A 72,089-nucleotide genomic window follows, 5' to 3' on the forward strand; every position below is an offset into this window, starting at 1 on the left:
ACTAGGATTATAGATTGTATACTCATGAGTTCTAGTTGGCCACTGCTTACCATTCCATTTGCACTTGTGCTCCAGCTCTCTATATACTGTTGCTAAAAAGTATTAACATACTTACAATATTTACTTTTCCTTATATTCTCAATTGGATGAAGTCTGCAAAGTAATTGTACTGCTAGGGAAATGCTCCTCTGCAAATATTGTTTTTTAAGTGACATTTTTGTTTTTTTAGCTTTTAACTTTGTATGCTGGTTAAGTTCACAGATGTGCGATGGGCGACTATATAAATTTACCAAATAAATAAACAAATCACCAAGAAGTATCAAATCACAGAGAACTAGAACAAAATGTTTAACTTTTCATACTTTTGTGTCGTTTTTCAATATTCTAACTCTTTCCTTTTCTTTGCAGACTAGATTCCCCCCACACCTTTAATTTCACAGTAGATATTTCCATGACATACATCTCTAAAAGATGTATGGTCATGGAAATTTTTGAATGGTCTAAAATTTTTCGAATAATGGCTCAATGTGCCCTGAAAATAAAACTTGTAAGGGCAAGAGCAAATGTATAAATTTCATGAAAAATGCAAAATAAGATATGGAACTTGCATTTTAACATACTTCTATCAATTTCATTTTAGTTTTTAGTTTACTTACACAATACCATACTAATACTGATACAATACTAACCTGAAAACAGATCTAAGATACTCCACAGTATATTCTGATATTTTGATGTAGAGAAACTATATGGAATGTTTTCCAGATCTTCATTTTCTACTTTATGGCTTACTAATGTAGTAAACTAGACAACCTGTGATCTGTTGTGTCATTGTTTCAGATATTTATTTACCTAAACAGATCAAACAGAATGACTACTGATGGGCAAAAAAACCTCTGGAAGCGGGAGCAATTTCTGACTTTCTGCTGGCTTCCCCACCGGCTTTGCTTTTGGGAAGTTCTCAATGGGGAAGCCAATAGGGAAGATATTAAGTTGCTCAACTAAGTTTCTCCTATCTGGAGCGTGCACCCTGCCTGACATGCACTGCACTCTTGCTCCATCTCTCAGGCACTCTCTCCCTGACCAGCATTGTTCCTGTTGTGCACCCTCCTCAACCCTGGACACTTCTCATGCAACCCCCTCATTCCCTTCCACACTGAGCAACAATCACCTACCTGGTTGCTGGCCTTCGGGTTGCAACTTCCTGTCAACTTTATAACTGACTTTGTGGGAAGCTGACAGGAAGCATTGCCAATCACAATCAAGTTTATATTTCCTGGCTTTCCCATTGACTTGTGGGAAGCTGTCAAGAACATTGGAAATGATTATATGACAATAGCAACATAGCACTAGCCACAACTTTCCCAAATTTTAATTTCATGGGAGTAATAAATCCTGGACTTTGGACACATTCTGTAAATTAGCTTATCTGAGGAACCTTAATTCAAAAATCGTTGCTCTATGATGTACTGTTTCACCCAGCTGAGGGTTATAAACAAAAAAACAGAAGAGTTTTACTTGTGTGTGTATATATGTATGTGGGTAACTATCTATCTATCTATCTATCTATCTATCTATCTATCTATCTATCTATCTATCTATCTATCTACCTATCTATCCATCCATCCAATCTATCCACACACACACACACACACACACCATAATTTGACAACTGCAGTCAATAAAATACTAGCCCAATCTAAAAATACTTCAAATATGAAATACTGATAATTTCAATTATTCTAGAAGTATACTAAGCTTTGGATTCAAGTTTTGGATTCAAGAAGGCATTTTGAGAAGGAACATTTTCAAAATATCTGAGGAGCTTTGGAATTCACATGGTTTATTTTGAAGTTTAAAACATTTTGAATTAAAAATGTTTTATAAATGAAAATTACTATCCTTGGACATTATAAAATAAATATATCAAAATTGTAAAGGGGATTGATGTAAGTGTACCTGCAATATCTGTAGTAAGACTTTTAGGTCAACTAAGTTTATTAGGATATTTAAAGCACACGGTCTATCTATATACAATCTTATTGAGATCTACTCAATTCTGTAATCTTTATCATTAAAAAAATCCTTCCTTATAGGTCCACATTCTGCCCATCCCATTATACCCTTTGTTTCAATATTGGGAAATCCGGTGAGGAAAATATCAGGGAAATGTTGATATCTATAAATTAAAATGGGGAAATCTGACGACTCTGACTTACTTCAAATTAAGTCCTAGGAACCTGCAAAAGTCACTCCTTAGTTGAAATTCAGAGCATCACAGTGCATTTGAAATTTAATGATTCTTCCTCAACTACATATTGAAATTTAATTTTATGATTTTTGTTGAGTTGTGCTCTTAGCATTTGTCTTTGTAAAGACAATGTTCTAATGTTTGTAAAGCATTAGAAAAAGAAACTGTTAACATGCCTGATTTAGTTTAAGATGATCTGATATTCACTATTAAAGTTTATAAAGACAGTCCCTTGAATGTCACAATTGACTTCCTATAGTAAGGGTCCCCAACCCACAGTCCATGGACTGGCATCGGGCTGTAGCATGCCAGAAACCAGGCCATGCAAACAAGCAAAACCCCATCCGCAGGATGCAGGCAGCACCTGAAACGACATCCCCTCCAATCTGCAGAAAAGTCTGCCCAAAAGATTGGAGGCCACTGTCCTACAGCATTTCAGCAGCCTTCATTTTTATACAATTCACAAGAACTTTAAGGTAGATTTTAAAAAAATATCCATTGAAAAGTTTGTACTTTATTACAGACTTCTATTTCAGATTTATAAAGTCAGCCATTTATTATACCACTGAAATTGAAAGCAAGCAGAATGTGCACATTTGTGAATGAAAAGATTGAAATAATGTATTAAAAATTAATTGTATATTGGTATTTTTTTACTTCATCATTTATATTATATGAAATGGCATAAAGAATAATTTCCATTGTAATTTTCACATTAGATTATACAGAAGTCAAAGCACACAGAGCATTAAATAGTCTGAGCAGTTCTGAATATATATGTGTGTGTGTGTGTGTGTATATATATATATATATATATATATATACATACGTATATATCTATTACTAAGCCACATTCTTGAATGTTATCTGCACTATTTGCATATATAAACTTAGTTGCACCATCCATAATTTTAGGAAAGAACAGTGTGCAAAAACTTGTTCTAAAGAATTCTCCCTCTCAGTTATCATAATTGCACAAACTAAATGAAAAATGAATAAATGAAAAGTATAATTTAAAAAACTGAGAGGTCAACTCTTCATGAAAATATCACAATTTAGCCAAACCACTAAAAATAAATACCTGTTTAACCCTTTAATATTCACATGGCACTTTTTCACCAAGCAACAGCAGGATCAATCACTTTGAAACCACGTCACATAAATAAAAAGGTCAAAGCGCTGAAAATGAACAAACATTTTGTGTATATGTGACTTCTTATAACAAGTTCACACACACAAATATTGCTTTTAAGTTAGTACCCTGTGCCTATCAATTTATGCAGATAAACAATTCTGTCTAGAATAAGCAATGAATAGAAATGTGCATCTACATCCTTCCTCTGTAAAGATACAATTGGTTTATATTGTAGTTTACTTGATAAGCACTGGGTTTCCACATTTACATACATTCCAATTGATCTATTGTACATTCTTCTTTAGTTTTATTCACATATACCTAGCAGCCCTTCTGTCTATGCCTGTAAACTCTCAGCAAATGTAGCAACTCATGAACAAATTGAATATAATCTGTCTATATCACAGGAGTCAAACTTGCCCCATCACATTGCCTTTATGTGACACATTGCGATTCTTTTTCCCTTCACAGAGCTGCGGTGGGCATGGCCTGCACGTGATGCATCCGGCCCGTGAGCTGCCAATTTGACACCCCTGGTCTATACCTTTTAGAGACACAAAAGCTTTCCATGTATACACAGTCCCCTATAGTGCACTGGAGTGATACTAGCACAACTTCAGTATATTGGTAGTGAAATGGAGTGGACCATGTTTTGGGTATTTGGAAACAGAAAAATGCTCAATTTTTAGTTATGTTGCCAATAGGTTTCTACATGACAATAATGTTCTGTCATTTCTTTGGTTATTAATATCTATGAGAATGCTACCTTGTACTTTGTCAAGGGCTACTTATATATGAAAAAGAAGTAACAAGATTTAATTGTAATTGGTATAAATGCATGCCATATTATTTAATTCACCATCTCTCTTGAATTAAATTCAAGCATATTCCTACATTTGAGATATGACTAATTCTCATGTTAGTTTTCAAGCCATAAAAATCCTTGTTTGTTATTTTCCTCTTTGAATACCATGAGCTAAATAAATAAATAAATCCTTATTGAAAAATAAACCAGAAATTAATATATTTGCAAAGTATTAATGAGCAAAAATTATAATCCAGAAAAGGTCAGGATATCCTACATGAAGTAAGATGTCACAGACATTTTGTGGAAAACAGGCTACCAGTTTATAAAATCAAGGTAACTAACTTACTTTCATATAACATTCTTCCACACTATGGTGGCAGCCTGATAACACACTTTTGGCATCAGAAGTTTCTTGCATAGGGAAGATTAAAGAGAGGGACGTTATTAAGGAAATTGAAAGCTCTCCAGAAACCGAATGCCATTAATAATCTTCCACCACCACTTCATTCATAATTGCCCATAATTTCTTTATGTGCTACGAATTACTAATTTAAACAAAGTAGCATTATCACCATAGTAAAACTTTATCATATATGCTTCTGTTAACTGAAGAAAAAACAAAAACAAATTATCACCCCAAATGTATAAATTTACAAAATAAATCTTCTCTTAACCATACAAGGGATAGAAAATCTATGGTGCTCCAGTACTTCCTTTACTGCTGACTATGCTGCCTTGGGCTGCTAGGAATTATAGTGTAGTCACATTAGAAGAGCCACAAAATTAATTCCTTACTGTACAGTCACAATCTGAAAGGATCTTGCATTTAAAAGAAAGAGTGATGAAAAAGGCCACCAAAGTTTAGAAACAAATTGTGCCATTTTCTTGATCATCAATTCTATTGTTACGAACAGCATAAATCTGAAATTCTTATGGGACTATTTTATGTATATTATGATTTTTAACTTTAGTGTTTTAGCAGTTCATCTAAGTTTACAAATATAATCATAATTCTCACTTATACTTTATTAACAATCTGTCAAGTTTCTGCTGATTTTTTTTTATACTAGTTCTTTTAAAAGTTTTCCCCTCACATATTTATGCCTTCAAGAGAGGTAGAATAGGTCATACTTGCTGGTACTACTCCTGATCCATGAGATCCACATACAACATAGATGAGACTCTATGTTGAACCAGGAATTCTTTACGTACCTCTGATTAACTGCTCAATGGTTTACATAAGAAGCTGACTGTAGATGCATATATATATATGTAATTGTGACCATATCCCATTTAAATTATTCAATCACAAATGGTTATAATATTCTACCTTGCCTTACTTAAAAATTATGAACCATTTCTTTTCCTCTGTTGTTTACATGATGAACTTCAAATATATAAAACAATATATTTTGACAAAAATTATCCTGAACACATTTGTAGTTTCACTTCCAATTTTCCACAGTGTAATTCCATGTTAATCTCATCAGTCTTGTACATCAAAATAGTCAATAACTGTCTCTTCTTTGAACCGCCTCTCTGTGCTGCTATTCCCAGGCCTGAAAGTTAAAGCAAAAGATTAAAAGAATTTAGTAAAAACTTTGTGGGTGAGGAAAATACAACCTATGACTTTCCCTTACAGGAATGTCTTTATATACTTGATTTATGCAACAACGCTTTCTTTTGTTAGGCAAGATTAAATTACTCTGAGAAGGAAGTTTCCTGGTCATATATGACTTAGCCAACTCTTCCACAAACAAGGAGAAAGGAGACCTGAAACAAGGAGACTACTCTACAAGTATGTTTCCAGAGAGATCAACAGCTCTATGGGTCTTTGTATCCTATCTATACTTGCTACAATATTTTCCCCAATATCCACTTCTTTTGTTCTTGTTCATTCATGTAGCTACTTCCTTTACATTATTCCTTCTGTTCTACCATTTATCACCTCAATCATCACTGATTTGCCTCTTCTTCTCAAGGTGGACTCCACAAAAGAAGGAAAGCCACGGGTGGGTTCTACTTACCTTTACTACCGGTTCGCAATGGGGCCGCGTGCGCGCTTCTGCGCATATGCAGAAGCTTCCTGATAATGTCGGGGATGGTGGGCAGAGCCTCCCACCAGTTTTACTACTGATTCTTGCGAACCGGTCCGAACCGGAGGCAACCCACCACTGAACCTTATACTCATATTTTTTCTTTCTTATTGGAATGAAGTGGATACCTACTAGGCAAGTTTCTGATAAATACATTTATGCTAATCTCAAATAAACGATCAATAAAAATATATTAAATCAATCCAGGTATTTAAAGGAAATTATACTTACTTTTCTGATTGTTTGTGATGAGGAATAGGTGGGGGAGGCTTGGTCTGCTTCTCCTTCGTAAGTAGTGATGTCAGAGTAACTGTTGGGCAAACTGATTTCCCTCTACAGATAAAAAAACAGAAACACTGTTACTTTCCTGCATGCTTATATGCAGTACCCATTCATCTACTAGCATTTGCATGCTTTCCAACTGCTAGGTTGGCAGGATCTGGGACAAGTGAAGGGAGTTCACTCTGCCTTGCAGCAATGGGGTCTTGAACTCCTGAGCTATTAACTTTTAACGGTCTAAGACTTAGTGTCCTAACCACTGAACCGCCATGTCCCCCTTCTCTACAGAAAGAAAACCTTACTATTAAAGAGCTGGTTATATGATGTCTTAGACCAGTGATGGCTAACCATTTTGCCATCACGTGCCAAAAGCGGGAGAAGCACGGGAGGGTCGTGCATGCGCGTGCCCACACCCATAATTCAATGCCTGACCTGCTTTTGACACGGTGGGTCTGGTAGGCCTGTTTTTCGCCCTCCCCAGGCTCCAGAGGCTTGTAGGTTTCTGGGGAGGGCGAAAACGGCCTTCCCCACCCTCCCTGGAAGCTATCCGGAAGCCGAAAACATCCCGTTTCCCAACTTCTGGTGGGCCCAGAAGGCCAAAAATCAGCTGGCTGGTGCACGCATGCACACTGGAGCCGAACTAGGGCAACACTCACGTGCCCACAAATATGGCTCCGTGTGCCACCCGTGGCACACGTGCCACAGGTTCACCATCACGGTCTTAGACTATTCTTCTTAGACTACTCTTCTTCTATTTTGAAAAACAGGAATTTTGTAGGTATGGGGATAAGTATTTTTATAAAGCTCTCTGGAGTAAATAGATTTTCAGGTCAGATTAATGCTTTCATTAAATCACCCAATTTGCTAAGAATTAAAAAATACATTCATGCCATATAGAAATATTAGCGACAAACATTATATATGCTGAGGTATATAAACAGGCTTTTCTGTAAAAAACCCTGACATCTTTGGATTAGAGAGACCCAGGGAAATGAGCCTATATAACTCATGATATTTATGTGGATTATTTTGTTTCAATTTATGTTTTAATTAAAGTATTACAATGTTCCTATATATAAAGAAAAACTAAATAATCAAGGACATTTTCAATGAAGAAGTGATCATGGCAATACATCTTTCCTAAACATAAATATACTAAAATTCCTGGCACACAAAGAATACTTCAAATGTTTGCACAATATCAATGTAAAATCAAATTGGTTCAAATACAAAACATAAAAATTATATTGTTTATTGGAAGATGGTAAATTTGCCATTTATAACAAGAAAACAGAACAACATACTTCACCGCACTGATAACAACATTGCGCTTTGGTTCGTTATCATAGCTCACACTCTCAATGCCGTAAACCTGAGCAAGTTCGTGGATGATTCTACGGTGTTCTCGGTTCATGGGTGGAAAACAATGACTCTTCTTTGTGTGCTTGCTCTGCATTGGAGAGATATAATATTTTGATGAAATTTGGAGAAGACTGAGCCATACCATCTATGTTCGCTTTAGGCATGGAGAATTGGGCAATGATTTTAAGTGTAGCCAATTCCTTGGTATATTTACTGAACAAAAAATCCCCTGTAATTCTCAGATTTTTAAAATTTGTATTTTATCTATTTTATATATTTATATACCTTTTATGCAATTCTGTTTATATTTTTACAATAAACAATTTTATAATTGAACAGAAAATAAATTGAACAGAAAATAAAAGCCCATACTTAAAGTATTAAACTTGAAAAACATTGCTGGTTGGTGTTTCACACAAATACCTCCTTCCTTCAGAACTGAAATCAAGAAATATGATACCACTTTTTTTGAATCAAAAGGATTCAATAAAAAATTTTGAATCATTCTAATAATGAACATTTTTGTGGTGGTCTTTGCACATTAACTGGTTCTAAGTTTATGATACATTAATTCTGCTTTACCTGTTTGTCTCCAGCTCCATATCTCTGAACCCATAAGTGAATTATTATACATTTTATTATTTAACATTTATATTCCTCCTCAGCTGGTCATGTCCTACACTGAACGACATCTGAAACATCTGAATTTTATATTCTGAAGGAGTACATTTCTCCTGCAAATCTCAAATGAAGCCAAACACAAATCTTTACTTGCTATTATGATTTAATAGCATCCTTCTTTGTTGTGAGGGAATATTCCTCCTGAAAGTTCCAAAGATTTTGGAATAAAACTAAGGAGCTGGAAACTATTCCAAACGACAGTTAAATGTGATTTTTATATATGGAATAATTCTGTCATGAATTATAACCTACTGAAAATGGAATGATTGAAAAACATTTTTACTGGTTTCATCTGATTTAACATGCATTGTAACTTCCTTTCTATTGGCAGGTGTCTGGATAATGACCATATTATACTGTCTACCGGACTGACAGTTTATGGTCCTGACCACAATCAGAGATTCTTGATTCATATTATTCCTCATCTGGAAAAGGGCAAGATAATGTGGCAGGACTACATATCCCCTTGAAGTCTCTATGGGATCAGTTTTAGAATTTAAAATTAGATACTCTATTTTTGATTATCTATTAATATAATAGTTAATGATTTCAAATAAATAAAATAGAAACCCTATTGCTCAATATAGAAACTGGACTCAAACCATAACTTTAAATGTTAATTTAATCAAGAATGTAACAGCAAAAAATAGTTATGAAAAACTGTGAAGTATATAGAGCTTCATGTTGCAGTATTTCTTTATGCAGCAATCTTGAGAGATAAAAATTATGAAATACCTCTAAAAAAGAAGCAGCAGCTTTATAAATGTGAAAAAATTGCCCAAATCATGAAAGCAAACATTTCTTCTTCATTCTGGCACTTTATTTTTCCTGCTCTTTCTGAAGATCCCTTTTGATAGGTTTAATATTTTAATTCAGTGACACTATCACTCCATTCTCTTCCTACTCTTCTATGCTTCTACATACTGAAAAGAACAAATAAAGAGATTGTTCCCTAATGACCAAATTCTCTTGATATTTTCTAGAGAATTAGGGAGGGTGCCTTCTGCAACGCTTTTTCTATCTCTGTTCCTTCTGTGGCTGAGATATCTCTTTTAGGACAGTTGTCTCAGTTGCAGCACTTCCTGCTGTCTCCCAAGTTTATTCTGAGAGCCCATTACACCTTATTACATTTCTAATTATTTACTTAATGCACAGATTAGCTAAATATGGTGGGCTGCAACCAACAAAATTAGACAGCACATTCAATAGTACTACTTTACAGAAGCACCTTTATCCACACCACAGGTTATGTTGATTATATTTTTCTCTTCTGTCTTTTTTTTTAACATACCTTTTTGTAAACATTTAATTATATAACTTTCATCTAAATATTGCTAAATATTAAATAAAGCCAAATGATGAAATTTTTTCCAGCTCACAGGATGCCAACTACAACTTCTAGGAATATCACAAAATTTGTGCAACTGCCATTCCAATCTGTCAAAAATGGTTTAGATTACGACAGTGTATTTAATTTTATGCAACTGTCCATAGTAAACATGTTAATTGTGTTACTGGCTGTTTCCTATAAAATGTAATATTTAGCACTGGATTTAATTGCTTTCTGCCTATATTACTATATTGGTTTTGATAGAAGATTCAAGACTTTATGTACTTGGAAATGAACACGTTTTCTACATTACCAACCTTATTGACTGCTTCTATAAGAGCTTTCATTTCTTTCTCAACTTCACTGACAAACTTTAAATCTTTTCTGCAGCAGAAAGAAATAATAATTAGGACAAGAACAACAGTTCTGTAACTAAGGATTTTTCTTTCAACCTATCTTAAGCTCCCCCCTCCCAGCATAAACTGGGGATATCATCAAAGGTTTCTGATTTCCCATAAATTTCATTTTGTTTCTTAGAGAACGAAATTCATTCTGTTTTTTAAATTCTGAGATTGTAATGCCATAATTTTAAAAATAATGTTTTTTTAAAATGAAAGTATAGTCTTCCCAAACCTGTGAAGATATGGTAGGAAAAATTATCCTTTTGATATTTTATAGTTGTTAGAACAAACTGATCAACAATTTACAATGTCTTTTCTAATGTTGTATAAACTGTTATGCATTGTGGACTGTGCATGTATGTCATTGGAATGAGCAGTAACTGATTATGTAACGGATTAAGAGATAACTGGTCCCAATTGTGGTAGCTAAACAAAGACTACCTGTACCACAATGAGGCCAACACAGCAGGACTTGCAGGAGACAATGGTGTATAGTTTAACACTGTAAAGACATAACAGGAATATTTTTTGTGATTGCAGGCCACTGTAAAGACATAACAGCAGACTTTTTGTGATTGCAGGCCAAATTATTCATTACAGCAGAACTGTAGATTCAAATACATGTTCTATGAATCATAAATAAAATAGTAGTAACAATACAAATGGCAACAGAAGTATTTACTTCTGGTAGATACTAGGAATATCTCTGAGAAGATGGGCCAGATAGATAAATATTTGATCCCTTTCTGTCTAGCCTAAAATAGGAAATAAGAAATAGATATATTTCCATCAAACCAAATTTAGATACTGGAAGAGAACTGACTGAAAGGAAAGCAAGTAAAAAAGAAAAACTGGCCTAACTCCCATCTTTTAAATTTTTTAAATTTTTTAATTTGTGATTTTGTAAATTGGGTGTTTTAATCTGTGTTTCGGCCGAAATATTTAATAATTTTAAGGGACTTTTTAAATATTTGGATTATCTGTATTTTATCTTGGCTGTTCACCGCCCTGAGTCCTTCGGGAGTAGGGCGGTATAGAAATTTGATTAATAAAATAATAAATAAATAAAACAGCAAGTACAGAAAAATTCCAAACTGTCCCTCAGGCATGATTTCCCATGCAACAGGAGAAACCATCTCTTACCATTGGCCATCATACATACTTCTGACTCTGAAAATTCCTCCAACTTTAATAGAATCTTTATTAGAAAAACGTTCAAAGAATTTCTAAATCATGTCAAGGGAAAAGGTCATATACCAGGACAAATTTAAAAAAAGCATCCTTAGTAGCAAAACAATTCAAATAATTGTCAGATTTTAATATCTTCACAAAGGTCAACACAATGCCTGATTATGTGAGAAAATTATGTGACATATGAAAAATAATGATGCATACCTTCCATCCTCTTTCAACACATCACTGTACTTGGGTGCAGAGACACGAACATTGAATGGATCAGAATTGTCATCTATGTGAAGAGCCTCAGCAAACCGTCTAATAATAAATAAATATTTAATGTTATCCAGTCTAGCAATAGTCAAATCCCAACTTTTAATTTAATAAAAGATTATATATTTCCTTCCAATCATATAATACTCCCCACATTGTTTATTGCATTAAAATCAATAAAGCAATTTACCTACCTGTTTCTTTCAAGAGCCAAACATTCTTCATCACACTGCAACCTAAATGAACAAGACACAGACATATGATAAATGTTTATTTGAAAATGCTATTGCATTTATGCACAAAGAAAGAATATTTCATAGAACAGGAACTTTAGCGTGTCTGGCACAGCACTATGCCAGACAGAAATGCAATTGATAATCTCAGGTTAGCAACAATAATAGAATAGAATTCTTTATTGGCCATAATGGATTAAAGAGACTGGAATATTATACAATAAATTCTGCAGGCATGCCTCCAAGTCAAAATTGCTATTTGATTTAATTACTTTATTAAAATATTATCTTTCCAATTCAAATACTAAGGTGGAATAACAATTTCAATTTTATATAATGAAACAAAATCAGTTAAAAACATATCAATAAATTGCATCCGCCAACTAAAATGTAACTAATATATAATCTCGCAAACAACATAAAAGGCAAATTCTAGCTGAATTTAAAAGGTCTTCCCCCACTGATTCATAATTTAGTACCTGGTTTGCTTCATTTCTTTTTTGGTAATCAATCTACTTATCTCTACTGAATCTCCAAGTTGTGGATCTGTTAACTTAGAGGCAATCGATATTGCAGCTATTCTGCAAAAAAAAAATAATAATAATAAAAAAATAAAAATGAAGAGAACATTTTATGAAACATATACAGTTCTTTAAAAGAAGCTACAGAAATTTATGTATGTGTGTACTAAGGAGAAAGTCAGAATGTATACTGTAATTTCAAAAATCTTTGCCATTTTGGACTGAATTATTGCTTTAATCAGAGGCAGTGAAATAATATAGCCTATGAATGCAACTTTGCATCAATTCTGCAATCTGAAAAACTTAAACAAATATCTAGTACATGCACTTGTGATCTTAACTACACTATTATATTACTTTATTTCTTAACAGGTTTTAGTGTTAGATTTCCAGAATATCAGAACTTAATTCTCTCCCTCGAAATTGTAATTTAAAAATTAGATAACGCTCCCCTTTATATTTAGTAAACTTTTCAAAAGATTTGCTTTTAACCTTATACACAGAGACTATGTTAAATCTGTTAAAGAGATGTTTTCTGGAGGGCTCTCAGTTAATCTAGACTGAGTCCCTAGTTATAGGTCTGCTGAATTTTAACAACATTAGTAGAATTAATTTATTCTCTACCTGCCCCCCCTGCCCGCTTATGAGAAATGAGTAATGGGAATTCTATTTTCGTAAGACTGGCTACAGCCTATTATATAGAGAATAAATAATATAAAATATTAAATATTAGCAACTTCATACAGAGCCAAAATTATCTCTGGCACTGGAAACACCAGTCTGCTGAATGTTAAATATCTCTCGGGAGATGTGCATGTGCATGCAGTATGTATTACACAGCCATCCAATTTGGAGTAAGAAAACTCATTACAGACATGTTCAATATGAACCAAGGGAGTAAAATTAGTTGAGCAGGAGAACTGTCCATGATAGCTAAATTAATTGATACTATATGAATACATTCAGAAGAAAATGAAATCACAGCTACATTTTTTTTTTATTCTTCTGCTTCTGTGCAATAAAAAATGCAGGTCATTGTCTTAACAGACCTTTGATAAGTACTTGCTGCTTCTGAGCAAATCATAGACTCTTTTTTTCTTCCACACTCACACTGAAGCTCAACCTATAACATCAGAAAAACAGTAATTAGTATCACAGAAATTTAACATCGTAATTGCTAAGCAGAACAAAGGGCACATTTGCTTACTGGAATGAAATGGACTCTTGTTAATTTCAAGACAGTTTAGTTTTCTTATGTCACAATTATGACACTAAACAACTCTGATTATTTGCTAAAATCTAAACTGAGTGGACTAGACGAGTTTTAAAATAAAATCTATGATATATTATGCATCTTAATCATCTTGCAATGACACAGACTCAACAAACTGCATTACCAGAAATGCTGGGGGAGATATGTCCAGAGACCTGTACTTTGGAGAGTGCTTCAGGTCTCTCTACTCTCTGCTTCTTTTTACACCTACATGAAACCACTGAGGAAAGCCAAAGCAAGGGTTTAGCCATCAGGAATATTGTGGTAATAGCCAACTATATATCATGGTCCCAGGCAAACAGGTTTTATAGTAGAGCTACTGTGTGCCAAGAAGCCATTAGAGTCTGAATCGGACAGTAGGGTCTGAGACTTAATCCCTTCAAGGCAGAGGATCATTGTGGTTGTGGCTAAAATATTTTGCTTATTTTATTTTAATTTATGAAATTTGTTTGTTGTCCATCTTGCTGTGAGGCGACTCTGGGCAGCTTACAATAGTAAAAGCAATGAAACCACATAGACATATATATCTAACTGCAATAGAAATACAAATTCCAGGGGAAGATCATCTTTGATTACCCCATCCAGAGGTAGTTTGCAATTGAGTCTTCCCCCAATTCGTAGGTCCTATTCAATCAGCAGGTGATTGTTGTGTCCAGGACTTTTGTATGGTTATATCTTGAGTGCCACTTGCAGGCATGTCTGTACTGATTAAAACATGAGCGCCTTAATCACTTCCCACCTAAATTAATGTAACAAGCTCTCTACAGGGTTGCTTTTAGAAAGTATTCAGAAGCTATGGGTAGCGCAAAATACCCCAGCCTAGATATTTTGGGGTATGAATACATCGCAACAGACTTGAATGCCCCACTGCTTTGGGAAGTACATTGGTTGCCAGTTGGCTTCTGGATACCAGCTGTCACTTTTAGGCCCTTATAAAACTGTGAGTTGGGTTACTTATGGGAACATATTCTCACATCTTCATCTACCCATTCAATCAGATTGAAAAAGGTAAAAACCCTCCAGGTCCTGTTTGAAAAAGTCAGGTTTAGTAATTGGCATTTTTTATCACCCTACTTTGCATCCATAAAGATCTGATCTGACAATATATAAAGTAAATAAACTGGAATGGAAATGGAAAAGATGGTCTAGGTAGCTTGGATGTCAACTTTCTTAGGCTATTTTGGCCTAATTTTAAGACCAAGATCAATCTACTTCAATAGTTTAAGTAAATAAAACATGAAGAAATTTTAGGATGAAGGAAAAACTTCAATGAAATTTGAGCAATTAGTATAGCATTTTTTTAATTAAATAAACAATACAATTTGAAATCTAGAAATACACATAGCAAATATTTCATAGCAAAAATGTAACAAAGCAGTATTTATCTGACATACTGTGCTTAGATTATTTGCTGAAATGACATCTGTGCTTGCTTGAGAGGTGTAATGAATTGTCACAGCCACCTACCTTTGAACGGCAAGAAGTTGTAGGACAAGGTAAAGCTGGATGGCATGGAGACATACATGGATGATTACAGTGAAGTCTAAGAATAGTGCATGGCTGTCTGCACTCTTCATCTATGAGGCACTCCCCCTTGTGACAGATCCTTTTACATTTGTGCATTCCACATTTTAACATTCGATCACAGGAAAGACCACAAGAAATATCAGTGAGGTAACAAGGAATATTGCTCCGTAACTGAATTAGAAAGAAAAAAGCAAAGAGATGGATGCCATCTATGTTAGAAAGGAAGTAGTTAACGTGCTCCTTTTTTAAATATGGAGATATATATACCATTACTATCAACTTGACTGCAATCTCTCTGGCAGTCTACTGAAGCATATATACCCAAAGCAAGGGTGCTGAATCAGTACAAATTACTTGAAATTTCAGATTTCTTCTTCATAGTGAGATATGCTGCAGCCAGATAAACTCATCTATTTTTTTCTTTTCCTTTGTTTTTTTATTGACAAAAATAAAATAAACCTATCTAAAAACTTTTGTGCAGAGCTGTGCACAGAATTGTTCACAAACAATTCAAACTTGTTATTATGTACCTCAAGAAAAGAAGTAGGACAATGCTGTTTGGTGAAAGTGAAAATTTATCACATTGGTAGCTGTGGTTTCATTTACTATTGAGACTATATTAGGTTAGGTTTTAATTGTACAGCCAATTAAATACATTCAAATGGGTTTTTGATTGTTTATACCTGACATATTAATTATAGCTCCTTTCAAAATTAACTGTTAAATATTATACTTTCATCATTACTTAACTTTACAAAACAATGAAGTTTTACAAATTGTACAATTTTCAGAAAGAAATTAGGAATGAAAAACCTGCCTGAAAATTTTCTCCCCACATCATAAGGCATATATTAGGAAAAAAACAAACAAATAATAAAATATATCCCTAACAAAGGTAAAATACAATATTCACTTACTTCATGTCTTCCCATACACCATTTCTGAACAAGGTATGTACATGGTGGACATTTCTCTTCATTATGACAGGAATGATATACTATATATACAGAAAAAAGAAAAATAAGCACAGGAATGCTCTCCAACAACACCTAATGCATTTTAATATGTTATTTCAGCATTATATTTCCATGTTCTACTATTGAAGTATGAGTGTAAACCAATTTTATCTTTGAATTTACTGTATAAAAAACTTCATGAAGGTATGAAGTTGCCATCCCATTCAAACTGTGTTTCCTTTTTAGTTAAGACAGCAACCATTTTAACATTTGAAAAATACTTAGAAATCCTTTACAACAATAACTTTTATAAAGCTAAACAAACATGTCCAGATATCCAAGTGTTAAGTATAACAAATTAGTCATAATGTACACATTATTTGTCAGGCATGAAAGAAAAATAACAACATTCAGAGCCATCTGTATCCTAAAAACAAAACAAAACTGAAAACAACCTGTCACACTTGATCTTGATCCAAACAGCAAAGGATGGTAGCCCTTTATTAATAAACAAAATCTAAGCTGAGAGTTCAGAACAGGCTTAATTTCTTTACTGGAAATTCTGGCATTGTTTTAAATTAGAACATGCTCCGTGGCTTCTCCAGAATACACTAGTTGGAAAGGCACTTCCATTTTTTTTTAAAAAAATATTTTTATTAAACAGTTTTTAATCGTTTTTAACAATTTTCCTCTTTGCAACATTTCCGTATCAGTATACATCTGTTATGTGTCCGTTTTTCCCTTTATATCTATATATCTACACATGCGGTTCCATTATCCTTTATACATACTACCCTGTTTCCCTGAAAATAAGACATCCCCTGATAATAAGCCCAATAGGGGTTTTGAGCACATGTGCTAAAATAAGCCCTCCCTGAAAATATTTAAACGTAGAGTTGGAAATCAGGTAAGACGGCAAGAGAAGCCCCATCTTGCTCCATGTGACCCAAAATAATAAGACCTCCCCAAAAATAAGGCCAAGTGCTTATTTCAGGGTTCAAGAAAATATAAGACAGGGTCTTATTTTCAGGGAAACACGGTAATATATTAATATACTGATTTATAAACATACATTTTATGTCACTTCCACTTTTTGTCAGCAGTTCTTCTATTTCTAGTAAACATCTAACACAATGTCCATATCTACCCTAATCAAGTTGCACTGATTTGTACAATGGTTTGTTCAATAATCTGTGATAAAACTTGTGCAGTTGAAATTAAACTACTGGATATGACACTCACACATAGATGAAAATGGGGCTTAGAAGGTAATAGAAGCTTTCTGCTAGCAGAATGGCAGCACTAATTATAGATTGTGATTTCAAAGACAATTTCAATGCAACAGCACTAATGAAAGTCATTCTAATATTTCTGAAATCATCTGACCACATTATTTTGTTCCTTACACCACACATATTAAAATGTTTTGCACCTTTAGCAAATAAAAAACAGCTTAAATGTATACTTTACCTGGATGATCGCATTCATGAGGCCTGGTACATGAATTTTTACATTCTGGTGGTCGAGTACCACAAGGTACTGGGGGATAAATTACTGATCCACCACAATAACAAGTTAATTCCTCAAAACCTAGAGGAACAAAGATAAATTATTTCTCAATATTAATAGGGATATGCAGTACAGATAGTACTCGACAATTGTCCAAAATTTCGTTTGTTAAGTGAGACATTTGTTAAATGAGTTTTGACCTATTTTATGACATTTCTTGCAACAGTTGTTAATTGAATTGATGAAGTTGTTAAGTTAGTAAACCGGTTATTAAGTGAATCTGGCTTCCCCGTTGATTTTGCTTGCCAGAAGATCGCAAACAATCCCATGACTGAGTCATAAATATGAACCAGTTGCCAAGCATCTGAATTTTGATTATATGACCATGAGGATGCTGCAAAGGTTGTAACTGTGAAAAATGTTCATAAGTCACTTTACTAAGTGCCGTTGTAACTTTGAATGGTCACTAAATGAATTGTTGTAAGTTGAGGACTATCTGTACTTATGATGTGGTGCTGTGATTGTGCAGTGGTTAGAAAACAATATTGCAGGCTAACTCTCCACTGTCAGGAATTCGATCCTGACTGGCTGAGACTTGACTCAGCTTTCCTTCCTTCCGAGGTTGGTAAAATGAGGAGCCAGATTGTTGGGGGCAGTATGCTGACTCTGTAAACTGCTTAGAGGGCTGTAAAGCACTGTGAAGTGGTATAAAAGTTTAAGTGCTGTTGCTATTGGTATGTGATATCCAAAAGATGCTTTGGAAAGCATTGTAATGCAAAAGTAGTATCCCTTGCTCCTCCCCCACATTGTTCAGTTAAGAGTCAAATCTAAGACAAACAAGTTGAAATGAATTTAGATAATTAGGAATCATGAACACATGCAGTTGTACACTCAGTAACAACTCAAGCACTATACACAGAAAGAGTACTTTTGCAATCAATCATTATTAAAACAGTCTGGCTTCTGAGAAGGCTTTACTATAAATGGCATTCTGACTTCCTTAAGGTATTTTTATAGGTATAACAGTGAGCAAGACTTCAATCTAAACGTAATAGGGGAGGACAGTGCATTCAATAAGAAAATTCCCATTGAAACAGACCATAAATAGCAAGCACCTAAACATAAATAGATTCCTAAAGCAAATGCCACAGGGCTTAGTCACCTTCATTAGATTATGCATAAAGTACTGAATCATCAAAAGTATGTTATTTTAAACAAAACATTATATACTGATAAACTACAGACAATCATGATGAATGCTTACTGGTCTGCCAACACTTTTGACAATTGCCACGGTGACAAGGTTCCTCACATCTGTGGATACCACAATTCAGTTTACGTCCACAAATCAAAGAGCACTTGTGCTCCTTATCCTAAAAAAACATTTAAAAAAAAAAAACATGATCCGGAACTAAAAAATGACAATTAATTAGTAGTCTTCACTCGGCATAGAAATTCCAAATCAGTATCCATTCAAAAGCATTTGACCTGTCTTCTCCCAATAATGATATTTGAAAAATAGTATTTTATAATGAAAATTTAGAATAATATGCTGAGATTTTTTTATACTTTCAAAATAAATTTCTATCAGTGCAAGCACATTGTTTTACCCAGTATTCAAAAGGAAAAAAGCAATTGCTGGAAAGCCTTTATTTAGAACCTTCAACACTTTGAGGAAGCCTTCTTTAGCTATCATGTCCTTCATATCAGAAGATGCAAACAGTGGAACAGCTGCTCCAAAGGATGCTTTAATACAAACGGAAAGAGATGTAACACAGACAATCCTTCAGATTCTCTTAGACTGGTAAGGATTGCCAGAGCCTGAATTAGATTTTCAATGGGAGTGCACTCTCAAGAACAGGAAGATGAAAGTAACTAAACGATCTTGCACAGACTAATTTTCAGTGTATTAATCTTAATACTGACCATTACAACAAAGGATGGATTATGGAAGAAATCGTCAGGTGGGTCAGACAAGGTGCGGATTAAACCTAATTTGGGGCAATATTCTGTTATAGTATATGCAAAATGTTTACTTATGCGTCTCCAGGCCATTATATAAATAGGCCAGAACTGCATTTCTGTACTGTGTGGCATTTCCAAAATGTTGGAGAGAGAGAACAAAGCAGTTAATGGCTTACTGTGAGAAGTTTGTAACATTTTTTATTGATAATCACCCAAATTTGTCTTGACTTGGAATTTAAACTGAGGCAGAACATAATAATCTAACTGTGGCAACCATAAACCTTGTTGACCTGGCTTTTTTCAGTTTGTGAATGTGAAGCATATGGCTCAAGCATGATGTGATTAATGCTGCCATATGTTTACCTGATCACTGCCCCTCCAAGCTGATTAAATCCATTAAAGAGAACTGAGGATATGATTAAAGAAGATATTAATGCTTTTTTGTATCTTTCCCCATGAAAAAGAGGCAGTGAGAAGACCAATATTATATGTCTTCCCTTGATTCAGAGTGAAAAAGATCAGTTGATCTCAAATGTCGAAGATATTATTGCTAACTACAGTTTTCTAGAAAATGATAGGCATCTGATGATAGTGATTATGTGCACTGTTTCACTTGTATTTTTAGCTAAGATATGGGACTGAAATTGCTCTGATCAACTTCACTGATGTATGTAAGAAACCAAATGGGATGACTACAATCTATACTCTTGAACTCCCAAATGCTATCATTACCACATTGTGATAGCCTTGTTTATCACGTAAGAACTAGAAATTGGTATCCCTATTTTATGGTGATAGTTCCAGTCCTACATGTTGGACTGTGACCATGAGGTAATCTTCCGATGTCCCAGGTGTATGGATTTCCATGCCTTCCTTTCCTGTTCCGTGGACGGAATTGCCTGCTGTGACTGTCACCATTAGTTAAGGAGGGCGCGAGGCGTGTGGGGTGCGCCAGCTTCTTTTGCAGCAGCAATTGGCAGCAAAAGTGGCCATGCTTGCTGGAGGCGGGGGCCTGAGCAGCACCCGTGAATCAGCTGTTTCTTGAATGGTGGCTGGAGCGCCTTAGCTGATCCCATTAAAGGACCGAGAAGCCCGGAGATGACAAGGAAAGGAAGAGGTGTCTCCTGTGCTGGCCACGTCTACTCCTTCACTAGGGCTTATTTTCGGGGGAGGGCGCATATTTACGTCCACCCCAAAAATCAGGCTTGGCCTTATTTTCAGGACATGTCGTATATTCGGGGAAACACGGTACCTTAATAGGAAGGCTCTATTATAGCCCTATGTAAAGGACCGCCTATAAATGCACACAGAGTGAATTAAACTGTTTGCATTCATAGTGTTGGCACTAATGCAGTGCTTTCAATGTGTATGCCCCATTGTGAGTCTACTTACTCTCTTGCAATCCCTTCCTTCGCTGCCTCTCAAGGGTGGGGGGGAACAACAGATTAGGCATAGGACAACACATATTACTGTAATGATAATCACATGACTGAGGGACACTGTTAAAGTCATAAAAGTTGGCATTAGTTGTAAAGTTATTTTTCAGCATCATTGTAAATGATTTCTGAGCAAGGCACTGGACATATCCTGAGAGATACTAGGGTGTGGCTATCTTGAATTCTTCCCCCCTCTCCCATCCAGTTTGGGACAGTGTAGTCTCTTAATCTGGACCTGCCTAGACAGTAAAGCTAGGAAGGACCTCTGAAAATCTGTGCCTGATCCTACACTTTCTGATTTTAGGAAAAGAGTCAAAATAGTTTAGTAAGACTTTTTCCTGAATAGAATTAATGAATAATAACATTAAAAATTTCTATTACATTGCAACTGTTTATGTCTTGGCTTTTTGCCAGTTATCTTAACTAGCCACTTGATAAAAATCAGAAGTCAAAGTATACTCATGAATAATAACAATAAGGAAACTATTTCCAATTCATGTCTTCAACCAATTCAGTTTCAGTTACTAAAAACTAAAAACCGATTTCTTCAACTGATTATTAGTGAAATTCAGGATGATTATGCATTCTGATTATTGGTCAATCTTGCTAGATCTACATAATTAAAGTAACAGTGTAATTATACTGACACAACTTTTTCTTTCACACATTCATGAACTTACCACACAGCATGTTTCATTACATTTGTGTCGTCCACATGACAATTTCTTGTTGCATCTTTTGTCACATAAGAATGGAACTTTAACTTTAAAAAAAGAAAATGTTTAAATTATTATTATAAATTGATAGTAACTTAATGTAATGAAGTAAATGTTTTATGTTCCCCGTTATTAGATATATTTTGCCACTGAAAAACCTTTATAATAAAAAGAAAGGAAAACAAATAACACTAGCTAACTTCAGAATTCAGAAAGTTTTTTAAGAAAAAAATACTGAAAAATTACATTTCAATATATTTATTTTACTGCTTATTCAAAATATAATAGAAAGAGAAAAGCTAGAAATTGATTAATGGTAATTGCAGGCAATTATTCTGTACCTAAGAATAATCTGTACATTTCATAAATATGAAATGATTTTCTTCAGCTTCCATGAAAATGTCTAAACTATAATCTTGATGGGAATATGTTAACTATGTATATCATACTTATTTCCATCTCCTAATGCAAGGGTGTCAAACTTGATTTCATTGAGGGCCGCATCATGGTTGTGGTTTGACCTTGGGAGGGCAGGGGGGCATGGCCATGGTGGGCATGGCCGATTTGAAATAATTCGTTTTGGGGGTGCCTGTGGTGGCCTGCGCGCTCTGCCAGTGAAAACGGGTTCCTGAGCTCTGTTTTCAGCTGCAACAGCCACCTGCAACCCTCTGTCAGCAAAAACAGAGCTCTGTTTTCGTTGGCAGAGGCATCAAGGATCGGTCCTTTGCTGTTTCCAGGGTGGCCCTGTGGGCCAGACCTAAGTACCCTGCAGGCCAGATCTGGCCCGCGGGCTTTGAGTTTGACACCTCTGTTCTAATGAATATCCTTCATTTTTTAATCTTTTGTTCTCTTTTCTATATGACCTCCTGCTGTTCTAGGATTCCTAAACCCAAGGTAAATGTTGATGGTATACAGGAAGATGCTTTGTTTTGTCCTCATTCTAATAGCAAATAGACAATATTAGCTAAAACCCAGTTTTTTGAAAAATATATCACAGCATAACACGTTGAATAAGCTCTGGCTCTTTCCAACTATTTGTGGTATGATATATCAAAATAGTAATACTGACTATTCACATTCTTTGTATATATATATATTGGCTTTTCAACATCAGCTATGTTAGAAAAAAGTTGACAAGTGAAAGTGGGCCTTAAACTATTAATGGCTAGTAGCCAAATGCTTCTGTCTAATATTTATTATATGCTAGTATATGATGTTAAGGTTATTTACCTTGATTTTTTAGAGAGGCACATGGAACTTCCTAAAAACGAAATTAAATTGTAAATATTTATACTATCATTCTGACATTTAAGAAAGATAAAGCAGTATGTTGTAATGTGTACTTCACAGTCTTATTGTTTGCAAAGAGCAAAAGGTATTCTTTACACCAGTTTAGCAATTGAAAGTTCCCCTTATATTAAAAAATACTGATTCCACGTGGAGTCAACAAAGTTTTGGAAATAAGAAAGTATGCATTTTCTTGGCTAAATTGAAATTAAACTCACATTTAGAAATCTGAGAATTAGAAGATTCTATTTAAAGAATGACTTACAGATTAAATGTGACACAGTGGATATAGAAAGTCTACACCTCTGTTAAAATGCATGGTTTTCGAGATGTAAAAAAAAAATCAAACCAAGATACTGTAGGTCACTTCAGAATTGTTTCCACCTTTAATATAATATATAAGCTGTACAATTCAGTTGAAAAAAATCTGAAATCTTTTAGAGGGGAAAATAACAATAAAAAATGAATAATTTGGCTGCATGAATATTCACACCCTCTTATAAGTAGGGATGTGGCTGTGTTCAGAATAAACCAATCATATTGAAACAGATGGTAAATAGTAGTCAGTACATATCTGCCACCAATTAAAGTGATTCTGTTCTGGTAGGATTTTTCTGACATTGACTAAGCAAAAGCCATAGTCTGCAAAGAGTTTACAAAGTATCCAAGGGATCTCATTATTAGAAGACAGCAGTCAGGAGAAGGGTACAAAACGATTTCCAAGGTATTGTATATACCATGGAACAGAATGAAGACAGAGATCAATAAGTGAAGAAAACATAACACAACAATGACATTTACCAAGAACTGAATGTCCCTCCAAAATAGATGAAAAAGAAGAAGAAAACTGGTCCAAGAGGTTGCCAAGAGACCTACAGCAACATTAAAGAACTGCAGGAATTTCTGACAAGTGCTGGTTGTGTACTACATGTGACAACAATCTCCTATATTATTCATATATCTGGACTGTGTGGTAGGGTGTCTTTTCTCACAAGAAAAACATCCAAGCCTAGCTACATTTTGCAAAAACCAAATTAAGCCTTACAAAAGCATGTGGGAAAATGTATTATGGTCCAATGAGACCAAGGTAGAACTTTTTGATGATAATTCCAAGAAGTATGTTTGACACAAACACCACATTGCATGTCACCAAAACTGCACTATACCACAGTGAAATATGGTGGTGGCAACATTATGCTTTGCAATTGCTTTTCTTCAGGTGGAACCGGGGCCTTAGTCAAGATGGAGGGAATTATAAACAGTTCTAACTATCAGTCAATTATGACACAAAATCTTCAGGCTACTGGTAAAATGCTGAACATGAAAAGAAATGTCACCTTTCAACACAACCAAATCCATACCTCCAAACATACCTCCAAATCAAGAAAATAATGGCTTCATTAGAAGATCAAAGTTTCTGAATCCAGTTGTAAATCTGTGGGGTGACCTAAAGAGGGCTATGCATAGGAGATGCCGTCACAATCTTACAGATTTGGAGTACTTTTGCAAGGAAGGGTGGGCAAAGATTCCCAAAGCAAGACGGGCATTGATATGCCATACTGATAGGCTCCTGAAAGGCTGAATGCTGTCATAAAACCAAAACGTGCTTCAACAAAATATTAATTTAAGGGTGTGTGTAAAGTTTTTTTATTGTTATTGTCCATTGTGATTTCCCCCCTAAATGATTTCACTTTGTTATTCAATTATATTGTACAGCTGATATGTTAAAGGTGGAAAGTGATTTATCTGGTCTGATTTTTTTAACATCTCAAAATCCTGGCATTTTAAGAGGGTGTGTAGACTTTCTATATCCACCGCATGCAGGTAATCTTCAATTAACAATGGTAATTGAGATCAAAATTTCTGTTGCTAAGTGATGCAGTCATAAGTGCATTGTAAGCCGCCCTGAGTCTCCGGAGAAGGGCGGCATATAAATCAAATTAAAAAAAAAAAAAAAGTGATATGTTACAATATCATTACTTAGTGATGGCAATCTTAGCACTCCCTACTGCTGTCACAGAGCAGGATTATATGTTATTAAGACTCCTAGGTGGCTTACAAGGAGGCCAGCAGGGACACAAGGTGTAGTGGGGGAAGGCCCATAAGGAGACAGCCCATGGCTGAGTGTGATGGAGTCAGCTGTTGTGAGTAGAGGGGAGGGGACTTGCTACAGCTACTGTACTTGTGATCCTCCCTGAAGCTTCTTCAATGACTCTGCTTGTGGATGCTGGTAGGGAAGGTTGCAAATGGCAAATCATGTGGGATGTTACAATCATTCTAAATGTGGGCCAGTTGCTAAGTACTCAGATCACATTTAAATGAGAGCAGGGGTTTATGGTCAGAACTTTGAGAACTGGTTCTAAGTAACACTTGTTCACTGAAGTCATAACTTTGAACAGATGCTAAACAAATGGTTGTTAAATGAGGACTACCTGTAATTCCACTACATTATGTGTGAGTTTTGCCCACAAATCTCTGATGGCACAGTGGCCAAAATGCAGTATTGCAGATAAACTTTGCCCACATCCTAGAGTTTGATTCTCACAGGGCTGAAGGTTGACTGAGCTTTCCATCCTTCTGAGTTTGATAAAATGAGGACCCAGATTGTTGGGGGCAATATGCTGACATTGTAAACCGCCCAGAGAGTGCTGTAAAGAACTATGGGGCAATATATAAGTGCTATTGATCTTGCCAACAGTCTTTGATGCTATGGGTTAATTTTGCTTGTTAAGTTTTATTGACCGTATTTTCATTAGTCAATGACTAAAATAAAGTTTCTATTTTCATTTACCAATTATCAAGATACAAAAATACAAGGGAAATCTTAATTTAGCAAACTCCTAATTAAGAACCTTAAGATGCAGCATTTTCATTTAAATATCACCCCAAAATAGATACATTGAAAACAATGTAGTTCAGACAAAGAGCTTAAAAATAAAATGAAACTTGGCTGACAATTATCTTATTTGTGGCAATTTGTATAATTTGTGAAATGATATTAAGAGAAATTATGCAAATTGCCATAATGATATAATTTTAAATTTAGAAAATTTGGAAAAATGGCTGCTTCTTCCCCAAATAATCTATTAAATATACATACACATAGCCTTTTGGATCAAATTGTTAAACAGTGTTGCAATGAATAATTGGAAAAGCAATTAATGTTGCATAAATATATTGGAGAAGACACAAAACACAAAAGATTTTACAAGACAAGATTAAAGAATAATCATGTACAGGAAACAGACATAGCAGGTTTTATTATCTGCATCTGTAAAGTTTTCACTTTCAACATTTTGCTTTTTTATTATTACCTTTAATTTTAAGGCACATCTGCAGTAGACCTTTGATGTGCGAGAACACTGCCCACATTCGCCTTCATGGCAGAGATTTTCACACGTATGCACAGCATCTATGTAAAATTTGAGAAGTATTTCTAACGTAAGTTTTAGTGTTCTAGGATATTCCAACTGTAATTTTTATTATTAATCAAGTCACAATTAAGCCAATTTAGACTTTAAAAAAAAACAAATGCACTGCTTTCAGAAAAAAATCTTGAAATGCAGTTTTTTAAATTATGTATACAGATAGCTAAAAAGATTTGTGTGGCAGGTTAGGAAGATAACTCCCTACTATATGTAGTCCTCAATCTAAAACAATTGAGACCAGAATTTCTGTCACTAAGCAAAGTGGTTATAAAGTGTGACATCACATGACTACATTGATTAGTGATGACAATTCTGGCATGCACTTTCAAGTAAGTTTTTTATTCGTAAGTATTATATTTCAGGGATTTTCTGAAAAGCAAAAATCTGGTCTGTATAGCATGTGTTACATGTGTTTCATACTGCCGCATCCCCCAAACTCACGCACAACCTGCATTAGGCATCCCAGGGCCTCCCCCATCCCTGAAATCTTTATCTGGGACTCCACTTAACAATCTGCAAAATCATTTAACAACCACAACCGGGAGAGGTGGGATTGTGGTCGTTGAGTGAAACAGTCACACATCTCATTTAATAACTTTGCTCTACAACTACAACTAATGTTCTGGTTTCAATTGGGGGTCATATGTCAAGGACTACCTTTATTTGTTTTCTTCATCCATAGTCTCTTTCTAGGAGTGTGAATTCATACTTCCCCCACACTTCTGAAGCATTCTGTAACATATTTCATTCTGTTCCACATGTTTTCTTATGCCCACTTCACATTAATTGTGTGGAAGATTAATCTATTTATACTGTTTAATAAATAACTGTAGTCATTCTTTGTTCATTCTACTTTCTTTGTTTTCTTTTCTTCCACATCTATTTTCCCGAGACCCACTCCTGACAGTATTAAAAAAAAAAGTGTCCCACATTCAGAATATTCACTGTTATGTTTTTACGGATTCTTTCAATCTTCCACTATAAACAAATCAGCCATAAACATCAATTTCTTATCCATCTTTCTCTCAAAATGTCTGTTTTTCTAAACTAAAATTTATCACCATGGAAATGAGTTATTTTTATTCAAAATTATGCTTTTAGTATTTCATTTTGCAAATGTGATAATTAAAGCACAATACATTTTTAAATATGGAAGCAAGCAATGTTTAATTACCATAGCTACTACAAGGTAAAGGTTTTCCACATGTTCTTCCACATGATGGGATAGGATCTGTGCAGAGTTTACGTTCCGTACACCCCAACTCTAGTAATTTACTAAGAGAAGTCTGTCCACAAGGACAACAGTGCACTATTTGTGGAAGCCGTGGACAGGGCTGACAGGGCTGTGGATGGCATACTTGTTCACAGCTATGCATTCCACAGGATAATTTTCTGAAATTAGAATTATAATTGGTTTGTAATGTTATATTGATAATAAATATGGAAAAATAGATCAATAAAATATATGTTAAATAAGCTATTTTCTTACTTTCCACAAGTTCTCAGGCATGAAAACCAATCTTCACTTGCTCCACATAACACTTCCCGAGAGGTGCTCCCACAGTAACATACTAAACAGAAAAACACATCAGAGATAATAAAGATGCTTAAGGCCTTTTTTCTGAGAAGAAAGAATTATTTCTTTACAAATATAATACATATCAAGCACTAGTATTTGGATCAGATAAAAAATTTAATACAAAATTAATGAACTCACTTGTATTTTTCCTATATATTTAATAAGTGTATGCTATTGAAAATTATTTTCATCTTTTACCCAATGATTTTTGTATTTTTATTTTGAATGAATACTTATTTAATAAAATGTTCGTGAACCATTTTATGCCCATAATTGTTCCAGAAAGAATTTTTAGTAATTTTATTATTGTCAAGTAGACACTAAAGTCCCTTGTGAAGGATTTTTTTCACCCAGCCACTGTGAGAGCCTGCCAGGAGACTCCATCCAACCTGGGGCAGAATCTCTCTAGCAAGCAGCGTTTTTGCTGTTAAGGAAGCTGGGTAAAAAAAATACCCTTACGAAGGGACTTCTTCACCCAGCCTCGCTGACAATAAAAGCATTGCCTCATAAACTGATTTCACCTCACATGGGGTGGAGTCTCTCCACCAGGAAGGAGAGGAATTGCAATGCTGGGCTGCAGAAAAGAAGTTTGAATCACAAAGATCTGAGCTTCTTTTCAAAGATTTGAGTGTTGAAGTTTCCTTCTGTGCACTGAGGGGGAATTCCCTGTCTCCCTTCAGCAAGCAGTTTTCTCTTTGTCCACTTTCTATCCATCCTGGGAAAGCCATGATATGGTCGTAAAGTTGAGAAAGGTCATGTGGTGACTCATTTAATGACCATGACAATTTATGACCTAAATTTCAGGTTGAATTGTGATCATCGATCAATGACTACACCTAAAGAAATTAAGAGCTGGGCAATCCACTTTTAGACACACCGAATCAAACTGTAAGCGGTACTATATTATTTAAAACAAATCAAAAAAGACATTCATTAAATTGTATTACATAATTTAAATACTCTACTATATATTTGGGTTACATGTAGTCCGTGACTTATGACCAATCGCTTAGAGCGATTGGTCATAAGTCTGACAAAACCAAAGTTTGAGGGGTCCTCAAACTTTTTAAACAGGGGGCCAATTCACGGTCCCTCAGACTGTTGGGGGCCGGACCGGGTGGGTGCATTGGCTAGGTGGTCATGTGATTGGGTGGGCATGGCCAATTTAGCAGTCCATTAAACAATATATACAAATTAAACTTTAATTTGTTATATTCCTGGGGGTGGAAATCAGGTTAGTGAAGGGATGTGGCTGCCTTGGAGTATGTGAGAAGGACTTCTGTTTGTGTGTGTGTGCATCTCTCCCTCTCTCTCTCTCTCTCTCTCCCTCCCTCTCTCTCTGGAGGCTGGGGAGGCAAAAAACGGGCCCATTTTTGGCCTCCTGAGGCCTCTGCAAGTCCCATTTTTGGCCTCCTAGACTTCCAGAAGATAGGTGGGGGCCGGCGGGTAGATGGGGCAATGTGGATGGAGCAGCCTTGTGGTGCCTTACAGGCTGGATTAATGGCTTTTTATGTGGCCCGCAGGCCGTAGTTTGAGGACCCCTGGAGTAGAGGCAGTTTGAAGTTACAATAGACCTCCCAAAAGTATTTAGGACCTAAAAGTAATTATGTTTATAAATAATTCAAAGTAGTGAATATATCTAACATACCTTCTCCTCTGATTTTCCCCATAACAACAACCCTGTGAGATGGAATGGGTTGAAAGAGAGTGACTGGCCTTAAGTCAACTAGCTGCGTTTCATGGTTAAGCCGGGACTTGAATTTATAATCTCCAGCTTTCTAGCCTAATGCCTTAACCACTAGACCAACATTTTTGAATTTTTAGTAATAGCTGACTTTTTTTTTTAGCTTTGAGGGGTTGCTTTTACATGGAAATTACAGAAAAGCACAGTTCTTTTGATAAGATTTCTCACCTACTACATATTGTATTTTTTCAATGTAGTAATATTATCATCATTCTACCATCATAGCAATTGTAGTTTCTAATGCAAACTGTAAAAGGCCACAGGAGAGCCCAGTGTTGTATTCTTCATTATGCATATATATCAGTGCATACCTAGACCTAACCCTAGAAGAAAATTGGTCCTATAAAAACAGTAATCTGTAAATCTCACACAAGTAGTACTTATAAATAAATTTTTTAAAAATCATGAAATCCTTACCTTGTTTTACAGTCAATTCACATGGTAGGCATTTTCCCGAATGGCATATCTGGGTACAATTATGTTTACCACAATTCAAAACATTCCCACATACATTAGTACACTGAATTCCAGTAGAATACCCACAGCGAACTGAATGGCTATAGAAGAAGAAAACTAAATCAGTCATCAGCGAGGATGGATCAAATTCTATATTCACACTTGAACCCTTTACTCAAAGTTGTTTTCGTTTTGTTTTTTACAAAAAGCTATTGATTAGCAGGCATGAAACTTCCTGAAAACTTTGGTATTTGAGACCGTCTTCTGCCACCAATAGCCTCCCACCGACCAGTCTGTTCCCACAGAGAAGGTCTCCTCAGGGTGCTATCAGCCAAGTTATGTCGGCTGGCGACACCCAGGGGGAGGGCCTTCTCTGTGGGAGCCCCAGCCCTGTGGAATGAACTGCCCCCAGAAATACGCAAGATCTCCGACCTCCGGGTGTTCCGCTGCGCATTGAAGACCTTGTTGTTCCGCCAGGCAGGGCTGTCAATATAATAATTTTAAATTGGGGTATTTTAATTTTTAGAGTTTTAAATCAGCCAAATCTATTTAATTATTTTAATTTTTAATTATTGTTGTATCTTGTGTTTTTAAACTGGCTGTACACCGCCCTGAGTCCTTCGGGAGAAGGGCGGTATAGAAATAAAATTATTATTATTATTATTATTATTATTATTATTATTATTATTATTATTATTATTTGCTTTAGGAATCTTGCTAAATTAAGGGGGGGTTTATAATTTCATAATATTGCAAACTATAAGGAATTTTATTTAAACAGAAAAATTATTTCCACACAATAGGATCTGCTGTTGGAAAAGCAAGTCTTGTGGCACCTTAAAATAAAAACTAAACCATTCCTGCAATGAACTTTGGTCCATGAAAAACTTGAGAAAATATGAATTTTATAAAATCTAAGCTTTAACATGGTGTAAGCTCTCTATTTTTAATTAGTAATTTGGTTGGGGAAAACATTTATCTTCTCCCTTTCAGATGTACATTTTTCATTAAATTCAAATTAACTGGATGTCCATATGCCAATATAACAAAAAATACAGAATAAAGACAAAAATATCTAAAATTTATCTCCTTTATTTTTTACATCATTTGTGATCTCAAAAAAACAGTATTATGAAATCCTCACTAATAATGGCCTGGATAGCAAGATGTAATGGTTGGATTTACAGAACCTAAGTAATAAATTAATGGTTTACAATGGCTGAGTTCATACATCATAGTAAGTCAAAATCTAACAAAATAGCTTACCCATCGCATCTGATTTCATTTAATCTACAACTGTGTGTCATAATAATGTTAAACCTTATACATTATACTGTTTACACATTAGGATAATATAACATTAGAAATCTGAATATTGCCTTACAATATTAGCCATTCATTAGTTTTCTTAGTTTAAATGAAATGACACAGTTTTACTCCAAAGCCTAAAGAAAAAGTATTTTAAGAACAATAAGATCTCCGACCTTCGGATTTTTCGTCGGGCCCTAAAAACTCATTTTTTCCAGTTAGCCGGTCTGTCTTGATTTTAGGGTTAGTTTTTAAAATTTTAATATTGATTTTAATTGACAAGTTTTAAATTATGGGCCAAATTATAAATTATTTTAACTTTATTTTTAAACTGTGATGTTTTGTATAGATGTTTTTATCTTGGCTGTTCACCGCCCTGAGTCCGAAAGGAGAAGGGCGGTATAGAAATTTGAATAAAAAAAAAAAAAAAAAAAGTTAAAAAAATAGGATTATCAAATTTTGGCATTTTCAATCTTAACAGCATGTGAAAAAATGTAATGATAAACTAATAAATTATCCTTCACTTCTTTAGCTCTATCAAAATAATTTCTAAACACTAAACTCTTAAGTGTTTTATTTTATGGAAATTTTTATTTTATGGAATTGACAACAGGGGCACAATTAAGCTTAGGAACTACTTGTGGTATAGATTGTAAAAGATCATGCTATTGCTAGGAAATGAAAGATACCATCTATTTCTCATATAGTTTTCATGTAAAACCTTATATATTATTCATTGTATCTACAAAAAACATAAACATTTAATTCCATATCCTAAATATTAGTTCCTTTTCCATGAATTCCTTAAGGATTTTTTTTCCTAGCAGCACTATTCCAATTTTGGTAACAGATTGACTGTCATTAAAAAGCACTGGCTGAAATCCAAATGAGGGAGGGCACTACACAAGCATATTATAACTACGCATATTCATATGTTGTCTAGGAGACTAGACCCTTGGAAAGAACAAGCCAATTCCCCAAGAATAGATATGGTATACTTAACATTTGTAATATTCCAATGACATTTTAAAAAATAACTTGTAAAACCCAAGGTTGTAAATTTTCTAATGCAGACTAAATTACCTTGTACGTCCACATTCACATTTTTTGGTCATAAAAGCAGGGCAGGATGGGCAAGGTCCTGGATGACAAAGTCTAAGAAACAAATAAAAGATGCAGTATTTATATTTCATTTTTACCCAGTCGTGCTAACATATATTCCTATATAATTAACGTATTATTATTCTAATTTATTTCTGAATTAGAATGAACATGTGTTAATTCTGTACAAGTATATTTATGTATACATTTTATGCATATACACAATTTATATACATTTTCTGATTCTTTGCCTAGACTCATATATTCAAGCAATTTCAGAAAGAGCTACAATGTAAAAGGATAGAGAGGGACAGATGAAAAATCGGTAGATAGCAGCTGACATGCTAAGTAGGTTATTATAAGAACAAATTTATTGTACCGTGTTTCCCCGAAAATAAGACCCTGTCTTATATTTTTTTGAACCCTGAAATAAGCGCTTGGTCTTATTGCCATGCACTCAAAAGCCTGATTGGGTTTATTATCAGGGGATGTCTTATTTTGGGGAAAACAGGGTATTAACTCAAATCTTGTGCCCAACTAGTAAGATGACTGTGGTGTCCCATATTATCTAAAACCCATATTCAAGCTGTAAAGATACATTAAAAAAAAAAAAAGTATCAGCAGACTTACATATTACATAAATGTGGACAATCTTGAGCTGATCTTTTCTTTCTACACAATTCTCCACAACTATGTGGTATTTCATTTCTATTCCATTCAGGATTTTTTACCCGGCCTAGGAAGAACCCAGAAATATTTATTTATAACATTTAAATGCTATGCTTTCCACAAAAACCAAATCACTACATATATACACAGACTGGCTTCATGCAATATGCAAAGTTATAATGTGAACTATAAGGCATATTTAGTGTACTATATGAACACACTTAGGTCTTTAATACAATAGATTCAACTCAAATTACATGATGATGGTAAGCACAGTCAAGTTCCTAGAAATACCTTTTATCATTATCTTTCTTTATTTCTACTATTCAATGTTTACTTTATATAAACATTCGATAATGGGAAACAGAAATGATTGTACTTGTAGCTACATTGTATGTCACCAGTTCACATTTTGTGAGATGGGTGGCTATATAAATATGATAAATAAAATAAATAAATTCAGCTTTCTGTTATTCTAACAAGTTTAATCTATAGTATGTATCCTTTTTTCCCCATCACAGACCTTTAAAAACATACATCTCAGTCTTTAAAGAACTAAAAGTGTTTGATTCATAATTACAAGTACCTTACTATGAGTCTTAAATGTATCTAATTTTATTCAATATATACTTTAAAACATGGAACTGCATGTTTCCATAGTGATAAGCTATATAGCAATGAAAAACATGACAGTCTCTATTATGTAAGACAGGTATATTTTATAAAGACTGTTACCAATACTAGCAAATGAAAACTACAGGTAGCCCTTGACTTATGACCACAATGGAAACCAAAATTGGTTGTTAAGTGAATCCAGCCTCCCCATTGACTTTGTCAGAAGGTCGCAAAAGGTGATCACATGACCTCGGGACAGAGCAACGGTCATAAATATGAACCAGTTGCCAAGCATCTGAATTTTGATCACATGACCATGGGGATGCTGCAATGGTAAGTGTGAAAAATGGTTGTAAGTCACTTTTTCCAGTGTCGTTAACTTCGAACGGTCACTAAATAGTTTTATTTGAGGACTATCTGTACTGATAGTCCTTAAATTATGATCACAATTGAGACTTGAATTTCCATTGTAAGTCGTTGCAGTAGTAAATTAAGTCAGACCTGATTTTATGGCAATTTTTGGAGCGGTTATTAAGTGGTTCACATATTTTTTTTTTTTTTTATATGCCGCCCTTCTCCGGAGACTCAGGGCGGCTTTCAATGTGTTAAGCAATAGCCTTCATACTTTTGTATATTTTACACAAAGTCAGCTTATTGCCCCCTTATAGGGCAACAGCTTATAGTTTTTAAATGGGTGCCTTTTGCTACAAAGTGGCAAAAACATTGCAAATTGCAATCACATGACCACAGGATGCTGAAACCATACATAACTGCAGGGGGGGGGTTGTCATAAGTGGGAGTACAGATTATAAATGGCTTTTTGAGGCCATCACAACTTCAAACAATTACTAAATGAACTGTTGTAAATTGAGAATTACCTAAATATATGTCTGTATATAAGAAAAAGAGGTATACACAATGTTTTCCTGATTTTTACTTTATCATTACTTTATTTTACTATTCCCAAGGAAATGTTTTCATTTTTGTTAGTGGAAACCAATTGGAGAAAAAACAACATTTGATTTTTATGTAGATAACTTTATAGTAATTGATACCAGAATAGTAGCGTAGCTGACAAAACTTCAAAAAATCTTCTCATAAATGTAACCTACAATATCCAAGCTTTATCTCTAAAATCTTAAACGTACAATTCACTATACAAATGTACATTAATTTGTCTTTTAGAGGTAGCACACAGAACAAACGATCATACAAAACAATCTGAAAGTAAATACAGGTATTTTAAATATATGAAACTTAAAAATCAGTTATTCTGGTGCAAATCTTAAAGTCAGCCAAAAAAAGTAAAGGGAGGAAGATCCAGGGTCATATTTTAGGATTGAGTAACCCTGTTGTGAGCCAACTTCTTAAGTAATAATGCCTTTTGCAGAGCATGAACAATAGCTACATATGCTCAGGAAAACAAATCTGACCCTGCACAATTACCATCCAAGCCCAGAAGAAGACATCACTCCTTTAAACAGTTCCTGGTCGTATAGTATAGTTACCCTAGTTAAGCCAAATCTGAAGCAACTTTACTTGTTCCAGATGCAAATACTGCAAATTCTCTACTAATTACCTACTCCCTCTGGAGTTTCAATAATCTCAAATTGTTTGAGATTATTGTTGAGAAGACCTGTCAGAGATTCCAAGGAGTTATAAAAGAGAGAAGGGATGGATATTTTCCTTCCATTATTTTTTTTTTTAGAAATCAGGCCTATATATCTTAATAGAGCAGGCATTTAAGACCCATGACTAGGTATTTGCTTATGAAACTAATGAGAAAAAAACACTCACCACAAAAACAGGTATAAATACTAGGAACTTGTGATGAAACATTTTGACACGCAGGGCATCGCCAGCCACTGTTACCATCTAGAAAACAAGCAAACACCCCTCCCCCAATTTAATTTTCCCAACTTATTTCAAGGTATATTTGATCACCTATTGTTTATTTTTATTAGTTTTCTTATCCCACTATTATTTTTTTAAATAACTCCAGGTTGTGAACATACCTAATACTCCCTCCTCCTCCTATTTTCCCCATAACAACAAGATGTGAGCTGGTTTGGACTGAGAGAGAATGACTGGCTCAAAGTCACCCAGCTGGTTTTCATGCTTAAGGCAGGACTAGAATTCACAGGCTCCTGGTTTCTAGGCTAGTATCTTAACCACTAGACCAAACTGGCTCTCATGTTTTAAAGGAATAGCAATATATTGAATAACAAAGTCTTATGTACTGAACCATTTGTTATGCATGAAATTACTTGATGCATTCTTCTAATAATCTGGTTTAATAATGTATGAAAAATCAGAATGCTTGATTCCAATGTAATAAATTTCTCAATACACTTAACAGGACATACTAACCTTCAGTCTGTGCTGCTGGAGATCTTGCCCACTTCTTAATGCAGCTTAAGTGGAAAACATGATAGCAATTCCGGCAGCTCCAAACTGGGGCTACCACACGGATCACCTCACAACATACCATACATTCATATTTTTCTGAGGTAAGCTGCTCTATCAGAGACCCTAGGAGAGATTTTAGAAATATTCAACATATTAAATACTACTACACAAATACTTATTTAGTATATTTGCTAAAATGCAATAAGTCAGAAATATAACTATATTAATGTAGCATATTTGTTGCAAATTTAGTGGCAAAGTTCACTCAAGCACAGTATTGTAATGGAGACTATTTGGTCTGAACTAGTATTTAAAGCCAGTAACCCATTTGTTATGTCAAAGACACCTTTTTAGATAGAACACCTATCCCTGTTTAGCTAAATTATTCCAATGGTCCCCTTCAAACATCAATTTATTCAAAAACATCATGTACTGTGCTATTCCCAGATACCCATTCTTTCAAATCCTGGCATTAACAGTACCATTATCTAAATATTCACTTTTTTTCATTACTGAAGCAGGTAATCTGATTTTCAGCAAGCACCAGTCCATTTATGCAGCAAGAGCATAATTGTCATTAAACATCAGACAGTGACAGAACATCAGGCTGCTCAGCAGTACAAGAAAGATTAAAAATATCACGCAGCTGCTGACATTACAATATTAGTTCAGTGCCTTCTCAGTGATACTGCATTTCAAGAAGTTGTTATAAATAATAACAGTCTCAAATTCATTGTTTTCAAAATGTTCAACTGTGAGAGAACACTTAATACATTGACAGCAACGTCATAAGCCATACCATGGTCTAAAAGTCTGAATGCATATATTGTGGTTTGCAAATCACAGTTTCTGGTTTAACAGCAGGCATGAACCCAACAAAATATGGCTTAGGCAAAAAATGATTAAGCAAACCATAGCTTGGTACAATGTGTGAATTATGTCATTGCCTCAGTTGCTGTGGAACTTTACATGCTTGTGAGCTAAAGAAAATTTGGGACATGTCCCGCATGTTCCAAAGGCAAAGATTAACTTTTAGGATTAACCAATAACCTTAGATGAACAAAGAGTGTCTTGCACCATGCACCCAAAGATCTTTACAAGCTTGAGACTTTAGACATTATGAAGAACTCCTGATAAATCTCCAACAACTACACAGTTCTCTAGGACACATTTTAAGGCTATTAGTGCTCTAGGAAAGCAAATAAACTATCACATTCCGTTCAAAACCTGAATTGTACCAAAAAGTAATCAGCAACATTATTCAATAGGAAGAAGAGCTGTGAAAGTGATTTCTCTCTCTCTTGTAACTGCTATAACAATTTGGAATTGCTATGTAAAAATAGGGGCATGGGAAATGGGTGGAAAGAGAGAAAACCATGCTTATTAAGAGATGGCAAGAACCATATTTTTCTTCTTTATCAATGGCTTCATATTGCAACATTACAATCACAAATTATATACGATAAGCTTTTTATTAAAGTATCTTTCTACTGTATGACTTGGTTACAGTAATAAATCTGCTCTATGAAGAGTTTCTAAATTTACCTGTATGAGTTTCTTTGCTCTTTGGTGCATCATTTTGCTTTTTCCAGCGTCTGTTTTTATATCCTTCTTGAAGAAGTGGTTTCCTCCCATCACGTGTAGTTGCTTCACAGAACGGCTGTTTCTCTGCCACACTCACTAAGTTTGGACCTCTTTCATGCAGCACAGATTCTTTCCTCTTCTCACTGGTGCGTTCTCTGGGAGGATGTGGAAGAGATGCATTCTTAACATGTTTTGCATTTTTACTTCTGGATGTATCTTGTTTTTTGCCAATTTCTTTATTCCATGCAGGTTCCCTAAAATGCCTGTTTGCAAAAGGGTATTTTCTTCTTGCAATGCTATTGTCAGAAAAGCCTTCAGATACTGCTTTTCCAACAGATGTTTCAGATGAATCTGATTGGGTCAGATCTACTGCTGGAATATTTTCAAAAGCCTTTTCCTTCCACTTAGTTGATATTCTTTTTTCCCTCTCAGATGAATGTTTCTCTTTTTCTTTCAATCCTCTTCCACGTGAATGCATCAAATATGTCTTCTTCGGCTTTGCTCCTCTGTTATTTGCAGTAGCAGCTTCTTTCTCACTGTCTGAAGAGAAATCGCTGTATTGTCTATGATTCATCCTACGCCCTACAACTAATCTAGTGTCTAAACATGGAGAATCCTCTGTGGTCCCTGCAGGTATTTGCTTCGTTTGATTTTTCCCATGTGTTCGATCATTCCTTGATCTTTGCCACCGCTGACTATGTAAGCTATTGCTTTTAGTTTTACCAATACTGTGAAATCGTGAAGAATTTGGCTGACATCCATGCTGGCTTTCTGGGCTGTAGAATGTATTACGATCTGTAACTGAATCTTCACATTTACTATGCCTAGATTGAACAGAAGAAGGTAAAGAATTTCTGCTTGAATCACAATTAAATTCCAGCCTGGATTGATTGCTCCAACTTGGATTGAAAATCTGTCTTTCTCTTGGAACAAAATCAGTTGCATCTGGATTTAAGACACCTAAGAAAAAGGAAAACATATACTATGAAACAAGCATATCACTATTCAATGAATACACTTTAATCAATTGGGGCAAATAACGTAAAAGCTATTCATCACTTTTAGAAAAAGGTTCTTGTGAGCCAATGGAGAATATGCATTTATTATCAAAGACAGTTGTTTTCCTTACACCATGATATTATCACTTTCTCAAACAACAGTAAGACACAGCAATTACAACAGCACTGTTTTAAAAAGCAGTATAGTGATCATATTCATTAATACTGTTGTATGTTATAAAATGGTTACATTTTGTAAACAAGCCATCTTTAAATATCATATCTAACTTGTTTTTCAAGCTGTAGCTCAGTGTTAAACTCTCCATGAACATCTTGCTGTTATTTTAGGAAAGCAATTATTCTTTTAATCACAATTAGTAATTCCTACCTGGCAACTACTCTGAAAACATTAATGCATAAAGCTAAATTTTAAAAGAGAGCATTTATTAAACCCAGAGTACTATTTTTAAAGAAAATAAATCTGAAATAATTATACATTTCATTTCAAACCATCACCGTGCTTGATTCCAGAAAAGGAGAAAAATATATTTTCAGAGCTAAGCCACTGCTGTTCGAAAAGAACGTTTAACAGCTTCTACAGTCATCTTTTCCAAATTGCACACACAGACAAAAATCACACAGCCTCTCAATATAATGCCATGCAATTGGAAATAAGCCTAATTCCTTAGGGTGACCCTTTGAGTTGATATTTTGAAGTTTTTAAAAGCATTCCGGTCTTGATATTTTGCTGTCCCACTGTCAATGATCTGGACTGGATAGTCAGGATGCCCCCCTTTTATACAAGCGTCACATCTGTTGATGCAAGATGCACTGCAGCAGCAGAGCACGGCTGGAATGAATATTCAATCCTCTCCCCCCCCCCTTCCCCCCACATGTTTTGCACGACATATTCCCGGTGTCTCTCACCTGGAAATATATGCCATTTAATCGCCTTGGTAATTTTAACGTTAAGAGCTGCTATACAGCACCTGATCCAGACAGGCGAGTGTAAGAAGGACCTACAATAAATAAGAGAAGCCGTTCTTGCTCTCTTAAGTCCCACTGCAGTCAAGGGAGACAAGAACTTGCACTGACGGTCGTTGCACGGGAAACATTCCCGTCTCCTCCAGGCCTCGGGATGGGGTGGGGTGGGGTGGGGTGGGGTTGGGTGGGGGGGAAACCTCAGCTTTGCCGATAAGGGACCAGGAGCGGGATGGTACCGTTGGCAGAGATGGTGTCCGAGGAGTCAAAAGTCTCCGGCTTTTTTCCCCCCTTCCGGGAACGGGACGGAAAGCCCGGCCTCCCACGGTCGGGTCGGGTCGGGTCCGACTCAGTCATCTCAGGCTCTTGTTCCACTCGTGGGTTGGTTTTCCCCAATGGGGGGTCGTCCCGGGGTGACCCCCCCACTCCCCGTCCCTCTCTTCTTCCAAGTCCCCGGAGGTCTTACCTGAGTTTGGCAGGGCCGCCTCCGCCATGCCTCACGCCGAACCACGCTCCCAACCGACCCGCCACCTCAACTAGCCGAGCTCCCGCCCTTCCGCGAAGCTACTCCGAAGCGCTCCTACCCGTCCCTCTGCGACGCGCAGGCGCCGTGCTCTGCCCGCCCTCTCTTCGCCTCACGCCGCCCTCCGGGCGGCCTCGGCTCCGCGTTCTGTTGCTGCGGTCCTACCTGGTAGAGCGGGAAAAGGTATATAGGCTGACTCTGGTTTCGACGGCCGGTGTTACCAACGAGTGCTTATAGCTAACCTGCCCTGGCCTGCCAAATACTAGGACGCTCTCAGCCGCAGGGGGAAAAAATGGGAATGTCATATTCACCTCCATTGATACTGAATCTAGCAGCGATCTTCAGAGATTCATTCAGTGTGAGCTTTTCTCCCCAGGATCCTCTTTTAAAAATTGCCGTGAACAGGTGCCTTAAAACAAGCGGCTTTTCCCGCCTCCGCGATTTCATTTTGAGCAGAGAAGTAGGCTGTTGGGATAGCACACAGTCGTGTATATGTGTATGGAAATTCTCAGTCATTCCAGGTCATGGTTGTCCCAAAGGTGCTTTTTCTCTTGAAAAAGCACCTTTGGGACAGTCGTGTATAGTTTGAACGCTCCCTCTCTAGACTGCAAGATGTAGCCCTGACTTTAATGTCTGCAAGGTTCAGTTGTCAGATGTTGGGGGGCAGAATTGCCTCTGCTTTCAGCATTGTACTATATGTTGTCCTTAGGTAAAGTGGCCCAAAGATGCTTTTTAAAAAAAAGACAACTGGACTTTGTTTTCCTTGAAGATGTTTTGCCTCTCATCCAAGAAGCTCCTCCAGTTCTGACTGAATGATGGATGACCGTGAATCTCCAGTGTCATTTGGTGCAATAAAAGACACTATCCTATTCTTTTTCAAGCAAAATCCACTCTACTTATCTAGTAGTAGATGTGTTGGGTCATTTTTTAAATTCTAAAACCAATAGCAATATAACGTATATACCGCTTTATAGTACTTCACAGCCCTCTCTAAGCAATTTATAAAGTCAGTGTATTGCCCCCAACAATCTGGGTCCTCATTTTACTCACCTTGGAAGAATGGAAGGCTTGAGTCAACCTTGAGTTTGTGAGAATCGAACTGCTGGAAGTCAGCAGAATTAGCCAGCAATACTGCATTCTAACATTTGTGCCACCAAGGCTCTTCAATAGTATATACCAGGGATGTCAAACTCAAGGCCCGGGGTCGGCCCGCAGGGTGCTTAAATCTGACCTGCGGGGCTGCCCTGGAAACAGTAAAGGACTGCCCTGAGGTGCCTCTGCCAGCGAAAACTGGGCTCCGTTTTTGCTGGCAGAGGGTTGCAGGAGGCCATCGCAGCTGAAAATGGAGCTAGGGAACCCATTTTCTCTGGCTCGGGACACCACAGGCGCCCCTAATATTGGTGACATTGAGCTGGCCACACCCACTTTGACATTGCCCACTCCGTCCTGAGGTCAAACATAACCCTGATGTGGCCCTTAATGAAATTGAGTTTGACACCCCTGGTATATACCCTATGTTTGATACAGATTAATACATAACCAAATCTGGCTATTTTAAGAAATATATATGAGGTCAGGATCTATCTTAAATCCTGTCAGAATTTTGTAGAAAGTTATTTTCTGGAATAGCTCCTGTTCATTTATGTATACGAGACCCCTACATTTCATCACTAAAACCTAACCCATTATGCAAAAGTCTTGTTACTGTATATCCATGAGGTAGTTTGCAAGACATAAGCCCTATTGGAACTAATGGTAGCCACCTGATGAATGTAATAACATTAAGTACATTAAAACATCAAGTAGAATATTTTTTCTCATTTTCTTAATTCAAGATTATGTGAAGACTTAATTGTGTTATACCATGAACTGAAACTGAATTATTTATACAAATTTAGAATATTTAACAAGGAAAGACAGGTTTGGATTTTCTATATTTTTGATAATTTCCAGCTGACAGCATTGTCAAGTGGGTACATTCTAGACCTAGTAAGTTACATGACATTATTCTAAATATTATATGTGTCCAGTGGTTGAAGTTAGGGGATAGTGTTATAAATTTGAAAGATAGTCCCAAGATAGTCCCTTGGATGATTTCATACTTAAATATATTTCTTAGTTAAAATACAAGCTTTTTAACGCATACCGTTCCCACTAAGCTCTAACCCCAAATTCTAATTTCAGTTCAATTTGATTAGTTTATTTCTGTGAAGCCCAATAGGAATAAACATGGTCATTAATAAATAACAATAGTAATAATCAACCTATCCCAAATTAGATCTGAATTCTCTATACATCATGTGATTTACTTTACAATTTAATTTATTCCATTTTTATTTCATTTATTCAACACAATTACAAAGGCTCGGTGATTCACCCAACAATAAAAAAATCTACCGTAGTTACAAAAGTGATATAAATAGTTAAAGAAACCATTATAGACACCTAAAGAAATGATGGCATTGCTCCATATTCTCCAGCCTACAGGTCCCCAAAATAATTCAGTTTTTAAAATCTTATAGAAAACCAACAACCTCAAGATCAATCAAATTTCAAGGTGAGGTTATTTTAGAGCATACTTACAAAGAAAAGGTGTCTGTTAGACACAGCCTTCCTTTTTTCACATAAATGGGGAATCAGCCAGTTTTTCATGGAATTTTCCAACCAGGTGAATACTATTAATACTATTAATTCTATAAGTATTTGGGTGGTGAACTATATAGAGCTTTATAGGTTATAATAGACTTTGAAGTGTCCTCAAAAGCTTAGAGAGAACAATTGCAGAGCCTGCAGCACCAATATATTATTGCAGCTAGACACCGATCTAACAGTTTCACTCCCTTACCTGGTAAGGGACTGAAAAAAGTGACTTATGACTGTTTTTCACATTTATGATCAATATTCACATGATCAAAATTCAGATGCTTGGCAACTGGCATGTTTTTATGACAGTTGCAGTGTCCTGGGGTCATGATCTGACAAGCAAAGTTAATCAGGAAACCAGATTCACTTAACAACTGTGGCAAGAAAGGTCATAAAATGGGGCAAAACTCACTTTACAATTCCCTTGCTGCTCAATAGAAATTTTGGGATCAACTGTGGTCATACATCAAGGACTATCTGTATACCTATGCCAGGGCATATGGATCAATAGCGTGGATCTTGTATTCTAGACCAATTTCAGGCACTTTTCAGAAGCAACCTCATGGTAAGCGTTGTGTTAGTCCACACAAATGAGGATTATGAAAGGAATTGTGAAGATTACAGTTTTGTGGTCATCTTGCTCCAGGTAGGATTCAATTGGCAAAATCCCACTTGCTCTTGTTTTCACCTGCCCACTCAACAGTAAGTTTTTCAAATTGGGGTGACCCTATTGGGAGACCATTCTTTAAAAGGCAGTTCAATGACAATAATTTCATCAATCTTGGATTTAACCTGTTTCAGCCATCCCAACCCTATCAACTTTCAGACATTAGATTAAGCCATTGACAATAGGCTACCCAGCCTGGGGTAAAATATTCAATTGGGTATCATCACTCTACTGATCTATCCTGATGAATTAGATCCTGGCCCCAGAAGTTTCATGTAAATATTAAGAAGTGCAGCCTGATTGCTAAAAGAAATGACCTTAATTTACCCAGTGTGCTACATTGAGTCAAATCAACCAATTTGTTTATAGTGAAAAATCTCTGGCCTCCCAAATAGTAAGGTCTGTGTTTTAATGACAATATATCAGGAGAAGAACTGAGGATGCTTTCAGCCAAAACAACTTCCACATTCTGTCTCCAGAATTAGAAGCAGATTGCAGCAAAGATGGCATTAACAGTTTTCCTCACATATTTTCTTCTTTAATTATTGTTATCAGGATGTCAATATATTTTCAACACACATCCACATAGACAAAAAGAAGTAGGAATATGCAGAAATTCAAATCAAGATATGATAGTTTATGAGAGTTAAGTAATCTGCCTTCTGTTAATAATAATATGAAAATGGGGTTTCACCAGCTAGGTGAAGCCATTAAAGACAGATCTGCATTCTTCAGAAAGAGCAGGTTTATGCTTTATTAATACTGCTGTAGATGTCACTGTTTCTGAAAGCCTGAATCAGAACTGTGGTTGGAATAATCTTTCTTGAAAACAGAATGACGGTTATTTCAAAATAATTATTTCTCCCCTAATATTTTTTCCCATTTTTATCTTTTTCCCATTTTAGGAAGGACACAATAGTGGAAATTATTTTTTTACTATGAAAGCTCCTTAACCTCTGTTCCATCATGTACAATACTCTTCCCATTTTAAAAAAATTATGGAGAAACCTGAAACAGCTTTTCTTTGGGTTATACAGGTAATCCTCAATTTACAACCACAATTGGGACTGGAATTTCTGTTGCTAAGCAAGGTGGTTGTTAAGTAAGTCATGCATGATTTTATAATGTTTGTTACCATGGTTGTGAAGCGAATCATTGCAGTTGTTAAGTTAATCATATGGCCATCAAGTTAATTGAGTTTCCCCCATTGATTTTGCTTATTGGAAGCCGGCTGGGAAAGTCATAAATGGCAATCCCATGATGATGCAACCTTCATACATACATGCCATTTGCCAAGTGCCCAAATTTTGATCATGTGACCATGGGGCTGCTACAACAGTCATAGTTCAAAGAACTGATTATAAATCCCTGTCTTTGGTGCCGTCATAACTTCAAATGATTGCTAAATAAATGGTTGTAAATCAAGAATTACCTTTCCTTTATTTACTGCGTTGAAAATTAAAGCTAACATATTTGCTTTCACTACTGCTTCTCATAATTGTTTGGTAGAATTTTAATACTGTTATTATTTTTCAACAGACTGGCAAATCATTTTGATTTCATGGACCCCTGAAAAAGTGTGGACGTACCCCCAGGATTTTTCAGATCACACTTTGAGAAACACTGTTCCAGGAGAAACAGCTGCTGAAAAAAAAGCTGGTCATGATTTTGAATTATTTGCTGGGGAATTGAGAATCATTTAATATGTCTAATATCCAGTAACCACAATGTCAGTCAAGCCACCCACCCCCACCTTAGACATTCTTTCAACGAACACAAATCAGCAATATTTCCAAATGAGAAAAAAAAAAACCATCAAAATCCATATTAGGCATCTAGGACTTTATATTCTTAAACAATTAAGTATGTTACAAGTATGTTACAATTAAACATGTTACAAGCCTTAGATGCTTAATTACTTACATATTAATGAATGGATTAACATTCTGCTAAATTGGGGTAAAATTAATGATATTAAAATGAATGTTGCTTCAAGATTAATCTACTGTATGTATTAAGATGTATTCCAGTGTTTGTGCCACATAAATATTTATTTGAGATATGATATTGAGGGGAAAAAAGGAATTTATATGGGAAAGAAGATCATCTAGGATTTCAGTAGCTAAACAGAGATAATCTATTAAGGATGGTGGTTTTAATTTACCAGAGTTCCAAAAATATCATTAGGTTTATATTTCAGCAACTACATGTGCGCTGAATAAATGTTTGTGGACTCTGTTGGAAAGCTTGTTATGTACTTCCATTAAGGGGCTGCTGATTGCTAGGATCAATAACATAATAGACAAAGTATTCCCTTCTCAGATTAAAAGCAGCCAGACATGTTTGTGGGTCATAGATTGGGTTTTGATGTTGGGACTCATGAATATTTAATTTTATGGAAAAAGTACTGTAAAAGTAAGAGGCAAAAAATTGTATTGGAAATTGCAGGCACAACCTGAAATAAATATTTAAAACCAAGTACTTTGTAACAAATATTTTAAGGATTTTTCTAGACTTCAAGCAAAATTTTGTCTCCATAATTCACAACAGACGAATCAACAAGCATATTTTAAATTTCAGTATAGACTAGACATTTCTACTGTGTTTGAGAAATCTGAACTGTAAATGTACATGAGGGAATAAATGTTTGGATGTTTGAAATAAAACCGTATCTTTTTGTATCAAAACAACAACAACTAATGCAACACCTGTATATATCACCAGATGGTATACAAAAAATACACTACATTTTCGGTAAAAAGAGATGGAACTGCTCAGTTATAACAGCAAGCCATGGCCAAGGGCTGACTGACAGATTACTATCTGCTCATGTGCAGGTTCCAATGTAAGCTAAAACAGAAGGAAAAAGTCAACCAATTTCCACAATGTAACATTTTATAGCATATATGCCCACCATATCTAAAAGAACCTTTAATACTAAAAGATGAAGTTAGCAAACAATCTAATTATTACCAAATCAGGAGTCTACAAGAATTGATGTAATATTTGCACAAAATCTAAGAAACAACAGAAGAATCAGTAAAGTAATCAAGTGACCAAGCTATGCCAAGAAATCTGAAGAATGATAGTGTGTCCAACAGATTGGAAGAGGCCACTCTACACACCAAACCAAAGAAAGGAAACTTAATAGTGTGCGCAAACCATCATCGATTTCCTTAATTTCACATGTTAGCAAACTAATGATAATCTAACACATTTGTTCAACCTATATGTTATATATATTCAATCAATCTAGATTCTATATACTGAACACACTCACCCACACGGAAGCTTGTTTGAAAGAGATGAGGATAATATTACATTGAAAGAAGAAACTTCAATAACATCAAGATGACACTATACTGATACCCAAACATGTAAAGGCTCTGTTCTAAAGCTCCAGTAATAAAAGTCAAGGAATGCAGTAAAAATAAAATGGAATTAAAATTAAATATGAAGAAACTTAGCTAATGTCAACAGGTTAGGGTAAGTGGTGAATAGGTTCTGCCTTTTATAGGATCAACCGTCAACTATAAGAAACAGACAGACAAGTAATACACTACAGACTAGCACTTGGTAGAATAGACCTGCAGGCCCTAGAATAGGGGTTTCAAAATGGTGGCCCACGGGCCAGATGAGTCACACATAGGCCACGCCACCCCAGCTCTGCGAAGGGAAAAAACATGATACATCACCTGATGGCAATGTGATGCTGCGAGCTTGACACCCATGCCCTAGAAAATATTTTCAGATGCTGCAATGTTTCTATACCTACAAAGATCAGAATGAATAGTCAAGAAAATAAACAAATAATCATTGAACAAAACTTGTAATTATTACTCAGGGCACAAATGATCATGCTTAAATGTCTATAATGCTGGGAAAAGTAGAAGGAAAGAGAAGATGATGATGACCAGCAGCAATTACATCCACCTTGGTAATGGATGCAATGAGCTCTCTTTCTCTCTCCCTCCTTCCCTCTTTTTGATTGGGACCAGGTGAGGGAGTGCAACTGTTAAATTGGTGTCTAGCTGCAATAATGGATTAGGGCCAAAAATGATGCAAAACAAGTGCTATTATTAAATTAAACTAAATTATTAAATTTAATAATAACACTGTTGTTTTGCATCATCTGTCAAGATAAGTAGGGTTTATCTACAGTAGATAGAGCTACATTCTCCCTAAAATATTTGTTGCCAGGGACTGCCTCTAAATCCAACTCTAAGCACCAATGGCTTTTGTGTGTGAAGCACCTTTCACCAGTTGAAGCAGGATACCTTACTAGATAAATTAGATAAATGCAATGCGTTACACACAAGACTGCTCTTGTGCATATTGAAGAATTCAGAAACTTTATATAGCCAGAGTACTGGCTGGAATTAAAGCATATGAACACATCACATCACTTCTTTATGAAGTTCCACATCACTTGTGGAACTTCATTGGTTCCCAGTTAATTTTTTATCCCTATTTGAAAAACTCTTGTCTTCCAGATTGAGAAGTAGCGATTTCTTGTTGTTCAGCTACTGCAGTGCCTACGCAGCTTCTGTAACGTTTTCTTTCCTCATTTCAATAAAATAAGGACCATACCATTCAAATATGACCAGCTTTATTAAAGCTACGTCTTTTTTGCATATGAGGTACAGTATCTGCTATTAATAAAATACATTTCCAGCATATTCCACAATGAAATGTTGCAAAGGTATACTTGGTCTGTAGTTCATGTTTCTGACACTTTGGTTCGAAGTTTATCTCTTGGTAGGAGATGGTTCCTGTGGTCTTACCCAGCATCCAGGTGCTATAAACACAAACACATATAGTATTTGTTGGACTGTACATATAGTAAGGAGTTAAACTTTATTTCACATGAATGAAACTGTAAGAAACAAACCTATCTTTGAACATTGTACCCCTCTCCCCCAAATGCAGAGTAAAATAATTTGTGTACATTATTTGCTTCTCATGCTGCACAGAAAGAGGACAACGGAAATAATTATTGGCCCTTTTCCTTATTCAATATAAAGAGATAGAAAGTTGAAAACTGATATTACTAAGTAATATTATGTTAGTTATCACCTTTAAAGCGCTCCATGGCTTAGGACCTGGGTACCTACGAGACCGTCTTTTGCCACCAATAGCCTCCCACCGACCAGTTCGTTCTCACAGGGAGGGACTACTCAGGGTACCGTCAGTCAAATTATGCCGACTGGCGACTCCCAGGGGGAGGGCCTTCTCTGTGAGGGCTCCAACCCTTTGAAATGAACTGCCCTCTGAGATACGAAATATCCCTGATCTCCATGCTTTCCACCGTGCCCTCAAGACCCTGATGTTCCAACAGGCGGGGCTAAACATATGAACATGTGAATGATTTTTTAAAATGTTATCTAATTCTGGGTTTTATTTAATTGACCAAACTAAGTAATAATTTTAATTAGCAATTTTATGATGTTTGTGTATCTATATTTTTCTTGACTGTACACCGCCTTGAGTCCTACGGGAGAAAGGCAGTATAGAAATATAATAAATAAATAAATAAATAAATAAATAAATAAATAAATAAATAAGTAGAAGCAAAGTTAACAGAAGTTTTTTTTCAGTGTCCTTTCTTCATCTGGGTAGAAGATTTAAAGTGAATAAAAAAAAAACAATCCTATAGAAACCGTGAGCTGATAGGACTGCTTGGAATTACAGTCTCTTCTACTCCTTATTCAATCATCTGAGATCTGACACTGGTCGTGATGTCATCCTACAAAGGCCTTTCTCAGATGAAGCTGTCTTTAAATAAAAAAGAACTGTCATGGGAATAGGTAACAAACCTGAGAAAAGTTTGGAAAAGGCAGGAATAGCTTCCCATGAACTCTTGTTCTTTCAAATGAATCTAATGTTTTAAAAACAACTTACAAGAGGGATATTAGAAGAATGGCTTCAGATACTAATTCAGCAATTACATACAGTCTGATTTGAATCAATTCAATTTGATTAAAGTGATGTTTTGAGAAAGTTATAAACAAATTAAGAGCCTGGGATGGACTTTGAAAAGATATTTTGAAATTAATTGAAGGACTCTTTCCCATGGGAAATGGCTGATATTTTGAATTCCAGAAAATATGATAGAATGGGTTTTGAAGATTAGACACTAGAGGTAGCCAGAAGAACATTATAATTAAAGGAGAAGAACACGTATTCAACTTGATAACAGACTGGGGCAAAATACTTCAACATTGGAAGTATTAACGTTACAATAAAGTAGAATTAATTCATCTTGTCATGTTTCTTGTCTGGTTTACCTGCGAGGACTGACAGAAGTTAATTTTAAAAATGTCTGTCATCATGTAAACTTACTTCACAGTCCTATCAAACAAACATAGATTGATTTCTGTGGACTTTTATGGCCAGTATCTATTGGGCAGTGTTAGATTTCAGTATTTAGTAACCAAATCCACCTAAAATGAATTTCAAATATATTCAGTCTGGCTCCAACTCTAAACTAGTTTGAAGAGGTCCAGAAACTTGCTAAGAATCAAATACGTATTTTAGTGCAATTTCTTTTGTGTTTGTTTTCATCTCCTTAAATCCTTATTTTATGCAATTAAATGTATGAGATGGTTTAGAAGCATCTCAAATAATTGAAAGTTATTTTGGTATTGTTTTCTCCTTTATTTGTTCCATGAATTTAATAAATACAAAAGGATATGAATATGCAACAAATATTAGCATAATTGTAATATTCAATATTTTCTACATACTCTGTGGTTTCCCAGGGCTTGTGTTGCTAACGCTGCTTTCAAAAGATGAGTGAAAGTTGTGTATTGTCTCCTGTAAAAGTTTTCTCTCTCGTCCCTGTTGAAGTTCATAATTAAAAAAAGAACAAAAGCTCAGTTGGTATACTTAAATATGTTATTACAATAATTAGTGAAAAATCCCCTACAGATCTACCTTTAAGACATACTTTATTCCCGAATATCAAGAAAAGGAATGCTAGTACTTCTAGCCTTTACATATTGCCAAGACTGCTCAGTTTGAATTACATCAAACTAAACATCACGTATCCTACCAACTATATATTTTGGTCTGATACATGTTTAACAAACTTGGTTTGAAGTACCAAAATAAACCGTGTTTGTAGAGTGGAATAATAAGTGTTTGACCTGAAAAGAATTGAATAATAAGTGTTTGACCTGAAGAGGCTATTCAAAATTGTATTGTTAGATCAGAATAATGACTAGGTAGACAAGCTGTAATCATTTGATGTGAAGTGTAAAATATTTCTGCAATGCCATGCAATAGACATATAAAAAGGGGGTTCATAAATTCTGAAATGCCAAGCTAAACCAGAATCACCTGTAAACATCTAATATAAGTGTCAGCCTAAGAGACTAATGTATTGATTCTATAATGATTATATCCCTCAATGATTCTAACAGGTTAAAATTGCTGAATATAATAATGATTACTATGCTGTAAATAATTACAAACAGACTGTACCCATTGGAAAACAAAAGGCAAAAAGGCAAAATAATAACCATAAATACTTCTCTTAGATATTCGGAATTACCTTTCCTGCATTTAACTCTGAAATAACTGTTAGGATTTGCTGTCTAGAACCATCAGTCTTAATTCCCAGTTCCTTCAAATCCCCATCTGTAAGAGTGAGAAAAGCTTCCATATCCACCTGTTGAAACATGAATCATGAATACATCTCTTTTAAATTATGAAGCAGCCTGTGGACTAAAAGGCACTGCACTCTTCTCCATTACTTTGATTCCAAGAAATTTAAGTCCCAAACAATTTTGTATGTCTCAAATGTAACATATCTTAGAAAATCCCAATTTTAAAGTTAATACAAATTCAGTAGCTGGCTTTATGCAAGCAACTTTCAGCCTAAATGCCCACCTTCTTGATAATAACTGTCCTACTTCAGAAATATTATTGGGGGTCAATAATAATATATGTAACATACTTTAAATACTGTAAAGCATTTATCGATAATATACATTCTCTCCTATCCTTACTACTAAATTTAAGTTTATGCAAGCCAAATGTTTCTATCTTTTGTTTCCTGTAATAGAATTAAAAATTAGAAAAATGCATTAAAACTGTAAAATACATAATTAATAAAACAAGGAAGTACAACTGGACTAGAAATGTTTATTTCATTATAATATTGATTTAAAAAAACATCAATTCTATTTGAGCTTCAAGGCATTAGAACATGAACATTAGTGGAATCTTATTTGCCTTTTGGTGTATGACTTAACAGAATAATAGAGTTCAAAGGGACCTTGGGTGTTTTCTAGTCCAACATTCTGCTCAAGCAGAAGAACTTATACCATTCTGGCCAAATGGTTGTCCAATCTCTTTCTTAAAAACCTCCAGTGATGGAGTGCCCTCAACTTCTGAAGGCAAGCTGTTCCTCTAGTAAATTGTTCTCACTGTCAGGAAATTTCTCTTTAGTTCTAGGTTGGTTCTCTCCTTGATTAGTTTCCATCCATTGCTTCTTATCCCACCTTCTGGTGCTTTAGAAAATAGGTTGACCCGCTCTTCTTTATGGCAGCCCCTCAAATATTGGAACACTGCTATCATGTCACCTCAGTCCTTCTATTCACTAGACTAAACATACCCAATTGCTGCAACCGTTCTTCATATGTTTTAGCCTCCACCTCCCTAATCAACTTTGTTGCTCTTCTCAGCACTCTTTCCAGAGTCTCAACATCTTTTTTATATTGTGATGAAAAAAATGGGATGCAATATTTCAAGTATGGTCTTATCACTATAAAGTACTAACTTATAAGTACTAAGTTATAAAGTACTAACACTAGTACTAAAATCAGAGATCTTGATTTTATCTCTGTTATGCCGCCTAGGATTGTATTGGCTTTTTTGGTGGCTGCAGCACACTGCTGGCTCATATTTAAGTGGTTGTCTACTAGGACTCCTAGAGCCCTCTCGCAGTTGCTGCTATTCAGCCAGACTCCACCTATTCTCTACCTGTACATTTGGTTTTTCTTGCCTAAATGTAAAACCTTACTTTTGTTACTATTGAATTTCATTTAGCTAGGTTAGGGTCCAGTGTTCAAGTCTGTCGATTTTGAGCGTATCTTCTGGGATATTGGCTGTTCCTGCCATCTTGGTGTCATCTGCAAATTTGATGAGATCTCTTTCTATTCCCTCATCTAAATCGTTTATATTGAAGAGTAATGGGCCTAAAACAAAAGCTTGGATTACCCCACTACTTACTTCCCTCCATGTAGATCAGTAGTGGGTTAAAATTTAGTTTGCTACCAGTTTGCTTGTGCGCGCGCGCTTGCAAGTGCATGATGCTTCTGCGCATGTGCAGAAGCTTCCGGGTGGATGGATGGAGCCTCCCGCCGCCGCCACCAGTTCACCCGATGCAGGGCAAACCGGTAGCAACCCACCACTGATGTAGATGTAGTTCTATTAAGGACTATACATTGACTGCCCTTTTGTTATGAATCTATCTGGTGGTGATGTTGTCTATCCCACATTTTTCTAACTTACTAAGAATAGGTCAAATGCCTTACTGAAATTGAAGTACTATGTCCACAGCATTTTGCTAATCCACTAGTCACTTTGTCAAAAAACGAAATAAAATTTGTTTGGCATGATCCATTTGTGACAAACCCACGTTGGCTTTTGGTTGAACCTTTACTTGCTTCTAGATGTTTGCAGATCTGTTGCTTTATTATCTTTTCAAAGATCTTTCCAGGTAATTTTGTCAGGCTGATTGGTCTGTAGTACCTTGGATCCATTTTTTCCCCTTTTTTTGAAGATGGGAACCATGCAAGCTCTTTTCCAGTCCTCTGGTAGTTCCCCTTTGGTTAACGGAGTCTTGGTTATAGCTTGATCATCATTCTTAATGGTATTTGGACTGCTTCGTATTGATTTCTTATTAATATAGTTTTATGTATTGTTAATTTACTTGTTAAGTCATATACATTTTCCAAATATATATATATATCCTTAAACATTTATACTTAAATTTTGGAGGCACTGACCTAGAAAAATGACATATTTTTTTTTGAGACTTAGGTTTTTAGGAATCATTGTTCCTGGAAAAGTCACCTCTGTAGCTATGTAATAAATGTATGTTATTTCCAAGAATGGTTGAATTAATTGTTTTTGCATTTTTAAAAGAAAAATGATATAAGTTCTGAAATAGATATACATATACCATAGATACAGATACAGACACATACATAAATGTACACTCAGAGAGAATCACATACACACACACCTCCCCCAGAAGGATCCTGAAGAGATGAAAGATTTTATCTTTTCCTCCCTCCCTTCCACTCCAGAGGTTATGCTGGCTGCCAAAAGAATGGGTGAGGGATTCAGGTAATCCACAGGCCTTGAGTTTCTCAGATAGTTTCTACAATGTTCCAAATTTAGCTCTATCAAAACATAATACCTATAGATATGATTGACAGGATTGCCTATTAATACATTTGAAAAAGTAAAGGCAGCTCCAAACTAGTCCCACATTTTCTGCATAGGATTAAACAGAAACCAAATGTTATTTGCAGAATTAAAAGCTTAACAGTTTTGACTAGGATTAAGACATCACCATCTTTGTAGATGGGATTATTGTGCTCCACAGTTTCTGAAAAAAACAGATGATACATTTTGAAATTACATTTTGGTGAAATAAATCAATATTTTTGAAAAAGGGGGGGCATTTACCTCCTGCTCTTCAAAGATAGGCTGGTACTTTTCAAGAGAGAGTTTTTTTAGGATGCCTGTAAGTTCATCTTTAAATTAAGGAGAAAAAAATAAATGTTTTAATTTATGTTAATTGCATTATAAGAATTGTAAAATAATGTTGCACAGTTATGCTTGAATATGAAAATCAAAATGGAAGTGAAAAGAAGCCTACTTTCTAACATTCTGGACAAGATAATTCCTGTAATCTGTATGATACTACTATAACAGACACAGAATAAAATCAAGATGGTTTGTTTATTCCAGATATAACAAGTCAATGACCCCATCTTTTTCTATTGTTTCTTGTTTTAAATTGCTGTTGTGAGCCACCCAGAGTTGTGTTTCTTAAGATGGGCAGCCAGACAAGTCTTTTAAACAAACAATCATTATAATAGAGTATACGGCACATTCAAATGTGAAAATAGGATATGTACAAAAGGTAATGTAAGAGAAATGTATCTTGTGCATTTTACCACCTTCAATCTGGTTGTTGTTACCGTTTCATTTTACCCCATTTTGCTATCTAAATATATACTATCTGGTATACTGCCAAGTGGGAGTTAGACTGCTCATCCAAATTTGCCTAGGTCAAGTACAGAAAACATTGGTGATTTTAAATGGTTTGTGTCTTGTCATCCACAAGCAATGTTGATTTTCAGGCTTGCCCAATTTCTTCTCCACTTGCCTTCCTTCCCCAATTGCCACAATTTCCTTCTTATCTTGAACAGTTTTCAGCAGACCACAATACCATCTCTCACCTTCCCTATGTAAGTTGCCTAGAAGCCATTCCTCAAAAGTGATGAGAGAAAATATATTACTAATTAAACATAGCATCAGGAGCATGAGTTCAGATGTGCACCTTCTGTCCCAAGAATAAAAAATAAGTCACAGTGATGGCCTACCCTACTCAGAAAGAACATCCAGTGTTTGTGCCCAAGAGTCTAAAATACATTGCAGTGACATTCTGAAATGGTGTCATCTAACAACACTCTTTTGTATTGCTGATTATATATAGCAATAGCAATAGCACTTAGACTTATATAGTCTAAGTGCTTTACAGCCCTCTCTAAGTGGTTTATAGAGTCAGCATATTGCCCCCAACAATTTGCGTCCTCATTTTACCAATCTCTGAAGAATGGAAGGCTGAGTCAACCTTGAGCTGGTGAGAATCGAACTGTCGAACTGCTGGAGCCGGCAGTAAGCAGAATTAGCCTGCAGTACTCCATTCTAACCACTGTGCCACCACTACTTACCTTCATCAGTTAAAGTCCCACTGCTGGAGCCACCACTGCTTTTCCCTTGTCTGTGAGAAGAAGAAAGTGAAGACTCTGCACTTTGTATCTTGGGGGATGGTAATGGAGATGGTGATGGCGTGAGAGTTGGGGACGTGCTTTTAGATGTAGAAGAATTCTCAGAAGGAGGTTTTTGGTTCACATCCAATTTCTGTTTTACCTAGCAAAAATATTGAAACTCCTGTTACTAAAATATGTCACTTAAAAAAGAAGTTTAAATAAGCACATCTATTGGGTATTTCTCTCTATGTAAATTATCTCAATGAACATTAAACTGTAGCAATTAGTAATAAGCTATTCTGAGTATTGGAAAATAGAGACTTCTGCTTAGATAGTAGTGTGAGCACTACAAAAAATATTTGCTGAAAAACTGGAACCTTCGATATCCTCAGCTTCCTTTATGGGTTAGTGCCAGAAAAGCCCATATCAATTATTTATTCTTAAGAGCTCTAGAAGTTTGCTAATTTTAAATATTTTGCATTTACAGAACACAAATAGAAAATACAGCTTATCTCACAGCTGATCTATCATTTGAAGTAAAACATACATAATTAACTGAAAATGTGTAACTTGAGGCAACTGTACAACTATTTCCTGAAATTGCTTCTTTCCATTTTTAATATATTGCTAAATGTATGCTGCTAAAATTTATACAATGTAATTTATGTAATTAGACATTTATTTATATTCTAACAAATACCGGCTTTCTCTTTTTATATATGGTCAAAAAATACAGTATCAAAATGATATGCAGTCATTTTTCTTAATTCTAGTTAGCTTCATAGTCCATCCTCCCAGCCTTCTTATATGTAGGTGAATTTAAATATATATTGAAGTACTATTATACTAATGAACTAATTGAATTATCTGTTTGTTCTTTAACAGCTCTTTAACATTTTTTTTTTGGGGGGGGGGAGGCTGTGAGAAGCCAGGATATGACACAGCAACGAAGACCTCCATTTTTTAAAATACTATCTTTCTGGTAGCCATTTATTTTTTAAAAAAACTATAGAAATGCTTCTGTTCATCAAAGATAAACATATATATAATATTAATGGAAAATGATAAATTATGTTCCACAGCAAGGACTATTCCCTTATGCTTAGAATAGAATTATATTTCACATGTTTTGAGAATAAAATTTCCCCCGTTATAAAAGGCAGCTTTTCAGATATTGAAAACATAGAAAAAGGTAAAAGATTCCCTGTCCAGTCAGTTCCAACTTTACGGGGCAGTGCTCATCTTTGTTTCTTAGCCCAGGCAGCCAGTGATAGCCGAAGACATTTCCGTGGCCACATGGCCAGCATGACTGTACCACAAAGCACACGGAATGCTATTAATGTACTAAAGAACCTTAGTACTTGAAACCAATTATCTTCTATTGTGAGCATCATGAAGGAAAGAGTACACTACAGAATGGAATAGACTCGATAAGCCTATATTTGTTACAGGCAGGTGGAAATCTAACACGGAGCAATCTGCAAGGATCAATATAATTTTATACTTGGCAATGACAACCACAGCAACTGAATTCCCATATCAAGATCTCATTAAACACAATTATACTAAAATATACATTTGTCTACCTCTATTCAATAACAGTTTGAATGCTTGGGTGGGAGAGGAGAAACAGGTGGGTGGAGAAACAGCACTGGCAAATACAAGCATTACTTGGCAAGCATCTGAATAATGTTTATTTTGTTACTATGCCCAAAGCTTAAGGAAGGGGGCAGTTTGTAGCCAATATTCAAAAGACTAAGCATTATCAAATCTGCTTAGGATAGATATGCAAATAAACTACAGAACATTCTGGAAGGCTATGTCAAACTATTCCATGTTGTTGCCAAGAAAATACATGGCAGTGTCCACAAAATCACAAGAGGGCAAACCCAGGGGTGAAATTCACTTACCTTCCCTACCGGTTCGCAAATGTGCACACACCAGATAAATCATATTATACTTCAACTTGTAACATAAGTTTACAAAACCTCCTGAATCTCTTTGGACTACTTACTTCCCTTATAAGAACTACTCTTACTGACAAGTAGTTTCAATAGAAAAAAATGTCAATCCTCCATAAGCCATCTTATTTTAAAAGGAAGTCATAAAAAAAAACATTGATACAGTTGAGCATTGTTTGCAATTTAATTTTTAGTAACTAGATTATAGCCACCCTGACAAAGAAAACACATTACTTATATTTATGGGCTGATCAGTGTATAATTTTAGTATGCTTTATACCTGTAAAACCATGCAAATGGGTTTAAACAACAACTATGCCAGAAACAAATAACCATTGTACCAATCACTGAGTCAAACTATTGGGCCATCTTGGCTTTCAGTCAAATCTTTATTTTAAGCTTTTACTGGACAATAGCTAAATATGATAAACCCCCTCCCCCCAAAAAGAATTCATTTGGTTTATTTAGTTTATGATCATAGACCAAATGATATAAACCAACAAGAAAAAGGAAGAATATGCCTTACAAATGATGCATGGTTATAAAACCAGACAACTATCTAGGGACAGAATATTTATGTTGCTGGGTCAAAATTTTACTTCTGATCTTGAAATGGCAATAGAACTTGGCTACTGCTGATCAACCAGCAATGGTTGAATACAGAAACAGTCCTGGATAATCTACTAATATACTGCTGAACTATGCTTTCAACAAAGGACTTTATCTGCGCCATCTCTGGCTTTAAGATGCATCTGCAGATTAGTGTCTCTTTACTACTGGCATTATCATTTTGCACACTGTATTAGAACCAAAGTAATGGTTCCTATATCAAAAATGCTGGAAACAATTCTTTAAAATGCAGTAATAAATATATTCATAGTCTAAGATGCCACACACCCTTTGTATAACTAATAGCTTTATTACTACATTTACTGAGAGTTTGATGTAGGGTTAAAGTATCAAGCTTAAACTGAGAGGCTGTGAGATCTAGTCCCACCTTAGACACAAAGGCAGATGGGTGAACTTTGGCCAGTCTCTTTCCCAGCTCTAGGAAGGTAGAAGCCACTTTGAAAACTTGCCAAAAAACTGGAGGGATTAGTCCAGGAATCAACACTGACTTGAAGGCATACATACATACATACATACATACATACATACATACATACATACAATTACACAGCAGTTACATTTCACCTATAAATGCATATATATATTATATATTGTTTTTCTTAAAAAATCGCTTACAATGCATATTTGTTTAGTAGTTTTGAGATAAGAATAATAAATGTAACCTTAAGAATATGTCCATTTCCAATGGTCTGTGCATTTTCCACATCAGAAGGACAAGATGAAATTAAGCCTCCTATAATTGGCTGTTGACTTGGTTTTGGTTCAGATATGCCAGCAGCTTTTTTTCTTTGTGCTGCAATTTGAGATAAAACGCTATCCGCGCTACCACCTTAAAATAGATAGGAAGATATTTTAAATTGTAACATACCACACTTTATTCTTCTAATTTAAAAAAAACACAATGCTTTAACAAGTAGCATTAAAACAAACTGTTTAACAAAGGCGCTTTTTAATTTAAAAGGTATTATTTTAAAGGTGTAACTGAAATGTTCTATTTGAGATAATAATGGCAGCTCAATTATACGTACATATGTAGGAATGGATTTTAACTATTGTCTAACAATGTGTCATAAGCCAAGCAGAATTTACAGAGTGCAAGGTGGATTCAGATCCAGAACAGAAATCCAGAATACCAGAATACCAGGTCTGAGAGATAAGAAGCCCACAAAAACTGAGTGGGATAATATTAAAGATGAGCAAGGCTTGAAGAGGAGGTTATCAGCAGTTACCAGAGCACATAGAAACAAAGGTCTAAAAAGGCAAATGCTGTATAATTTATGGGTCCACGTTGCTCTAAATAAAAAAGCCAGCCTCTTTTCTTCCCCGTATTATATAATGTCAACTTGCATTTATCAATTTATTTGGTAACCAGCCTAGCAGAAAGAAAAATTTCTTCTGTGGCCCACTTGGTTTCCATTTTACTGTCATAAGAAACACACAAGCACTGCAGGCTAAAAAAGGAAAAACAGATTATTTGGCGCCTCTTTCAAAAGCTTGCTTGAAAGTAAGAAAAAAAGGTGCACACATATAGGTACAAATAGCTTTGGAGAAGAATGGTCTTTCTTTATAGCTGCAATGCGCAAAAATAAATCGTAACAACAGTAAAGCCACTACCCTAATTGGGTTTTAGAATTTATGTTGGTTATAATTCTGCCAGTATTCACCACCACATGAGTTAATTAGATAAGAGCTTTATACAGATACTCATTTAATGACCACTCATTCAATGACCATTCAAAGTTACAATGGTGCCAAATGAGGACACATACGACCAGCCCTTGTAGCTGCTGCCATTGCAGCATCCCCACAGTCACGATTGCAATGTGGATGCTTGGCACTTGGCTCACAGTTGTGACAGTCACAGTATCTCACCATCACATGATCCCTACTTGTGACCTTCACTGCTAGTTTCTGAGAAGCAGAATCAACGGGGAAGCTGAAGGAGGTTTCAAATGAACATCAAATGATGTCATACTTAATGACCACACAGGATTCGCTTAACAATGGCAATTGGAACTGTCAAAATTACAATCATAAATTGGCGCAGTCATGTGACAAGCTTAAATCTATTGGGATACAAAGAAATCAACATATTTTACCTGTAAAAACAGAATGTTAACTCGGTTTTAAATCAACTTAATTCTAATTTTTAATGTAGTCTCTAAAGGAGCACAGTGGCTCATGAGCTTAGAAGGCTAGGCTGATGATTGGCAGCCTTGCGTTCAAGATCGTTGCTGGCGTAGAGTGGGGTGAGCTCCCATCACTCACTCCAGCTCCCACTGACCCAGAGGTTTGAAAGCAGGCAACTGCAAGTAGATAAATAAGTACCACTTTGGTGGGCAACTTCACGAGGACACAAAAGGAGCCCCAACTGGGCATCTCCTGGGCAACAGTGATTGTCACCGGCAAATACTTTCACCAAGGAAGCAGTATTAGTAATGTAATCTTTGCTTATCTGGCTGGTCTAGTTAAAGTATTAGGACCATGTACTCTTTTTTCAAAAACAAATACATACTTCAGAAAATACAGATCTACTAGTGTAGCATTTGTCTACAACTCCTTAATGCAGCTGCATCTTTTCCTGGGATGCAATTGTCATAATCCATAGCTATCTCTTGATCTCATGAAAAATATGTTTCATTAAACTGTTGCAGTCAAATGCTATATATGCATTTACACATACTTCAAATCACCTTTTGGCCTTCATATCCACAGTAGTGCCTAGCCATCTCCTATATTATTATATTTAAATTTATATATTTTTACATTTAAAATGTATAGATACCTGATTTATTATGCAGTTCTCCACCATGCCGGCTAACTCCTCCTACGCTGCTGGATCCACCAGAAGAATGAGGTGAATGGTTGAAATTACTTGAATTGCTGGGAGTTGGAGGTCTTCTTACAAAAGTGGATAGTTTAATTGGTCTAGTACCTCTGCTTAAGGATGTCTGGAAAAATACAGTTTAAGTAACTTTTTTGTACTAATATTTATAAAATAAATTCATTTTCACAGAGTTTTAAGCATTCAACAAAACAAAATGAGTAAACTGTAGAATAATAAAAACAAGTTGGATAACATATACATTCATGAAGCTGGTTTTGCAGTTACATTGACAGACAAAACAGCACGATAGTTAAGAATTCTAAATTAAACCTTGGAGAAATGCCAAATCATTTAAAAATTATTTGGGGATTGACGGTGAAATCTTTCTCACATCTAACTGTAAATGGATCATCAAATGCCAGTATCTTTGTAATTTTACAGTCTAAATTTCTGCACTTATTTTATTAATCACAAGAATAACTATTTTAAAAGAATCCAAGATTATAGCACAGAATGCTATATGGGAGTTCTTTTCTACATGCATATTACTTATATTATCTTTGTTTTCTTTTTACATTGTTGTGCAACCTCCAGAATTGTATCCAGGGTGGTTGCCAAATATGGTCATTAATAAATAAATGGTGAAAATAAAGTATAGTCAAATTTCAAAGCACAAATTTAATTTATACAGTGTTCTGCATATACAGTGTTTATACAGAACAATGTATTTAAGGAACCCAGAAATTTGACTATTAAACTTTAAATAAGTCTCTTACTTTGTCAGCACTATTGTCAATGCTCGTAGATCTGTGTGGAAAGCCAAGTCTTGTTTGCTCTTTGTTCTGCGTTCGATCAGAATTCCACAACTCAAAACTTGAAGGTGGCAAGAAAGGTGGAATAACAGCTTTCAATTTGTCATTGGGCAGCCGTGTAAATGGAGCCCCACTTCTTAACTGACCAGGGGAAACCAAAAGGCAACAAAAATTTCAACAGGTAAGATCTTTAAATACAACACTAATAAGAATATAAGTAATTCCTAAATAGTATTTACATGCATCATTGAATATAAATTAATCATATAAAAGTAAAATTGAATAGATTTTATTCAAAAAGTAAATATTTTTCATTCAGGTTTAATTGTGATAATCTTGATTGAAAGGGAGACCTAACATGACACTAGGTCAAACAGGTTTAATTTTGGAGGATGAGATTATGCTGAAAAGGCTTTGTTCAGTATAGCAGAAACAATTAGATGTACAGTATTACTCTATAAGGCCAAGTTCTGTATCCCTAATTAGGCCTAAGGTTGCATCAAACTTCTACAATAAACAATAACTACCTGTGGAAGTTTCATCCCAATAGGTTATTCACTAATCCACAATTAAAAATCAAATTGATGAATTTGAAAGAATCAAAGGGGTAAAATAGAAAAGAAAAAAATTGAAAACAATTAGAGCTCCATACAGGAACATTTTTTTCTTTTAGTTTATCCTGGTTTCTGCTCCAAATCTTTGCCTGTTTAGTCACCTTTTCAACTTCATGATACTTACTAAAACAAACAAAAGAAACCCCTTCTTTTTCAATTTCAATTTTTCACCTTTCAGGCATTCTCAACCTTTTCTCTATGTAATAGTACTTTTCTTAGCTGAATGCTCAAGTTCCAAGTAACTTTTGATAAATTGAGTTTCCTATTTTTTTTTTAATTATTTTCAAGGCATTCTACTTTGATTCATTTTATTTATTTTTTCTTAGTGAAGTTTGAACATCACTATTTAGTTAGCATTTTATTTAATTTCCTTCTTAATTGGTCTTCCTGTGGCATGTCTGAAATCCTGATCAGGTAGTCTTCGACCTAGGACCGAAACCTGAGACCGAAACTTTGGTTACTAAGCAATGTAGTCATTAAGCGAGACATCACATGACCAGACCCAATTTTATGATAATTTTTACCATGGTTATTAAGCAAATATGGCTTCACCAATTGGCGGAAACCGGCTGGGAAAATCACAAATTGTGAACATGTAATTTCACAACATTGCAAGTAGTCGTATATGTGAACAGTTGGCCAAGTGCCTGAATTTCAATCCCACACCTGCAGGATTTGTTCAACTATCATTAAGTTTGAAGACAGATTGTAAATCATTTTTTCCAAGACCGTTGTAATCATTATTAAAACAAATGGTCTTAAATTGAAGATTACCTATACAAGAAACCCCTGTATTCCTTTTTTCTAATCAACAGCACCTACAATATGCTTACCCTTAAATGCCTGTAACAGATTTAATAGATACGAAGATGTTCTCTCTTTTTTCAATCTGTAGGCCATGGCCCTTCATATTTGGAACTACATTTCTCCAGTTATATTGGTGGAAGTTTAGGATGGATCAGACTTCAATAATATTATTAAGTTAAGCAGTAATTAAAAGCAAAAATTTCTACTAATTTTAGCTGTCATAACTTTTATATGATGTATCTATTTTGCTTAATAGTTCATTTTATAGTGCCTTTCTGTATAAACAAATTAGAGTATAGCAATATATATATATATATATATATATATATATATATATATATATATATATATATATATATACCAATTAGAGACATTATTCTGTAACGTCTACCAGTTCAACTAGGTTTTCTACAAGCCCAAGCACTCAAAAATTAACCACTTTTATCATTTTCAAGAGCATCCTCCTAATTCCCAAAACTGAAGTCATTTGGCATTCATTTACTCAATGATCGTTTGGAAGACATCATTCAATCCAGTATTAATTAAATTCAGCATTTAGAATTGGGTTTTTCCAAATACAAGTTGGAGTCATTACAGATTCCAAGCCTTGCAATTATGCTTTTGTAGCTCCTCCCATTTAAGTTCCCCACGCTGAAGTAACTGTTCAGGACACTTCCTAATTGAACATTTCTAAAGCAATTTCTCATATACTAATAGAAAGGAAGGGCCATCTGACTCTCTATCAAACCATTTTTTATTTAGTCCATGTTAATTCAAGGAGCAGCAGCATTCTTTCCTCATGATTTGCAGCCATAAACCAGGTTGCTTTTTAACAGTATTACAGTGCACAATTGGAAGAAATGCTTTGGGAAACTATATTAACTGTTCCATTCCAAACAATCTGCAGCATACAGTTGCTTATTATTCTAATTATCGAAAAGAATACTATATTTTATATGGCTCTTCAACAAAATGATATAGCTGCTATTTCACTGTTGGAATAATAGTAGATATGAAGAAACTACTAGTCTTGTTAAAATGCTAACAATATATTAATCATCATTTTAGACATTGTCTACCCATTTCAGGGAGAAGGCCTCTATTAACATATTAATATTAACATAATTAACATAATATTAACATAATTAACATAATATTAATATGCAGTCAAATAGTCAAGGAATGGTAACCAATTCCCCCTTCTTCTTTCCTTTTTTTTAATTTTTTTTTTATTAAACAGTTTGTCTTTAAAAACAACACAAAAAACAATCACACATATATTAAAAACAAAACACATCAAGACATAACATATTGAACATTACATACCGTCAATGGTAATTTTACAGCATTTTGTATCTACATACACATTTTGCTTTTGTAGTTCTCTATAATATTCATTGTTCTTATCTACACATTTATATTCATTTATATTTACATCTCTTTATTTAATGTTATTCAGGTACTCCAATTTGAGTTTCATCATTAAGTTAAACATTTCTTGTTCTGATTTCCTTCTCCCTTTCTTATTCTAGTGATTATAAGTAGAATTAATCTCCATGATTAAGTAATAGGGAACCTCCTAATATACATAATGACCTTCATGTAAGCTGGTATCTTCCACTATTGACTTTGGAGCTAGGCTACCCATTATATATTTATAAACATAGACACAGTTCGTCACATATATAAACAGTGTACAGGTAGTCCTCATTTAGAGACTGCCTCATTTAGTCACTGTTTGCAGTTATGATAATAATAAAAAATAATTTTGTGACCAATCCTTATATTTAAGACAACTACGTATCTGTAAAGCAAAGAAAGGCTGATGAAAGATCATAAATGTGTTCATGATTTCACTTAGTGACCACTTAACAACTGAGTTGTTGGTTCCAACTGCGGTCACTAAACAAAGACTACCTGCAAGTAGGTATAGAAAAGCATGGAGACAGACTTGAAGAAGGAACGCAATTACTAAAGACTAGCTTAGATCTGATAGAGACAAAGGGGTGAGAAAGAAGTTGAAAACTGTCCTACCTACAGTAGATTCTCTTGGCTATAAGATGGGGACAGAGAAACTCCATGGGCTTTCAAGGTTCTGTTATTATACTACATCAAAAGAGTTCCAAGTGTCATTGTATAGTCAACTTTGTCACCTGGTTCACCTTGTTTCCTCACTGTGGCAAAGAACTGACACTTTGAGGGGAGGGGATGTTTATCGTTCCTAATAAGTTGAACTGAAGACACAAAGGGAATGTTTGAACAGGGCTAGTGGTTCCCCTTTGCACAAAGTTACTGGTCAATCTGCCAACATTTGATATTGTATGTTATGGTAGCTGTATAAGCTGACTTACCACCGTGGTCAGAAAATCATCATCTTTTCCAGCCTTGACAGTGTGGATAACTGAAGCAAAAACATATCCACACCAATGTTAATTGTGCCATTGTAAATCTACAAAATAATCTTTGTTCAAAAAAAGGAGCATATATTACATGCCACTACAATTTCTCCTAGTAATATAATGACTGAATTCAATTAAGAATACAATTCACTGTATTCTATGAATTCCTGTGTTCATTTATACATTAAAAAGATCATCTAAAATATCCACAGAAATCTTCTACAGCCCTAAATATACAGTAGTTTTCTTTTAATTTCTATTGCTTTTAAAAGTACATAGTTACTATAGATGTGCCCTGATCTTACATGGGATTTTCAACATCCCCCCAAACAAAGAACTAATGGGACCCATGCTTATGTAGTATTATGTACTGTTAAGCCACTCACAGTCCCTTCAATCTTTATGTCTAAATTATTATACTTTCACTCTAAATTCAAGACACGGTAGGATAAGATTATCATATCTAAGTTACAAAAATCCATTATGGCAGCAATTATGACTGATTGGCAGCAAATAATTAGAATTTTCTGGCAACCTGTTTCCATTGTTTATAAACTAGACACATTGTTATGAAAATATTTATTATTCAATAACCTAATAATTCCCAACTTTTTAACAGGTTTTCATGTAAACATTGGGGTTACATAAACATTTGAAAGGGGCATCTCAAGAGTCAAGGTAATACAAGTGAGCCACCCACTGTAGGAGCTTTAAAGCAGCATGTTCTCTGGAAAGACTGCTCAACTGAAAATTATTCCTAGTTTTTTGTACGTGCACCTGTGCACGCAGAAAATATTTCCATGACCAGTTAGCTGTAATGGCTGTCCATGCATATGTACACACAAAACGTTTGGACAATCTTTGAAATAACTCTGCAAATTTTGCAGAATCTTCAGCTGCTGTAATGCTTTGAGAAGGGGTTTATGTGCTAAAATAGTTTGTGGAGTGCCCATTCAAATGTTTTGCATAGTCGATTAAATACATCAAAGTCTGTTAAAAAGAATTTCCAAATCTCCCATTAATCTAAACTTGAAATCTGTTTGATTATGCATGTGGGCACACACAGATATATACACATGCATAAAATGCTTGGAATAGTTAACGTTTATTACCATTAGACTTGCTTTTTGTTGCCCAAGCTGTACTGGCATCATGATTTACAGTATTATCATTTTGTAATGCAGCCTTCATTGTACAGTCAAATGGGGATTTTGATTCTTCTGGAAAAGGTATAGATTGATTCATGGAAAATCCATGATTTAAGGTTTGGGTCATCTTCAATTTGCGAAATCTGTTGGACATTCTGTTCCACCACGACTAGAAAAGAAAATATAATTCTGTTGTTTTCCTTAGACATATAACTATGGGTGATAATTAGAACACTGATTTGAAATAAATTAATAATTAAGTTTAAGAAATCTACAGAAACTTGGAAAATATTCCTCTGTCCTTCCCTTAATCTCTTCCTTTGGCTAACATTCATGTGAATGAAAAGGCCTTAGCTAAGAGCCAGCGGCAATGAAATAAACAGTGACATAGAAAAAGAAGGAAGTATTACTGGGAAAAACTCTGAAATTGTTTCCCAAACTGACAGAATAGCTGAATAGCTGAAGCCTGCTGTCAGATTTCTGTTCAAAATAAAGATTCACTGAAAAGATAAACATATTATTTCTATACCTTCAATCCTCCCTTGTCATCTGGCAACAATGGAATACCTATGGATTGCTTATTTCTGGAAAAGGGTGCAGTTACTTTGCTATTCTGCTTATTCTTTTCTTGCATGCAGGCAGAGGCCAACAACCGCACAAGTTCCGCATCTGCAAAATTCACACAGTTTGGTAAAGTGTTTCTATTCTAACTATAGCAAGACTATGATATACAAGATAAGCACACAGAAGTACCTGGGTCATTCAGCAGCATTATCAGGTCAAAGGCTGTATATCCGTTTTTAGCACGCAGGTTGACATCAGCTCCTTGATTTAATAAATACTTAACAACTTCTTTATTTCTTTAAATAAAACAGAATATAAGCTACATACATATATTAAAGACAGATTATATTAGAAGATGTTACTAGAAATAGGTGACTTCTTCCTACCTCTAATCCCTCTTAAACCATTGTTGATTTTTGTTCTTTATAGAGATAGTTCCCAATTTACAGCCATTCGCTTAGTGACTGAAGTTACAGTGGCACCGAAAAAAGTGAGTTATGTCTGTTTTGCACACTTACAACTGTTGCAGCATCCCCATGGTCACATGAGCAAAATTCAGCTGCTTGGCAACTGGCTGATGTTTATGACTGTTGCAGTGTCCCGGGGTCATGTGATCGCCTTTTGCAATCTCCCAACAAGCAAAGTCAATGGGGAAGCCAGATTCACTTAACAACCATGTTACTAACTTAACTGCAATGATTCACTTAACAACTGTGCCAAGGAAGGTCATAAATTCACTTAATAACTGTCTTGCTTAGCAACTGAAATTTTGGGCCCAGTTGTGGTTGTAAGTCAAAGACTACCTGTACCTAGTTCTTGTACTAAAAATTTCTGTAGTAGTAAAGAGATCCAGCCACTTAGTGTCACATCTGCATTTCAACTTATCATCAATAATTCTATGGCTTGCTTAAGATATTTCTTGTCCAAACTGATGTTTATAACTTACAGTAGCCCTCATATAATCAGAAAATTAGAATTTTCTGATTATAAATCTATTTATTTGCAGTCAACCACCATCAAATGATTTCTACTTATCGGAAATAATACTCTAACTGCTATTTACAAGATCACTTGTATCAATAACGGTTCTACACTGCATTCTTGTAGTTTTATACAATGCATTTTCACTTGGCCTAAACAGCTTGGTAGCTGATGACTTCGTTAACCTGACACATTATCCTTAATTAACTGAAGCATGGGTTTCTCATTTAACTCAGTTGTCAAGCTTCACACAACCCCAAAAACTAACCATACAGGCTGGATTTATACAGCTGATTAGATTAAAAGTAACTGGCTGATTTGTGATTGTGTCATACAAATTCAGTCATCACAAGCCTCAGCGATTATGTTTAGTATATTTGAATAAAGAAATATATACAATAAGGACCACTACAATAGGAACAATTTTCTTGTATATTTTGTCTGATAAATACAATTTTATCAGAAAAAGGGTAGAAAAACATTCCCTTAAGAAAGGTATCAGATAGATTTGCCCATAGATTGTAACATAAATAACAATGTTGTCTACAAATTCTTCTATGGAGAAAGGAAGAACATATAGTACTACATATATATGACATTGCAGCTGTTAACTACAGAATAACTTAACTTACATGTCACTAAATCACAATTTAATGATAAAATATTAAATAAACCGTCATCATGGCTTAGTACAATGTATGGACCAAACTAATCCTAAATGTTTATGTAATTGGGTTGCCATCATAAAGAGATTATAATTTCATCCCATGAGACTGGCGGGGGACAATCAAAAGATAATAGTAATTTTATGAAAAAAAAGAAACCTCTCCCAAATCACACTAGCAAAATAAATGTATTTACCCATGATATGTGGCTTGCATTAATGCTGTCCAGCCATGGACATTATCTTGTTTGTCAACGTCTACATTTCTTGAAACAAGTAACTGTATAAGGGGCATCTGTCCAGTAACAGCTGCAATCATCAGGGGAGACGCTCCATCATCATTAATGACATTGGACTGTGCCGGATCTTCATCAATAATTTCTTTCACCAGCTGAAAATTTCCTATCAAGAAAATAACACCAACTTGAAATGTTCAAAAGGAAATATGTTAATTCTAGGTCTTTTATTAGCTATTAATTTATTTTCTATATATTAATATTTACATAGGGGGGTCCCACACAATTTGAGAACTTACTGTTTGAACAGAAGAGGGCTTGTAAAGAATCAACCCTGAATTTTGATAAGGTCTGCGTGCTGGCAGTATGGACTACCCTGAACCTAAGGTCCGCTTGCTGGCATTGATAACCCTGTTCAGATCCTACAGGCAGGCAGAGCAGCTTAGGAAAGAGGGCAGAAGTTACAGGGATCTAAAAAAGAGTAAGAGCCAAAGAAAAAGAGAGATGGATTTAACAGAAAAATCGAAGTGTTCATATGAATGAGGAAAAAGCAGAAGACTAGAAGACAGAGAAGGGAAATAAACTAATGGAACAGAAGGACAGAAAGAATTATACATAATAAGCTACCAAAACTCATTAACCAAAATTCATATAAAGTTTGAAATCTTTGGTTACAAACCGCTATTATACTACTAAAGCAACTGCAGAGTCAGATCATAAATTAAAAACCACATGTATTAAAATTATAAAGCTCTTACCCATTTTTAAAGCATGGAAGATATCAGGTTGTTTTTTCTGCTTATCTAGTGAAAGAGGAAATAGATATATGTAAATCATATGGGTGTTACTTATGGCAATACTACAGAAAATACATTAGTACCAGAATTTTAAATAAACTGATTTACTCAACAATTTGCATTTCAACTTTTCAATTCTGAAAGGCAAAAGCAAAGAAAACATTGAATAGTATAATATGAAGATGCTTATTCCTGAGGACTGTCGAAGATACTACAGTCCATTTCTTTCCCTCTTGGCCTCTTAAGATGGCAGTTGTTGGCATTGTGAAAGGAATGTACTGTAGTGGTTTTTCTTTAAATGGAAAGAATACTGAGTATCTCTTAGAATGCAATGTTAAAAACCTTTAGCAACCTAAAAAAATCAGGTATATTTTTCCATTAATTTTTAAAACTTAACAGCTATATGAAATAATATTAAATTCATTTAGAAATCATATTTATCAGGTCATCTGACTCCAAATACTCTGGTAAGCAAAGAACAAATATCAAGTATGAAAAGAATTCATCAAGAAAAGCAAAATGGTTCACCTAAAGGGAACAATACCCAGCCTCACACACCTTCCCAAGTAAGTCCTCCACTCATCCTAGTCCATGGCCTGGAGAAAGAACTACTGTAAGCCTTCAAGACTCTCTTGAAGGAGACGAGGTAGGTTATTACCTCCTTACCCATTAGGTGTTTAGAACATAGGAAGACAAGGCAAACTATTTATTTATTCTTTATTATTACTGGCAGTCCGTAATTTCAATCTTCTCTAGCCTAACTGAAATACAAAAGATTGGATCTCCAATTTTTGTGCATGTTCTGTAATAGAATAACATCCCTCCTTTTCTCAATTTTCATTACATTTCCATTTATTGTTGTCATTAAAGTCTTAATGTTTTAAAGTAAGTAATGTTATCTCTGGCTAGTACTGGTAAGGAAGACTACCAAAAAGATATAGTGTTAGATTAGTTTGGATATACAGAAACCCAGGGCTAGAGGAATCAGAGAAAATCCATATTTGAATAGTAAGTCTCTTTACAGGTGTCCCAGGAATAACCTTTGCTAGTAATAATAATGCATATTTAACTTAACTACATTATGAAATATTCAGCTTTAATACAATACATAGAGCCCAGGATAGATCACAGGGTAGATCAAATGGATCAACAGCATGGCAGGTTGGATTCAGAACTGGGTTTCAGGAGGTTCTGACCAGTTCTAGAGAACCAGTAGCGGAAATTTTGAGTAGTTTGGAGAACTGGTAGTAAAAATTCTGACTGGTCCCGCCCCCATCTATTCTCTGTCTCCCAAGTACCAGCTGATCGGGAGGAAATGGGGATTTTGCAGTAACCTTCCTCTGGAGTGGGGTGGGAATGGAGATTTTACAGTATCCTTCCCCTGCCATGCCCAAGCCACACCCACCAAGCCATGCCATGCCCACCAAGCCACGCCCACAGAACCGGTAGTAAAAAAAATTGAAATCCACCACTGGTGGATTAAAACGACAATATGTCAAAAACCAGAAAAAGATCTCAGTATGACCGATATGAATGTCAATAATCAAAAATTGCTCAAGAACTGTCCATTTTATTATTACAGTATAATTTTCTAGAAGTGTAGCAATATTCCATAACAAGATTGACAAAAGCTAGCTACTATAACATCATGGCTTCAAAACCTAAAGGACTGTTTGGACAAAACTCAAGAAGGAGAAGGAGAAGGAGAAGGA

At 35.2% G+C, this 72,089-nt stretch overlaps 2 protein-coding genes across 3 annotated transcripts in view; both read right to left on the reverse strand.

Annotated features, from left to right (window-relative positions):
* Positions 1-2,802: 2,802 nt before the first annotated feature.
* On the reverse strand, positions 2,803-40,630 carry NFX1 (nuclear transcription factor, X-box binding 1). The gene is made up of 24 exons (XM_070940776.1): positions 40,554-40,630; positions 38,070-39,068; positions 36,486-36,647; positions 35,913-35,990; positions 33,462-33,567; positions 32,814-32,885; positions 30,384-30,523; positions 28,133-28,214; positions 27,818-28,035; positions 26,530-26,627; positions 23,159-23,189; positions 21,893-21,975; positions 19,076-19,184; positions 17,773-17,892; positions 16,264-16,343; positions 15,287-15,517; positions 13,596-13,669; positions 12,505-12,606; positions 11,987-12,028; positions 11,739-11,837; positions 10,260-10,326; positions 7,874-8,019; positions 6,522-6,623; positions 2,803-5,753 (listed from the first exon to the last, which is right to left on the reverse strand). Exons 1-24 carry the CDS (start codon positions 40,579-40,581, stop codon positions 5,681-5,683), a joined length of 3,342 nt encoding a protein of 1,113 aa, XP_070796877.1. The 5' UTR covers positions 40,582-40,630; the 3' UTR covers positions 2,803-5,680.
* A 7,882-nt stretch (positions 40,631-48,512) lies between these two features.
* Positions 48,513-72,089, reverse strand: part of ANKS6 (ankyrin repeat and sterile alpha motif domain containing 6) — a 29,892-nt gene continuing 6,315 nt past the window's right edge. The window contains exons 3-16 of one of the 2 annotated variants that reach the window (XM_070942606.1): positions 70,339-70,383; positions 69,542-69,746; positions 67,889-67,995; positions 67,665-67,804; positions 67,091-67,304; positions 65,940-65,962; positions 62,132-62,308; positions 61,314-61,479; positions 59,191-59,357; positions 55,899-56,088; positions 54,625-54,692; positions 51,476-51,592; positions 50,667-50,760; positions 48,513-48,718 (exon numbers count right to left, since the gene is read on the reverse strand). In XM_070942606.1, the coding sequence (XP_070798707.1) occupies positions 48,669-48,718; positions 50,667-50,760; positions 51,476-51,592; positions 54,625-54,692; positions 55,899-56,088; positions 59,191-59,357; positions 61,314-61,479; positions 62,132-62,308; positions 65,940-65,962; positions 67,091-67,304; positions 67,665-67,804; positions 67,889-67,995; positions 69,542-69,746; positions 70,339-70,383 (1,763 nt within the window). In that variant the 3' untranslated portion in view covers positions 48,513-48,668. Of the gene's footprint in view, positions 48,719-50,666; positions 50,761-51,475; positions 51,593-54,624; positions 54,693-55,898; positions 56,098-59,190; positions 59,358-61,313; positions 61,480-62,131; positions 62,309-65,939; positions 65,990-67,090; positions 67,305-67,664; positions 67,805-67,888; positions 67,996-69,541; positions 69,747-69,879; positions 69,930-70,338; positions 70,384-72,089 lie in introns of those variants that run through there. The other variant, XM_070942605.1, reaches the window with a different exon arrangement.

This window comes from Pituophis catenifer, unplaced genomic scaffold (genome assembly GCF_029215685.1).
Source record: "Pituophis catenifer annectens isolate HBS135680 unplaced genomic scaffold, rPitCat1.0.hap2 SCAF_3, whole genome shotgun sequence".
NCBI classification, from domain to species: Eukaryota; Metazoa; Chordata; class Lepidosauria; order Squamata; family Colubridae; genus Pituophis; species Pituophis catenifer.

Bases quoted from the DNA above. Each gene is read 5' to 3' on its own strand.
- NFX1 (XM_070940776.1), bottom strand. From the start codon at position 40,581: ATGGCGGAGGCGGCCCTGCCAAACTCAG. The intron at 28,036-28,132 runs GTAAGAAAATAG...TTCTAATTTCAG, and splicing joins TGCCTGAGAACTTGTGGAAA to AAAATTATCCTGTGGAATGC. The intron at 8,020-10,259 runs GTTGGTAATGTA...TCTCCAATGCAG, and splicing joins TTATAGAAGCAGTCAATAAG to AGCAAGCACACAAAGAAGAG.